This window comes from Mustela putorius, unplaced genomic scaffold (assembly GCF_011764305.1).
Source record: "Mustela putorius furo isolate JIRA1106 unplaced genomic scaffold, ASM1176430v1.1 tig00003853_pilon_pilon_pilon, whole genome shotgun sequence".
NCBI classification, from domain to species: Eukaryota; Metazoa; Chordata; class Mammalia; order Carnivora; family Mustelidae; genus Mustela; species Mustela putorius.
The window spans coordinates 74990146-75048194 of record NW_025422005.1 but is presented as its reverse complement, the minus strand read 5'-3'; the positions used below and the strand labels follow the sequence as shown (position 1 = coordinate 75048194).

At 39.1% G+C, this 58049-nt stretch overlaps 1 protein-coding gene across 1 annotated transcript; it reads left to right on the top strand.

The window, feature by feature from the left end:
* The first annotated feature begins 10513 nt into the window (after positions 1 to 10513).
* On the top strand, positions 10514 to 30987 carry LOC101671726 (guanylate-binding protein 6). Its single transcript, XM_004752638.3, has 12 exons — positions 10514 to 10528; positions 10650 to 10741; positions 17489 to 17705; positions 18896 to 19023; positions 23398 to 23507; positions 23705 to 23901; positions 25257 to 25502; positions 26267 to 26547; positions 27223 to 27435; positions 28914 to 29016; positions 29318 to 29511; positions 30703 to 30987. Exons 3-12 carry the CDS (start codon positions 17516 to 17518, stop codon positions 30937 to 30939), a joined length of 1899 nt encoding a protein of 632 aa, XP_004752695.2. The 5' UTR covers positions 10514 to 10528; positions 10650 to 10741; positions 17489 to 17515; the 3' UTR covers positions 30940 to 30987.
* Positions 30988 to 58049: the final 27062 nt, after the last annotated feature.

The following is a 58049-nucleotide window of genomic DNA, read 5'->3' as shown; positions in this document are numbered from 1 at the left end:
AAAGCAATGCCCATACTCCTACCTGATAACCATGCACCTAGATCTCCACCCCTCTGCCCACTGCCCCGAATTTGGGTGAATCTGCTCCTTCCAGAGATAGCTCTACCTCAGTCTCAGTGCTGCAGGTACTCTCCCCATAATACTGGTGCAAATCTTGACAACACTGCATCTACCCACCCAAATCTTGTTAAAACTGCATGCCCTATCCCTGAGTGCTTTGTGGATCTACCTCCTCTAACATGCCCTTGGCCAAAGCGCATCCAAACCAGGGCCATAAACCTCTCACTGTGCAAGATGCCCCACCAGGGGCCACCACCACTCCGAAGTGACTCCTGCCCTGGGGAGAGGGAAAGATAACCCCACATACCAGTCCTACTGAGGCCCTGACAGTGGGCTGCCGGGAGAGAGCTGGTAGATTGAAGGAACAGCTCACCAGTGAAAATTTCTCAGGGTATAACCTATGAAAAGTGCCTTGCATTTTGGTGCGATTACATTTATGGCAAATGCCTGGTCTGACTTGCCTCAAACCTCTGGCATCCTTAGACTGTCCTACTAACACCACAGGGACCAAACACTGCCCATTACAGGCAAAGAGACATAATGAAGATGACTCAGCCACAATGGCAGAATGAGACACTCATGATGTGTCAAGTTCTGATAATAGGGAACATTGCACTGCAGGGCACTATAGGAAGTTTTTTCATAAGTTCACTACTTTTCAGAATAGGGAGATGTAGCTGAATTTCCTAACACAAGGAAACAGACACAGAGAGTTACACAAAATGAGGAGACAGAGGAATACATCCCAAATGAAAGAACAGGATAGAATGACAGCAAAAGACCTAAGCAAAACAGAGATAAGCAATATTCATGATAGAGAATTTAAAGTAATGATCATAAAAATACTCACTAGACTTGATAAAAGAACAGAGGACATCAGGGAGACCATCAACAAATAGATTAAAAGGAACAAATCAGGGATGAAGAAGATGATAAATGAAATTAAAATACACTAGATGGAATAAATAGTAGACTAGAGAAAGCAGAAGAACGAATCAATGACCGGGAAGACAGAGTAATGGAAAGTAATCAAGCTGGGTAGGTAGGAGAAAAAAATTATGCAAAATAAGAATAGACTTAGGAAACTCAGTGACTCCATCAAATGTAGTAACATTCATATTATAGGGATGCCAGAAGCAGAAGACACAGAAAAAGGGACAGACTCTTTATTAAAGAAAAAATATCTGAAAAATTTCCAAATCTGAGGAAGGAAACAGAAAACAGATCCAAGAGGCATATAGATACCCCAAACAAAATCAGCCCAACGAAGTCCACACCAAGATGCATAGTAATTAAAATGGCACAAGTAATGATAAAGAAAGAATTTTGAAAGTGGCAAGAGAAAAGGAAACTGTTACATAAAGGGATCCCATAAGACTATCAGCAGATTTTTCAATAGAAACTGTGATGTCAGAAGTGGGTGGCATGATACATTCAAAGTTCTGAAAGGACAAGAATACTCTACCTAGCAGGGTATCATTCAAAATAGAAGAAGAAATAGTTTCCCAGACAAAGGTTAAAGGAATTCATGACCACAAATCAGCCCTACAAGATATTAATGGGGACTCTTTGAGGAAGGAAAGATCATAAATAAGAGTTAGAAAAGTAGGAAGTAGGAAGCACAAAAGCAATAAAAAAAATAAGCAATAAAAATAAGTATATCTGAGGGCACCTGGGTGGCTCAGTGGTTTAAAGTCTCTGCCTTTGGCTCAGGTCATGATCCCAGGGTCCTGGGTTCAAGCCCCGCATCAGGATCTCTGTCCAGCAGGGATCCTGCTTCCTCCTCTCTCTCTGCCTGCCTCTCTGCCTACTTGTGATCTCTCTGTCAAATAAATAAATAAAATCTTAAAAAAAATTCACCTGTTCATTTAAAAAAAATAAGTGTATCTATAAAAATCAGTCAAAGGATTATAAAATAAAAGAATATAAATTATGACACCATAAACCTAAAACATAAGTGGGGAGGGGTGAGGAGCAATGAATCAGTTCAAATTCAGGCAACCATCAAATTAACATAGATTTCTATATGCAGAAGATGTTATAAATAAACCTAATAATAACCAAAATGAAAAACCTGATTAAAAAAGATATGCAAAAAATAAAGAGAAAGGAATCCAAGTATCTCATTAAAGAAAGTCACCTTATCATGAAAGAAGAGAGCAAGGGAAAAAAGGAATAAAAAACTATAAAAATAACCATAAAACAAATAACAAAATGGCAATAATTCATACCTATCAAAAATTACTTTGAATCTCCTTGATGGCTAGTGATGATGAACATTTTTTCATGTGTCTGATAGCCATTTGTATGTCTTCATTGGAGAAATGTCTGTTCATGTCTTCTGCCCATTTTTTGACATGATTATCTGTTTTGTGTGTGTTGACTTTGAGGAGTTCTTTATAGATCCTGGATATCAGCCTTTAGTCTGTATTGTCATTTGAGAATATCTTCTCCCATTCTGTGGGTTGCCTCTTTGTTTTGTTGACTATTTCCTTTGCTGTTAAAATGCTTTTGATCTTGATGAAGTCCCCAAAATTCATTTTTGCTTTTCTTTCCTTTGCCTTTGGAGACATATCTTGAATGAAGTTGCTGTGGTCGATGTCAAAGAGGTTACTGTCTATGTTCTCCTCTAGGATTCTGATGGATTCCTGCCTCACATTGAGGCCTTTTATCCATTTCAAGTTTATCTTTGTGTATGGTGTAAGAGAATGGTCAAGTTTCATTCTTCTACACAGAGCTGTCCAATTTTCCCAGAACCACTTATTGAAAAGACTGTCTTTTCTCCACTATATATTTTTTCCTGTTTTGTCAAAGATTATTTGACCATAGAGTTGAGGGTCCATATGTGGGCTCTCTACTCTGTTCCACTGGTCTATGTGTTTGTTTTTATGCCAGTACCATGCTGTCTTGGTGAGCACATCTTTGTAGTAAAGCTTGAAATAAGGCAACGTGATGCCCTCAGTTTTGTTTTTCTTTTTCAACATTTCCTTAGCAATTCAGGGTCTTTTCTGATTCCACACAAGTTTTAGAATTGTTTGCTCCAGCACTTTGAAAAATGCTGGTAGAATTTTGATCAGAATGTCAGTGAAAGTATAGATTGCTCTAGGCAGTATAGACATTTTAACAATATTTATTCTTCTGATCCATGAGCATGGAATGCTCTTCCATCCTTTTGTGCCTTCAATTTCTTTCATGAGTGTTCTGTAGTTCCTTGAGTACAAATCTTTATCTCTTTGTTTAGGTTTATTCCCATGTATCTTATGGTTCTTGGTGCTGTAGTAAATGGAATCAATTCTCTATTTTCCCTTTCTGTATTTTCATTGTTAGTGTATGAGAAAGTAACTGATTTCTGTACATTGATTTTGTATCCTGCCACATCACTGAATTGCTGAATGAGTTCTAGTAGTTTGGGGGTGGAGTCTTTTGGCTTTTCCATACAAAGTATCATGTCAGGGGCACCTGGGTGGCTCAGTGGGTTAAAGCCTCTGCCTTCAGTTCAGGTCATGATCCCAGCATCCTGGGATCGAGCCCCCCATCAGGCTCTCTGCTCAGCAGGGAGCCTGCTTCCTCCTCTCTCTCTGCCTGATTCTCTGCCTACTTGTGATCTTTGTCTGTCAAATAAATAAAATCTTTTTTAAAAAAATTATCATGTCATTTGCAAAGAGAGAGAGAGTTTGACTTCTTCATTGCCAATTTGAATACCTTTTACTTCTCTTTGTTGAGATAACACCTTACACCAGTTAGAATGGCCAAAATTAACAAGACAGTAAACAATGAGTGTTGGAGAAAGGGGAACCATCTTACACTGTTGGTGATAATGCAAGTTGATACAGCCACTTTGGAAAACAGTGCGGAGATTCCTCAAGAAATTAAAAATAGAGCTTCCCTATGACCCTGCAATTGCACTACTGGGTATTTACCGCAAAAATGCAGATGTAGTGAAAAGAAGGGCCATTTGTACCCCCAATGTACATAGCAACAATGGCCACAGTTGCCAAACTGTGGAAAAAACCAAGATGCCCTTCAACAGACAAATGGATAAGGAAGATGTGGTCCATATACACTATGAAGTATTATGCCTACCTCAGAAAAGATCAATACCCAATTTTCATATCAACATGGATGGGACTGGAAGAGATTATGCTGAGTGAAATAAGTCAAGCAGAGAGAGTCAATTATCATATGGTTTCACTTATTTGTGGACCATAAGAAATAACACAGAGGACATGGGGAGATGGAGAGGAGAAGGGGGAGTTGGGGGAAATTGGAGGGGGAGATGAACCATGAGAGACTATGGACTCTGAAAAACAATCTGAGGGTTTTGGAGAGGCAGGGGGAGGAGGTTGGGTGAGTCTGGTGGTAGGTATTATGGAAGGCACATACTGCATGGAGCACTGGGTATGGTACATAAACAATGAATTCTGGAACACTGAAAAGAAATTAAATAAATAAATAAAAAATTTTTTAAAGTTAGTTTGAATGTAGACCAACTAAACTCTCCAGTCAAAAGACATAGGGTGATGGAATGTATATAAAAAACAAAACAAAACAAAACCAAATAAAACCCAAGACCAACCTAAAGCTACCAACAAGAAACTCTTTTCAGACCTAAAGACCTATACAGATCAAAAGTGAGGGGATGGGGAAATGCTTATTACACAAATGGAAATGATATGAAAGCTGAGGTAGCAGTACTTGTATCAGAAAAAAATAGCCTTAATAACAAAGACTATAACAAGAGACCAAGAAGGACACTATACAATCATAAAAAGGACAATCCAACAAGATGATATAACAACTTCCAACTATTTATCCACCCACCATGAGAGCATCTAAATATGCAAAGCAGTTAATAAGAAACAAAGAAATTAATTAATAAGAATATAATATGAGTAGCGGAATTTACCACCACACTTACATCAATGGACAGATCATCCAGACAGAAAATCAACAAGGAAACAGTAAGTTTGAGTGACATTTTTGATCAGATGGATTTAACAGGTATATTTAGAATATTCCATCCTAAAACAGCAGAATACGCATTCTTTTCAAATGCACACAGAACGTTCTCCAAAATAGATCACATAAAATAAATTTCAACAGACTCAAAAAGATCGAAGTCAGACCATGCAACTTTTCTGACACAACACTAAGAAATTAAATTAATTAAGACATTAAAATCACAAGAAAAAATCTGGAGAGAGTACAAATACATAGAGGTTAGATAACATCCTACTAAGCCAAGAAATCAAAGAGGAAATAAAATACAAATGGAGACAAATGAAAATGAAAACATAATGCTTCAAAATCTTTGGGATGCAACAAAAGTGGCTTTAAGGGAGACATAGTAATACAGGCCTTTCTCAAGAAGCAAGAGAAATCTCAAACCACCTAACCTTACACCTAAAGGAGATTAAAAAAAAAAAAAAGCAACAGACAAACCCAAAACAAGCAGAAGGAAACAATAAAGATTAGAGCAAAAATAAACAAAATAGAGACTAAAAACATCAACAGACTAGATCAATGAAACTAGGAGCTGGTTCTTTGAAAAGATCAACAAAATTAATAAACCTTTAGCCAGACTCATTAAACAAAGGACTAAAATAAACAGAATTTGAAATAAGAGGACAAACAACAACTGAAACTACAGAAACACAAACAACTGTGACAGAATATGATGAAAAATTATATGCAAAAAGTTAGACTATAGAATAAATGGATAAATTTATAGAAACATTTAATGTCTTACAACTCTATTAGGAAGAAATAGAAAAATAGAAATAGAAATAGAAAAATATTTTTCCTGTTTTGTCAAAGACAGTCTCTTCAGTAAATAGTGCTGGGAAAACTGGACAGCTATATGCAGAAGAATGAAACTCGACCATTCTCTTACACCGTACACAAAGATAAACTCAGAATGGATAAAAGACCTCAACGTGAGACAGGAATCCATCAGAATCCTAGAGGAGAACATAGGCAGTAATCTTTTTGATATCAGCCACAGCAACTTCATTCAAGATATGTCTCTAAAGGCAAAGGAAACAAAAGCGAAGATGAACTTTTGGGACTTCATCAAGATCAAAAGCTTCTGCACAGCAAAGGAAACAGTCAACAAAACAAAGAGGCAACCCACGGAATGGGAGAAGATATTTGCAAATGACAGTACAGACAAAAGGTTGATATCCAGGATCTATAAAGAACTCCTCAAACTCAACACACACAAAACAGACAATCATATCAAAAAATGGGCAGAAGATATGAACAGACACTTCTCCAATGAAGACATACAAATGGCTATCAGACACATGAAAAAATGTTCATCATCACTAGCCATCAGGGAGATTCAAATTAAAACCACATTGAGATATCACCTTACACCAGTTAGAATGGCCAAAATTAGCAAGACAAGAGACAACATGTGTTGGAGAGGATGTGGAGAAAAGAGAACCCTCTTACACTGTTGGTGGGAAAGCAAGTTGGTGCAGCCACTTTGGAGAACAGTGGCTGGAGATTCCTCAAGAAATTAAAAATAGAGCTTCTCTATGACCCTGCAATTACACTACTGGGTATTTACCCCAAAGATACAGACGTAGTGAAAAGAAGAGCCATCTGTACCCCAATGTTTATAGCAGCAATGGCCTTGGTTGCCAAACTGTGGAAAGAACCAAGATGCCCTTCAACAGACGAATGGATAAGGAAGATGTGGTCCATATACACTATGGAGTATTACACCTCCATCAGAAAGGATGAATGCCCAACTTTTGTATCAACATGGATGAGACTGGAAGAGATTATGCTGAGTGAAATAAGTCAAGCAGAGAGAGTCAATTATCATATGGTTTCACTTATTTGTGGAGCATAACAAATATCATGGAGGACAAGGGGTGTTAGAGAGGAGAAGGGGGTTGGGGTAAATTGGAAGGGGAGGTGCATCACGAGAGACTATGGGCTCTGAAAAACAATCTGAGGGTTTTGAAGGGGCAGGGGGTGGGAGGTTGGGGGAACCAGGTGGTGGGTATTGGAGAGGGCATGGATTGCATGGAGCACCAGTTGTGGTGCAAAAATAATGAATACTGTTACACTGAAAAAAAAAAGAAATAGAAAAATAGAAATAGAAAAATTTAAACAGACCAATTATCAGCAATGAAATTCAGTCAGTAATCAAAGAACTCCCAAAAACATCAAAAAATTTCCAAAAAACAGAAGTACAAGACCAGATGGCTTCGCAGATTAAATTTACCAAACCTTTAAAGAAGAGTCAATACCAGTTCTTCTACAACAATTAAAAAAAAAAAAAAATAGAAGAGGAAGGAATACTTCCAAAACCATTCTGTAAGGCCAGCATTATTACCCTGACACCAAATCCAGATAAAGACACCACAGAAAAAGAGAATTATAGGCCAATATCTGATGAACATAGATGGAAAAATATTACCAAAACAAATCCAACAATACCTTATTAAAAAATCTTTCACCAATATCAAGTGGGATTTATTCCTGGGTTTTAAGGGTACTTTAATATTTACAAATCAATCAGGGTGATACATCACATTAGTAAGAGAAAGGATAAGAACCACAGGATCATTTCAGTAGATGTAGAAAAAGCATTTGACAAAGTACAACATCCATTCATGATAAAAATCATCAACAAAGCAGGCTTAGAGGAAACATACCTCAACATAATGAAGGCTGTGTATGAAAATCCCATAGCTAACATCACCCTCAAGGGTGAAAAACTGAGTTTTTTCCCTAAGGACAGGATGAAGTTAAGGATGTCCACTTTCATTGTTCCTATGTAACATGATACTGGAAGTCCTAGAAGTCCTAGTCACAGCAATCTGACAAAAGAAAGGAATAAAAGGCATCCAAATTGGAAAGGAAGAAGCAAAACTTTCACTTTTTGACATGATATTATACATAGAAAACTCAAAAGACTCCACCAAAATACTACTGGAACTAATAAATAAATTCAGTAATATTACAGGATACAAAACCAATCTCCAAAAATATGTTGCATTTCTTTTTTTTTTTAAGATTTTATTTATTTATTTGACAGAGAGATCACCAGTAGGTAGAGAGGCAAGCAGAGAGAGAGAGAGAGAGAGAGGGAGAGGGAAGGAGGCTCCCTGCTGATCAGAGAGCCCAATGCAGGGCTCCATCCCAGGACCCTGAGATCATGACTTGAGCTGAAGGCAGAGTCTTAGCCCACTGAGCCACCCAGGTGGCCCAATATGTTGCATTTCTATACACCAATGATGAAGCAGCAAAAAGAGAAATTAAGAAATAATCACATTTACAATTGCGCCAAAAAGAAAAAACACTGAGGGACAAACTTAGCCGAGGAGGTAAAAGATCTGTACTCTGAAAACTACAAGACATCAATGAAAGAAACTGAAGACAGCACGAATAAATGGGAAGACATTAAATGTCCATGTATTGAAAAATCAAATATTATTAAAATGTCAATACCACTTAACGCAATCTACACATTTAATGTTATTCCTATCAAAATAACAACAGTATTTTTCACAGAACTAAAATAATCCTAAAATTTGTATGGAACTACAAAAGACCATGGCAATCTTGAAAAAGAAAAACGAAGCTGGACTTCACAATTCTGGACTATCAAAATTCTGGACTTGAAATTATATTACAAAGCTGTAGTAATCAAAACAGTATGGTACTGGTACAAAAATTGATAATCAACAGAACAGAATAGGGAGTCCAGAAATAAACTCATTATTATATACTCAGTTATCTTCAAAAAAGGAGGCAAGAATGTAGAATAGGAAAAAGTCTCTTCAACAAACAGTGCTGGGAAAACTGGAGAGCAACATGCCAAAGAAAGAAACTGGGCCACTTTCTTATACCCTACACAAAAATAAACTCAGAATGGATTAAGGACCTAAATGTGAGACCTGAAACTATAAAAATCAAAGAAGAGAGCACAAGCAGTAATTTCTCTGACACTGGCTGTAGCAACCTCTTTCTAGATGTCTCTCTTAATGCAAGGGAAACAAAAGCAAAAAGACACTATTGGGACTACATCAAAATAAAAATCTTCTGCACAGTAAAAGAAATAACCAAGAAAACTAAAAGACAACCTACTGAATGGAAGAGAATATTTGCTAATGATATGTCGAATAAAGGTTAGCATCCAAAACACATGAAGAATTTATACAACAGCAAAAAAAAAAAAAAGTTCAATTAAAAAATGGGCGGAAGACGCAAATATACATTTCCCCAAAGACCACACACAGATGGCCAATAGACACATGAAAAGAGGTTCAACATCACTCATCATCAGGGAAATGCGAATCAAAACCACAATGAGATATCACCTCACATCTGTCAGAATGGCTAAAATAAAAGACACAAGAAAGAAATGTTGGTGAGGATATGGAGAAAAAGGAAAGCTTGTGTGTGTTGATAGAAATGCAAACTGGTGCAGCCACTGTGTAAGAAAGTATGGATATACCCTGAAAAGTTAAAATATATTCCAAATGATCCAGTAATTGCGCTACTGGGTATTACCCAAAGAACACAAGAACAATGACTCAAAAGGATACATGCACCACTATGTTTGTTGCAGTATTATTTACATAGCTAAATTATGGAAGCAGACCAAATGTCCAAAAATAGATGAATGGGTTAAGAAGAGTCGGTATATTTATAATGGAATATTATTCAGCCATAAAAAGAATGAAATATTGCCATTGGCAACAATACGTATGCATCTTGAGAGTATAATGCTAAGTAAAATAAGCCAGAGAATGAGAAATACGTCAGTATTTAATTTAATGCTAAGTAAAATAAGCCAGAGAACATATGTGGAAATAAAACAAATAAAGGGAAAAAAAAGATACAACCCCAAAACAGACTCTTAACTATAGAGGAAAAACTAATGGTTAGCAGAGGGGAGGTGGATGGGGATTGGGTGAAATAGGTGAAGGGGATTAAGAGTACCCTTATCTTGATGAGCACTAAGTAATATATGGAATTGCTGAATCACTATATTGTACACCTGACACTAATATAACACTGTATGTTTACTACATTGGAATTAAAATTTTAAAAATTAAGTAAAAATAAACATACATTAGTCCAGAAAAAAAATTCTAAAGAGCTCATTCAATTTTCCTTGGCACTATATAATAGGGACCATATTTAAAATCTTAAAGCTCTCCACTGACAAATGAACTCAGGAATTCCCACTAGAAGAAAAATAGTTGAAATAAATCTTGCTTTATACAACTTTCCTTATATTTGTGCCAAGAATGTTCTATTTTTCCTGTGTGTTAAGGAAACTTAAGCCCACTGAGAGAGACATATGAACAAGAGAGGCCAGCAAAGTCCTCAAAGGTGGGGAAGACAAAAGAAAGCTGAGGGAGTGTGTTTACTAAGATCTGACTCTTGAGTACTGTGGGCTTGCCCTCATTTCATCTCATCCTGAACTGAACATCCACATGTACGGTCTAGTCTGGTGATTCATGTTGCCTGAATTACTTCTACTTTCAATTTCAATTTTAACACATGATTTAAATGGTAGAAGTTTCTAACTTCCTTAGTTTTTTTTTTTTTTTTTTAAGCTTTTATACGAGGAAGCTAAAAGGTGGAAGGAGCAAGTGAGCAAGCAGTGAGCAGCTAAGACTGTTCTCAAACCTGCTGTGCTACATAGTAGGTAAGTGCATCTTTTATATGCAACATGGTCTTGAACTGGACTTGATCTCTGATTGAAAGTGACAACTGAGGAATGGCAGGAGGGGCAGGTTGCCTTTTGTCTGACCCATCAGGGTCTTGGCTGGCTTTAGTTTTAGGGAAGCTCAGCTCTGCCTCTGAAACGGTATCAGCTGCAAAGGAACAGCCAAGCACACCATGTCTCCCTGGATATGCTGCTTCAGGAACAGTGTCAGCTCAGGAAAGCAGAAACTAGAGTGGAAGGAGTCCCCATGGGAGCCTCCCTAATTTACTCTTACCAGGCTCTGTGGCAGACATTAGAATTCATAGAACAAGACAGTGTCCATCAAGGAGCTTACAGGCAATGATAATCTAAAGAGATAGTTTCTTTCTGATCTTTCTATTAGTCAAACTTAAGAAAGCTTCAGATTGAGAGTTCTGTAAATCTCCATGTAGAAATAAATTTAGTTCCCACATCACTGATCTTTATTAGTTAAAAATAACTATGTTGTCACTCTCTCTGTCTCTGTCTCCTTGCCCCCTCTGGTGTTTGTTGATTTTTTCATAGGAACATCAGAATCACCTGCACCGGTTGTTAAATGTATAGAATCTGGGTTTAACAATTTCTTTGGATGATTCTTGGGCAGTTCAAATGTTGAAAGCCAGTCCTGAACAGGATCAAACAGTTGCGCTTTGCTCATTTGAAGTAAAAAGCTCTGTGGCTCATTCACAGCTAGGAAACCGCAGACCTGTTTTCATAAAGCTGTTCAGTTGTTCCTGTCACATCTCCCTCAGCTTCTTCTAATCTTCTCTGTAAGGAGGGGACCGTTCACCTTCAGGCATTACAACGTAGCTGTTCAAGGCTTCTGTTTTACCTGCACGTTCATTGCTCCCCACACTGAAGAATCAGACAGAAGAGGGTGGGACAGGAGCATGTGTCTTAACTTGCTTACTGTTCTGATCTGACAAAGAATTTATTTGTAGATCTTGTTTCTTAGAAATCTGTAGTTTGTGGAGTGGGTTGAAATGCAGCCCAAAGGACCAAATTGTTCAATGCAATTGTTGGCAGATAAATCTCCATTTATTCAACATACACCGAAATCCTATTTTGTGCTGCATGCTATGCTTAGACAAAAGCTTATGGTATCTAATTTAATTATCAAAATATCCTCCAGGTTGGACCTATAATTTTATCCACATTACCCTTATAATCATCTTTAAAATCTTGGGTTTAGCTAGGTAAGGCTCATTGTTTAAGGGGCCATGAGCAGTAAATAATAGAGCTGGTGTTAGACACTTTTTGAATATGTGACATATAAATATAAAACTGCATATTGGAAACATTTGAATATAATAGCATGTTTACATATTCTGATTATGAAAAATACATATTGTGAACCGAGAAAAGGAGGTAAAATTGAAGATGAGCAAAGGCCTTTATTGGGGTCTCAGAATTGTAATTTGGGGAGCCAGATTCTAAGGTGAACAGAAAAGTGTCCTGTTCATGTGGGGAAAGTATGGGGTTTTTACGAGAAAGAAGGAAGGGTCTTCTAATCTTCTTATTTAGATAAAGAGTAGAGAAAAAACACGGATTTAATGCTGACTGGTGGAGCTCTTCTGATTACCATCTTGTTGATGATGTTACTGGTGCTATCAAATGAAGCTGTCCCTCGTATGCATTAACTTTACTGTCCTCATATGATCTACATGTCAGTTGCTCTGCTGATATTTTATGAGCAATTGCTTGAAACTGTTACCACTCTGGTCCAGTTAAAGAGCTCATTCTTTGGAAAAGAAAATGGAGCTTCAAAATGGAGTCTCTTATGTCAAAAATGTTATGTAACTCCACAATATTAGAAAACCATTTTAATATAATGCAATCAAAAATGTGTCAGGAGACCACAATTTTACCTTAAGTACTTAATTTTTTATATTAAAATTTAATTTAAAAAACATTTACAAGAAAATCTCAAATACTATTTATTCACCTAGATTTCTCGACTGGTGACATTTTGCTAGATTTGCTTTATCTCTCTAGATATATGTGTATGTCTCCCTACATAATATAAAATGATATTTGCATACACACACACACTCATATATATATAGCTATATATATAAATATATATATAGTTTCCATTCATAGCAGTAATTTGCAGAAAAATTGACCATCTCAGCTAAGTACTTCAGCATGTAGTATCTCAAGATTCAGGACATTCTCCTGCCGTCCCTGTTTGAAAGGGAGGCTACATTCTTTAGACTGACCTCATTCCACTTACCACTCCCATTCCCAGTACTTGTCAACCTGCAGACAAAGATGAGCACAGGGTTCACATGTTCACAGCTCTCTAATACTAGAGAGCACAATGTGATATGTGATTATGAAGAGAAGCTACATAGGTTAATCTACTGATAAAGGAACTGACAGGATAATCAATGTCTTTAAGGAAGAACATTCTGTCCACTAAGTGGCTGCAGTAGCATATGACAGAGAAATGGATTATCCAGTTGTTGTTGTTTTTTAAAAAAAATGCTTTAAAATTGTAATAAAAAATATGTGTAACATAAAATTTACCATTTTAGCCATTTTAAGAGTATAGTTCAGTGACACTAAATACATTCTCACTGTTGCACAACTGTTACCACTATCTGTCCCCAGAGATTTTTTTCATCTCAAATGGAAACTCAGTACCCTTTGAACAGTAACTCCCTATTCCCCTGCCTTTTTCCCATGGTAAACACTATTCTACTTTCTGTCTCTATGCCTTTGACTATTTTAGGTACTTCTTGTAAGTGAAATCATGAAATATTTGTCCTCTGTGTCTGGCTTATTTCACTTTAGAATAATGTCTTCAATGTTCATCAATGCTGTAACATGTATCAGAATTTCATTCTTTTTTACAGCTGAAAAATATTCCATTGTATGATTATGACACATTTGGTTGATCCATTCATCCCTTCATGGACATTTTCACTTCTTGGCTACTATGAATACTGTTGCTATGAATACTGGTGTACAAAATCTGTTGGAGTCCCTCCTTTTATTTTTAATTTTTTTAAATTTAGTTTTATTTTTTCAGTGTTCCAAGATTCATTGTTTATGTACCACACCCAGGGCTCCATGCAAAACGTGCCCTCCTTAATATTCACCACCAGGCCGACCCATTCCCCCATCATCTCCCCTCTAAAACCCTCTGTTCCTCAGAATCCATATTCTCTCATGATTCACCTCCCCCTCCCAAACCCTCCCTTCACTTTTCCTTTCCTTCTCCTAATGTCCTTATGTTATTCCTTATGTTCCATAAGTAAAACCATGTGATAATTGACTTTCTCTGCTTGATTTATTTCACTCAGCATAATCTCCTCCAGTCTCATCCATGTTGATATAAAAGTTGAGTATTCATCCTTCCTGATGGCTGAGTAATAATCCTAATAATCCATTATATATATGGACCACATCTTTATCCATTTGCCTGTTCAAGGGCATCTTGGCTCTTTCCACAGTTTGGCAATTGTGGACACTGCTGCATGAATATTAGGGTACATATGGATCTTCTTTTCACTACAACTGTATCTTTGGGGCAAGTACCCAGTTGTGCAATTGCAGGGTCAAAGTGTAGCTCTATTTTTAATTTTTTGAGGAATCTCCACACTGTTTTCCAAAGTGGCTGCACCAACTTGCATTCCCACCAACAATGTTAGAGGGTTCCCCTTTCTCCACATCCTCTCCAACATTTGTTGTTTCCTGTCTTGTTAATCTTTGCCATTCTAACTGGTATAGGGTGGTATCTCAATGTGGTTTTTATTTGAATCTCCCTGGTGGCTAATGATGATGAACATTTTTTCGTGTGTCTGCTAGCCATTTGTGTGTCTTCTTTGGAGAAGTATCTGTGCATGTCATCTGCCTCTTTTTTGACATGATTTTCTGTTTTTTGGGTGTTGAGTTTGGAGTCAAACTTTTGATATTTTTCTACATATGCCCTGATACAGAATTGCTGGATCAAATGGTAGACTCTGAGGGGAACCAGCATAGTGTTTCCACAGTGGTTGTAACATTTTCCATGCCTACCAGCAATGCACAAGGGTTCCAATTTTTCCTACATCTTGGTCAGTGCTAGTTGTTCAGTTTGTTTTTGTTTTCATTTTTTTTGATAATGGCTATGCTAATGGGTGTGAAGTTGTACCTCACTGTGGTTTTGATTTGCATTCTCATAATGATTAGTGATATTGAACATCTTTTCACGAATCTATTGCATAAAGGTATCTTCTTGGGAGAAATGTCTGAGTCCTTTGCCCATTTTTGAATTGCATTGTTTTTGTTGTTATTACTGAGTTGGAAGAGTTCTTAAAGATTCTGGATATTAATCCGTTAACAGATATGTGATAAATCAGTTATCTTCTCTTATTCTATGAGTTTCCTTGTTACTCTGTTGAAGGTGCTCTTTGATATACAAAAATTATTAACTTTGATGAAGTCCTATTTAACATTTTTTCATATTTTGATCACGCCTTTGGTGTGCTATCCAAAAATATCATTGTCAAATCTAGTACCACGAAGGTTTTCTCCTGTGTTTGCTTCTATGAATTTTTGTAGTTTCATCTCTTCTGTTTAAATCTTTGATATGTTTTGAGATAAATTTTATAAATGGTGTTAAAATAATGGCCCAACTTCATCCTGTTGCATGTGAATATCACATTTCCCCAGCACCGCTTCTTGAAAACACTGTGCTTTCCCCATTGGGAAAATCTCAGCAGGCTTGTCAAAAATCATTTGGCCATATATGGGAGGGTTTATTTCTGGTCTCTCTGTTCTATTCCATTGGTCAATATGCCTATCTTTACACCAGTACACACTGCAACTGGACTGATTTTATTTATATATCATTTTCCTGATTTACTTTGTTGTGTTTCCCTTTAGCTTTTTGAGCATAGTTAAGAAAATTACTTTAGTCTTTGCCTAGAACACGCAATGGTTGTGTTTCTTCAGGGATGTTTCCTGCCACATTTGTTTACTTCCTTTGAATGGGCTGCATTTTCTTATTTCTCTGCATGCCTTGTGATTTTTGCTGTTTCAGTTGAAAACTGCTCATTTATAGAAACAGCCACCTTTTCCATTCTTTGTATACAGCTTTTGTACTAAGGAAGTCTTTGCTCATTAGCTGGGTCTTGGTCTTGAGCCTTAGGCTTAACCTAGGGAGAAACCTTAAAAGTCTTTTTAGGGCTTTTCTGAGCAGCATCCTACCTGAGCTTATGTGTGGCTTTTTCAATTTCCCCCTATACGTGCTGCTTTTAAATGTCTTAATTACCCTCTGAAAATCTCCTTGGGGCCTTTGATGGTCTATTGTTTGTCTCTACCCTGAAAAGGGAAAAAAATTCTTTCTCGCAACACTGTTCTCAATACCTCACTTCTGGTCACCACATATATGGGCAATCTTCCGCAGTAAGTAATTCTGACACAAACAGTCTGAAGTTAGTGCCTGCCCTACAAAGTAAGGACACAGCCCCACAGGACTAGCCCCACTTCAGGTGCCAATCTCAATTCCAGCTTGTCACCTGTGCTTCTGAGTGGCTATGTTCTCCATCTGTACTCCACATTCAGTACTTTGCTAGAACAGCTTCCAGAACTCATGAAAAACAGTTTACTCACTAGACTATTGGTTTATAAGAGAGAAAGAAAGAAAGAAAGAAAGAAAGAAAGAAAGAAAGAGAATATAACCCCAAAACAGCAAGATAATAGATGTGTAGGCAAGGTATCAAAAAAAGGGTGTGGAGCTTCCATCCTCTCATCCTCTCTCTGTGCACACCACCCTCTGAGTACATGCACATGTTCACCAACCCAGAAGCTCTTTAAACTCCTTCAGTTAAGGTTTCTAATGTAGTCCTCATTAAATAGGCATGACTGAGTAAATCATTAGCCTTTGGTTACCTACTCAGCCTGCAGCTTTTCTCTCTGCCCCAGGGCTGGGATTGAGGCTGAACCCTCTAATCACATGGTTGGTTCCCTTGGCAACCAGTCTTCCCTTGTGGTCATCCAGGGTAGGTTCCAAAATCACCTCATTAACATAAACTCCAGTGTGTTTGAAAGGTGTTATGTTTCACAGAAGACACTTCTTTCACCTTCTTTATTCTTTTTGCAGAAATACCACAGAATTTCCTACCATTTTTAATATGGCTTTTTCTTCACTGGATGTTTGCTTGGTGGCTTTAGATATTTGACTCTTTTTGCAGAACTACTGTAAGATTATTCTAGCCAATATTTTGGTTATTTTTTATATGTCCTCAGGGAAATAAGAGCTTAGAACTTCTTAGCTTGCCAGTTTGCTCAGTTGTCTAGGCTTAACCCTGGCTTTATGTCTTACTCAGCTTTTGTTAGACTCATTTATTGTTTTTGTAAAGCGGGTACAAGGGGTACAATAATTTCTAACTTGTAGGGTCTTATAAGTATCAATGAGGCTGAGTATGTAAGGTATGTTTCACAGGGCCTGGTATATTGTAGGCTCTCAGTGACAGTAACAATTGCTTGAATTTTATTATTACTATTGAAGCAAAACTTTGAAGAATAATATTCTATGTTTCATCACTAATATCATCACAAATTTGGGGGAGTAATAGAGGAAGCCCTCTGCGGTCTTGTAACTCTAGATTACATTTTGTCTCATAGAAAGTGCAGAAGTTTCACCTAGTCCTAAACTGATGGGTGCTTTGGATAACTCCAAGTCAGAGAATTACTTTGTAATCTTATTTCTACTAGGAGGCTTTTTTAGGTTGGCAGGTTGCCATGGCATCTGGACCCCATATGACAGCCCCCATTTGTCTGGTGGAAAACAACAATATGCAGCTGTCAGTGAACCAGACAGCTATACAGATTCTTGAAAGGATTTCTCAACCAGTAGTGGTGGTGGCCATTGTAGGACTGTATCGTACCGGCAAATCCTACTTGATGAACCGTCTTGCAGGACAGAACCGAGGTGAGTGTTGTACTCAGCCTGGGGCCAACTGGTTACCTCTAGCCATATCTCTCATGCCTTTAGTTTTTTTTCCCTGGTCACAAGAAAGGAGAACCAGACTCCTCACAATCAACCAACCTTCTGATTCTAATTCTCACCACTAAATTACTCTTAATGTAATCTGTTACCATGCTGTTTTACTGCTGCTAAGGAAAATCTTCCTTGCTAATGCTCAGGATCCTACCTTCTTTAACCTGATCGAGTACTGGGCTCTTATAATTGCATCTCTTCTCCCTTAGAACACATTTACTTTTTTATGGGATATCAACATATAAAGATGTCTGAATACACATTGAGGGATAGAAATAGAAAAATGTTCACCTTAAGCCCAGAAGGCTGACCTATAGCCTGCATAATTCTGATAAGGATCAAATATGTGCTGGCTGCTACATTCTTGAAGAGTCTCAGGACTGCCTGTATACCTCACCAATAGCTGCTATTGAACTGAATAAGAAGCACCAGAGAAATCTTGCAAAAGTAGTTTATGAATAGAAATTCGAAGATACATTTATGATCTAATACCTCTACACATCCCCTTCCTCTTGAGTTGTAAGCATATAACCACCAGCTTCATACAGAAAAAGTGTAGCTCTTTTGCCAATGGGTCTTATCCCCATGCTACTTGAATAAACTTACTAAGTTGCACTATGAAATATCTCAAGAATTCTTTTTTGACTGTTGTGCTCAAGGACCCTAGGACATCTATCATCTTAAAATTCCTTCCTGGGTTTCACATCCTATTGTAGTTGACAACCTTCCTCCCCCCTTTTTTAATCACTTTGGAAAAAAATGTGATCTCAGTTTCCTTTGTCTACTTTTTCTTTTCCCATGTTTCTCTTTATTCACTGTTCTCTGACTTTGTGCCTCAACATTCTCTCAAAATTCTCATTGATGGTTATCAGTGATTTCCATTTTTCAAATTTATTTTTCCTTCAATAATGGCTCTTTGCCTCCATCTTGACCACTTGCCTGGCATCACTGCCCTCCTTGAATCAGAAGACACAAAATGGGACATCCTTAAGGAATTTGAGAAAGAGCCATCTTGTATGCTAGGGTACTTATTTACATTCCAAAAAGTCTGACTTTGTACCCTCTGGCTGCTTAGATGAATCTCCTGTCACTGTATGTTGCCTTCTCCCCTCCCCTTGCAGGTTTCCCTCTGGGCTCTACAGTGCAGTCTAAAACCAAGGGCATCTGGATATGGTGTGTGCCTCACCCCTGCAAGCCAAACCACACCCTGGTCCTTCTGGATACCGAGGGCCTGGGTGATGTGGAAAAGGTAAGAAGACAGTCACAGGTAAACCCCTTTTATTCTGTATTTGCTCCTTACTTCTTCATGATATTTTTGTAATTTAACTGTTGTGATCTATTTGCAAAATCTAGAAATCCAATAATAATAAATAAGGCATTCTGTTTTCTTTAAAGTTCACTTCTAGGTAAGATATGGTATATTAGATAAAATCTTTTATTTCTTGATACTGGTTGAATCATTTGAATTATTTTATAAATATTTTTTAAAACACTTATTTATTTATTTGAGAGATAGTGAGATATATTAAGACTGTGAGTCATTGGAGGGGCTGAGTGAGAGAGAGAGAATCTCAAGTAGACTCCCTGCTGAGCACAGACCCTGATTTAGAGCTTGATCACATGACCTGCAGATCATGAGTTGAGCTGAAACCAAGAGTCAGATGCTCAGCTGACTGAACCACCAAGGGGCTCTGAAGTATTTGATTAAATTTAAGAAATAATTATTGAATAGCTAAGTTGAAGTCCCCTGGCTTACTACTTTAGATGACAGTCACTACAATAAATGTCCTACCCTCAATGCATCTTCAGTCCAGTTGAGAAGACCACACAAATGCAGTCAGATTTAATAAAATTTGACTGGGAAAGAAGCAAGTTGGAGAGAGGAAAAAGTTGTATCACAATGCAGTTGTTGACTTCTGTCACTTCCATGGGAGTTCTCTTGCTGGGATGATTTTTATCCTGAGTTGGGACAAGGGTGCGGATAAATCATGGAAAGCCTACTCTGGAAGCCTTTCTAATTAACAGAATAACTTTTCTTCCATCAGCACTCCCACTAGCTGGGGGAATCAGTCCTTCAATTTTACAAAGTGATATGGGCAGCACACATAGTCTGTACCACTTATGTTAAACATAAGGGTGCCTTGATGGGAAAGAGGAGAAACATCAACTCCATCCTAGGAGAAGAAATATTTCTGATTTATCTTCCAGATGAAGTGTGTATTAGAGGTGTGGAGTTAAGAGATTATGTTTACATTTCTTATGGTGAAATTCATCATCTACCCAAAGAGCATTACAGAAGACTTTGAGATACCTCTGAATGTGCTGGTTCTATAAAAGCAAGTGTTTGGGGGCACCAGATCTGGCACAGCTGGTACACTGACTCTCAGTTTTGGCTTAGGTGTGACCTTGGGGTGGTGAGATTCAGCCCCACCCAGCTCCACACTCATGGCAGAGTCTATTCTACTTCAAGACTCTCTCCTTCTCCTCCCCACCCTGGCTCTCTTTCTCCCAAATAGGTAAATAAGTCTTTGAACAGCAACAACAGCATGTGTTTGTCCTATAACAAACATTTTCGGATGAATTTTTTTTTTTTTTTAACTTGCTACTAATGGGTGAAATGAATGATTACTCCTTATGTGCCTTACATTGAGACTTACTTGGAAATGGTATTTAAATTTCTGTAGCTCTCCATTTATTCCAAAAGAGGAGTTAGAAATTATCTATTTCTTTTTCTATTAATTTTTAATTTGTGGAAATCAGTATGGAGGTTTCTCAAGAAGTTAAAAGTAGAAATACCATACGTTTCAATAATTCCATTACTATTTACCAAAAGAAGAGGAAAACACTAATCCAAAGAGGTATATGCACCCCTCTGTTTACTGCAGCATTATTTACAATAGCCAAGATATGGAAACAACCTAAGAGTCCATTAGTAGACAAAAGGATAAGGAAGATGTGGTATAAATACACAATGGAATATTACAAAGACATAAAAAAGGATGAGATTGTGCCATTTCCAACAGCATGGAGAGACCTAGAGAGTATTATCCTAAGTGAAATAAGTCATACTGAGAAAGACAAATACCTCATAATTTCACTCATATGTGGAATCAAAGACCCACAAACACACACATATATTAATACACATGTATTAAGAAACAACATGCACATGAGACATGCTGAGAATGAAGTCTGTGTTTCTTCATGTCTGTATTTGACGAGTTCTTGAAATTCAGCTCAAGACTTCCAGTAAGCCTTCATAACATATACTCTTTCTCCAAGTTCCACAGTTCTGGCCTTCCTTGATAAAATTCTAAATCTTCATTTCTCTTTATTTTTTTAAATTTATTTTTTATTTTCAGCATAACAGTATTCATTATTTTTGCACCACACCCAGTGCTCCATGCAATCTGTGCCCTCTATAATACCCACCACCTGGTACCCCGACCTCCTACCCCTTCCCCCTTCAAAACCCTCAGATTGTTTTTCAGAGCCCATAGTCTGTCATGGTACACCTCCCCTTCTAATTTCCCCCAACTCCCTTCTCCTCTCCATCTCCGCTTGTCCTCCATGATATTTGTTATGCTCCACAAATAAGTGAAACCATATGATAATCGACTCTCTCTTCTTGACTTATTTCACTCAACATAAACTCTTCCAGTCCTGTCCATGTTGCTACAAAAGTTGTGTATTCATCCTTTCTGATGGAGGTATAATACTCCATAGTGTATATGGACCACATCTTCCTTATCCATTCGTCTGTTGAAGGGCATCTTGGTTCTTTCCACAGTTTGGCGACCGTGGCCATTGCTGCTATAAACATTGGGGTACAGATGGCCCTTCTTTTCACTCCATCTGTATCTTTGGGGTAAATACCCAGGAGTGCAATTGCCGGGTCATAGGGAAGTTCGATTTTTAATTTCTTGAGGAATCTCCACACTGTTCTCCAAAGTGGCTGCACCAACTTGCATTCCCACCAACAGTGTAAGAGGGTTCCCCTTTCTCCACATCCTCTCCAACACATGTTGTCTCCTGTCTTGCTAATTTTGGCCATTCTAACTGGTGTAAGGTGATATCTCAATGTGGTTCTAATTTGAATCTCCCTGATGGCTAGTGATGATGAACATTTTTTCATGTGTCTGATAGCCATTTGTATGTCTTCATTGGAGAAGTGTCTGTTCATATCTTCTGCCCATTTTTTGATATGTTTGCCTGTTTCATGTGTGTTGAGTTGAGGAGTTCATTATAGATACTGGATATCAACCTTTTGTCTGTACTGTCATTTGCAATTATCTTCTCCCATTCCGTGGGTTGTCTCTTTGTTTTTTTGACTGTTTCCTTTGCTGTGCAGAAGCTTTTGATTTTGATGAAGTCCCAAAAGTTTATTTTCACTTTTGTTTCCTTTACCTTTGGAGACATATCTTGAAAGAAGTTGCTGTGGCTGATATCGAAGAGGTTACTGCCTATGTTCTCCTCTAGGATTCTGATGGATTCCTGTCTCACGTTGAGGTCTTTTATCCATTTTAAGTTTATCTTTGTGTACGGTGTAAGAGAATGGTCGAGTTTCATTCTTCTACATATAGCTGTCCAGTTTTCCCAGAACCATTTATTGAAGAGACTGTCTTTTTTTCCACTGTGTATTTTTTCCTGTTTTGTCGAAGATTAATTGACCATAGAGTTGAGGGTCCATATCTGGGCTCTCTACTCTGTTCCACTGGTCTATGTGTCTGTTTTTATGCCAGTACCATGCTGTCTTGGTGATCACAGCTTTGTAATAAAGCTTGAAATCAGGTAACGTAATGCCCCCAGCTTTATTTTTGTTTTTCAACATTTCCTTAGTGATTCTGGGTCTCTTCTGATTCCATACAAATTTTAGGATTCTTTGCTCCAGCTCCTTGAAGAATACTAGTGGAATTTTGATCGGAATAGCATTAAAAGTATAGATTGCTCTAGGCAGTACAGACATTTTAACAATGTTTATTCTTCTGATCCAAGAGCATGGAATGGTCTTCCATCATTTCTATTACAGCTATAGGTTCCACTGCTTATGGACATTACTAAAATATAAGATTACTAATATCTTTATAGGTATTGTCATCTTTATTACATTCATTGTTATGGATGCTTGTCACCACTTTAAAACAGTCACCCTGAAAGTAACTATTGCTACTTTCAAGTTTGCTTCTTAAATAAAAAAGTGGTGGGATACACTCAGTAGCTTCCTATAAACATTTGTGGAATTTAATTGAATATAATTTGAATTCCCAGTTATAGCAACTTTGGTATATTTTATATAGCTCTACATAGAATGAATAAATGCTATCACTCACCATTGCACACCAGGTACTGTACTAGTTTTTCTATATATGTTACTTTATTTCATCCAATTGAGGAAAAAGAAACCTATGCCATATTGGAATCTCTTTATATATGGAAGACTCACAATCACAAAATATGTCTTTATAATTGTCAAAGTTGATATCTGTATATATGTCTGTCTTCAAACTTATTTCTTTGCATGGCAGGAATGTTAGCTAAAGTAATAGAAGACTGATAGAAGAAGTGTCTGAATGAATTTCTAAAGACTAAACTCCTAAAACTCTTGCTCTAATGTGCTTTCTAGGGTGACCCTAAGAATGACTCATGGATCTTTGCACTGGCTGTGCTTCTGTGCAGCACCTTTGTCTACAACAGCATGGGCACCATCAACCACCAGGCCCTGGAGCAGCTGCAGTATCCTTCCAGGGACCAAACCACTCATCTCAGTATGTTGATGGGAATAGAGCTCTAGTTAGTTTCTCCTTCCCTGTCACTTAGCTGCTTTTGGTGGAGCAGAGGGACCCAGGGCCAAGGAGAGAGTTTATAATTTTTTGTTAGAGGAAAGTGGGAATGATGAGTGGGAACTTCCTTTTCCTTAACTTGAGTCCTAGTTATGTGACAGAGCTCACAGAACTAATCAGGGCAAAGTCCTTCCCAGAAAAGGATGGAATAGAAGATTCTACGGAGTTTGTGAGTTTTTTTCCAGACTTTATCTGGGCTGTACGGGATTTTACCCTGGAGCTGAAGTTAAATGATCATCCTATCACAGAAGATGAGTACCTGGAGAATGCCTTGAAGCTGATACCAGGTATTAGAACATGGCCTGGGCAGTGGGTGGTACAATAGAGGGTGGGAGCTGCTGAACACAGTCTGTTATCTTTGGGATAGCATTTGTATTCAAAACTAGATTAAAGTCTGTTGAAATGGTGACTTGAGCTTAGGTTGAAAAGCAGAGCCTAGGCCAGAATGAAATTATTCAAAACTGATCTGTTCTTTAAACAATGGCTAATGTAGCTACCAGATTTCACTGGGTGCTTTAACTTTCCAAAGACGAGATACATGTTCCTTACTTTGGCTTCTGTGTTGAAGAAAACAACTGACTGTAACACATTAGGCATGAAATTATATGGAAAATCAACATATTACTATATATAGAATATATTTCAATAAAAATGTATTTTACAGTTAGATATTAATCTTCTCAAAGAAGGATATAATTTTCTAATACCTGCATAGATATATCACATAAAAAATGACTATGTGTTCCAAGTAAACCTGAAGAAGTATGCCTTTTCAATCTATACCTTTTCAATATTTCTGATAATTATCAGAACATTCATTTTACTGTATATATCATAGTTTTCTCTTAATTCCCATATATTTGTCCATGTTATAATTTTGAAATAATAAATTATCTTAATGGGTTACATTTATAATGGTATAGATCTCATTAAACCTTGAGGGAAAGATCAATTCTGATTTATTCATTCTTGCTTTCAGTTTTCTACTTAGAGTTTCTGAAAACATTTAATGAGAAACTGGCTAGGCCGAAGAACAATGCTATTAAATCAAATCTAGCCCTTTACCTCAAGGAGTTTGCAGAGTAGTGGTGACATCCTAGAATTACATTTTAGTTACATTTACTCTTCTGAGGTTTTTGTGAAATAAAATAGCTAACATTGTGCAAATTATTTCTAGCATCAAAGAAGTTTTCCTTCAATAACCAGTGTATGAATATGCTTAATACTGTTGTTCCTAAACCTGCTCCATTATCCCTTGATTGTGGCACTTGGTCCCAAGCTCAGTTTCTACCTTAGACCAAGAAGTTACATTTGACTCTTGATTTTTTTTTTCTTTTTTTTTCTTTCTTTTTTTTTTTTTTTGCCATTCGTTCAGTAAACATCTAATGAACAACTCTACCACCATTTTAAAGTCTGGACTTCTAAGCCATAGGCTTTAATTACCTGGACTGATGTCTCCCCTAATTTCTTTCCAAAATGCTACCATTGGTATGAGTTTGCTGTTCAAGAAAGTATTGAATGTCTGTGTTAAAGGTGTTTCAAGCACAGGAGACAGAAAAGAATCAAAATCCCAATCATAAAAACCATTAGCTCCCTTGTCTCAAGACTGTTCCCAAGGTAATCTGTTGTTCCTATCCTTCAGGCAACAACGCTAGAATCCAAGCATCCAATCTACCCAGAGAGTGCATCAGGCATTTCTTTCCAAAACGGAAGTGTTTTGTCTTTGACCGGCCAGTAAATGAAACAAAACTCCTAGCTAATATTGAGAATATACCTGAACATCAACTGGATCCTAAATTCCTGACACAAGCAAACAATTTTTGTTCTTACATCCACACCCAGGCAAGGACCAAGACTCTCAGAGAGGGAGTCACAATCACTGGAAATCGTGAGTCTCCTTTTCCCATTTCTGTGGGGCATAATATCAGCATTTTTGGTTGATTCTATATGGAATTCTAGGTATACACACATTCTCACTCCATGAAGAGATGTGTTTGTTTTATAATTATCTCACTTTTAGGAGTTTACAAATTCCTCTCCAAAACTGCACACTTTGTCACTGATATCTGTGTCATTGACTTATCTGAAAAAAAAAAAACTTCCACTGATCAGAAAAAAATCACTAACAGTATAAAAAAAGAATATATTTCCTTTTTTTCCCAAAAGAAGTCCCATCTGATAAGCTTTATTTGTAATAATAAATAAATAAATAAATAAATAAACAAACAAACATTTTGGGTGTGTAGAGCAGTACAAAAATAAATAGTATCCAATAAATTGGTGAAAATCCACTGGAAGCTTCAGAATTTGGAACAAATATAATCTGATTTACCCTTCCCCATCTGTATACATATATAATTTAATTTGCTTTTAATTTTTTAATCAGAAATTATGTTTTCCAGATACCTTTTAGTATGTTGGATAAAGGTAAATTTTTAATTTTTTTAACCATGTGACCTGCAGACCATAACAATTTAAAGTCAATAGGAAAACAAAGATGAAGATAGGAGGAGGCAGGGCTGTGTGGCAGAGGGTGGGGTGAAGAGGGTGTTAGGTACGAGTACACGTGACTTCAGAAATGTAGTCTCAGAATCTGGAATCCTATGGGATAATAATTTGATCTTTATCCTTTCAATATCCTGGTTCATTCAGGGCTGAAGACTCTGGTGGTGACCTATGTGGATACCATCAATACTGGAGCAGTGCCTTGTGTGGAGAATGCAGTGACAACTCTAGCCCAGCTTGAGAACTCTGAGGCCGTGCAGAAGGCAGCCAACCACTACAGTGAGCAGATGTCCCAGCGACTGACACTCCCCACAGACACGCTCCAGGAGCTGCTGGATGTGCATGCAGACTGTGAGAAGGAAGCCATTGAAGTGTTCATGAAGCATTCCTTCAAGGATGACAAGCAGGAGTTCCAGAAGTCTCTTGTGGTAATGTGTCTTAGTAATTATTCTTCAGGACTCTTCCTTTTGAAGAATGAAGCCTAGAAGTGCTTTTATTGACCCATGGCTCATATCTTACTCAAGGATAAAGAAATCTGGATTCTTATGTGAAAGATAGTTTCAAAGGACTACATTTCTTTGTTTTTTTACTCCCTATACTAAAGCACGTTATCTAGTAATCTCTCTGATCTCTGAAGTATAGATATCTTCCCGATCTTTAAATACATCAATGAATTCCAAGCCTGCCCACAACACCCAAAAGTCATTCCTAAGCATGGTTGCTTTCTGGAACATACTCCCATTGTCACAAAGCAAATTTTCTCTTATCAGATGCTCATTCCAGGTCATTTTCAACTTATATTGCTCCTTGTTGTATCACTGTATCATTGACAATGAAATTACTGAATGCTCCAATGGAAAGGAGCCCCAGAGATTAGGCAATACAACTCCAACATTTCAGAAGAACCAGGAAGTTTAAGAAACTTGCCCAGAGTCTTGCAAAGAGCATTCAAGGTTGTGAGTAAGTCAAGTCTTGGGATTCCTGTTTTATTCCATGTCCTCCCTCTCATGAGGACCACAGACCAATCCTTCTACCAGATTCTTTGGAATGGTATTGTTTCTGTTCCTTTATTCAGGTGACATCTCTCTACTTTCCCCTTGTAGGAACTCATAAAGGATAAGAAAGAGCATTTCTTGCAGCAGAATGAAGAGGCATCCCTTAAATACTGCCAGTCCATCCTTGATGAAATGTCACAGGTCCTAAGGGAAAGTATTTCAGCAGGAACTTTCTCTGTTCCTGGGGGATACAAGCTCTACAGGGAAGCAAAAGAAAGTATTGAATGGAAATATTCACAAGTGCCCAGGAAAGGAGTGAAGGTGAGGAATAGGGGAGCATGGGGAGCCTACATAATGGAGTCTAAGGGGTCTTCAAATAATCTGAGAGCACAGCCCCTGTTGTGGGTGACAACAGCATGGGGATATCATGACAGTTTTAGCTTCTGAGGTCCACTATTTACTATTTACTCCTGCGAAGAGTGGAAATGCTTATTCCCCCCCAAAAGAGTATGGATTTCTGAAACCCACAAGAGATGGAATAGAAATTACTCATTTCTTCATCCAACAACACAGCATTGACTATTCCAAGTGCTGACAATTTACAAGTTAGAGTCATTGTACTTAAGTATATGATCAAATGTAAGAGAGGAAGTAAATACATGGACAATTGCATACAAAGTTATAACACATATCAACCTGTGACGATGGTCTCCATATGGTGCACTTTTATGCAGCCATAGAAAGAATGTGATCGTGCCATCTGAGACAACAAAGATGGACCTAAAGGATATTATGCTAAGTGAAATAAGTCAGACTGAGAAAGAGAAATACCATATGATTTCACTCATAAGTGGAAAAATAAAACACACACACACACAAATGAATAAGCAAACAAAAAGAATCAGACCAATAAACACAGAGAACAAACAGGTGGTTGCCAAGGGGAGTGGGTTGGTAGAAAGGACAAAATGGGTAAAGGGTGGTGAGAGATACAGGTTTCCAGTTATGGAATGAATTAGTCATGAGAATGAAACGCACAGCACAAGGAATACAATCAACATATTGTGATAGTGATATAGTGAGCTGGATGGTGGCTACACCTGTGGTGAACATAGCATAATGTGAGAACCTTAGAACCACAATGTTGTACACCCCAACCTAGCATAACATTGTGCGTCAACTACACTCAAATTAAAAATAGTATAATAATAAAGAATAAATAAGAAAAACTGGGCTACATAGGTTGAGGTACAAACATAAAAATAATTAAATAATAATGCAACTAATATATATTGGACTCTTATTTCTTACAGGCATAATGTAAAGCTGTTTCCCTAGACTCTTAAGTTTAATCCTTCAAACAACATTAGAAATGTCTATATTTATTGTCAACATTTTATAGATCTGAAATGAGAGTCACAAGCAGGTTAAAATAACTTGCCTAAAGTAAGCCAGCAAATGACAGAGGAGAGCAAGAGCACAAATTAGAGGCAGCATTTCCCAGTGAGAAGCCAAATATATCAAAGAATCAGAGTCTGTGGATTTATAGAACTGAACATATTTCTGACTGGCTGGAACCTAGAGTACGTAGAAGGAAGTAGCACGAGGGGAGAGCCTGAAGGGAGACAGGAAGCAGGAGCTATGGAGAGTCTCTGGTCACACTAAGGAGCTTGGACACCTTATAGGGAGCCACTGTAGAATTTTAAGCATGAAGCAAAAATCATATGGACATACTTGTTTTTGCAGCACTAATCTCCATAGTGGAACTCTAAGTTCTTTGCTTCTTCTTGGTTCCTCAGGCGAATGAAGTCCTCCAGAGCTTTCTGCAGTCACAGGCTTCAATAGAGAAATCCATCTGGCAGGCAGATAAAGCCCTCACTGATGGGGAGAAGACCATAGCAGGTATGGGGCAGGGCTTGGCTCACAATGGGTTGGGTATAGCCCTCAGGCAGGTGTGAGGGCAAAACAAGGAGCTTTCTCTTCTTGGAACAACTCTGCTAAGTCTAAAAACAAGGAACGTTATGATTGTTTGGCAGCCAGACAGGGACTTTCCCAAAATATTCTGAAATGTGGTTCCAATAGTGAGGACATGAATGATTCAGAGATTTTCCACTTTCCCTTCCAATTTGGTTTTGTCTCTGAGCTTAGATAGATATAAATCCTTGCTTAATTATCTTCCCTCTCTAAACTTTCCTTGGGGCAGAGGAGCGGCTCAGCAAGGAGGCCGCTGAGAGAGAACAGGAGATGCTAAAACAGAAACTACTGGAGCAGCAACAGCAGATGGAGGCGCAACAGAGGAGTCTCCAGGAAAACATAGTCCAACTGGAAAAGAAGATGAAGAAGGAGAGAGAAAACCTAATTAAAGAACAGAATATGATTTTGGAGCATAAGCTGAAGGTAGGTCTGCCCATGGCCTTGGTAATGCTTGGCGGTCCTTCTTCTGGTACCTCAGGAAAGGATGGGTGAAGGTTACAGGTATGGAGCTCATAGAAGGAAGCACTCTTGCCATTAACTGCTTGTGACTTATTAAAACCTTGAGTTCTTTGAATTCTTCTCCCTCTCCCTTTCCTTCTGCCTCTCCTTCCTCTCCTCTTCCTCCTCCTCGTCCTCTTCCTGCCCTTTCCCCTCCTCCTCCTCCTTCTTTTCTAAAAAAGCCTTTGAATTCCACTCTAAATATGTAGACTCTAGAGAGTTGAGGATGCGTAGGGCACCTCCAAGCTCTTGGAGAATATAGATAGCATTTGAATTGCTATTTGGGGGATTTTAAAATGGTTTCATGAGGCTTGAGTAAATAGATATTCCAACCATATGTATTTTTTTTTAATTAACAAATTTTTTCCCAAGTTTAAGAGTCTCTTATGGTTTGTCTCCCTCTCTGGTTTCATAGTTTTATTTTTTCCTCTCTTCCCCTATGGTCCTCTGACTTGTTTCTTAAATTCTGAAGATCCATATGTATTTAATACAAGCAGCAATGGTATGCTTTATCAAGATCACTGACAATTATAAGAAACACTATGACTGCCCAAAGACTGTAAGATAGATCTATGCTGACATTTAACTATCAGAAATGTACAGACTTAAAAACACAGGGAATTGACAGCTTCTAAATTTGCTATATTGTGTCCAGGTGTGGGTGGTTTACTCAAGTTATCAGATGGCATAGGGAGGAATTCTCTCATTATCTTTCAAGACATGTTTATGATAGATTTCTATAAGAGCTTATAAGTTCCCATCATTTCTACTATTTGGGTGACCATATCAAACCAAGGCTACCTTCCAACTGTTTTGTTGTTGTTGTTGTTGTTGTTGTTTTTTACGGAAACATGTTACCTTTGTCCTCATATCGGCTTAGCATCCTGGAAAACCTTAATGGTGTGTGAACTTCAGTAAGTTTTTAAATTATGTTTCTTCTCAATGTTTAGGTCCAAGTCAGGAAATATTCCTCAATACAAAATTCTCCTTTCTAGATTCAGCAGAAACAATTTTAGGACTAAAACAAAGATAGTTTAACCACATTTTTATATATGAAGTACAATTCTTGAAAAAAATATGGTAATTTTAAATTTTTACTTCTCACTTTCTGTTTAGGTCCAACGTGATCTGCTCAATGAAGGATTTAGAAAGAAATCTGAAGAGATGAATGAAGAGATAAAGCAGTTGAAATCTAGGGTTGAAGCTACTAAAAATAATGATACTCCCTGGTTTTCACAAGTCTTGGAGAAAGTTGGCAATGAGATTGTTTCAATATTTATTTCTCCTGTTAGAATGTTACATAATATTGATAACATTGTGCGCGGTGTGACCTCACTACTTAAAAAGAATTAGCTCTCCTTTTAAAGAAATTAAAGAATGTGGCTATATATGGTGACCTAATCTTGATGCACATGTTTTTCACTTCTATTCATCAAAGTTTTAAATATAAAAATTGCTTGGGGGGCTGCCTGGGTGGCCCAGTGGGTTAAGCCTCTGCCTTCAGCTCAGGTCATGATCTCAAGGTCCTGAGATCAAGCCCCACAACAGGCTCTCTGCTCAGCAGGGAGCATGCCCCCCCCCCTTTGCTGGCCTACTTGTGATCTCTTGTGATCTCTCTCTCTCTCTCTGTCAAATAAATAAATAAAAATCTTTAAAAAAATATATTAAAAGTGCATACAAGAGGATATTAATGCCTGGTCCACATTAGATAGAATAAACTCATGTACAGTTGATATAACATGTTAACTTTTAGGAAATTTAGGGCACCTGGGTGGCTCAGTGGGTTAAAACCTCTCTGCCTTTGGGTCCTGGGATTGAGCCCCGCATTGGGCTCTCTGCTTGGCAGGGAGCGTCCTTCCTCCTCCCTCTTTCTCTGCCTGCCTCTCTGCCTACTTGTGATCTCTGTCAAATAAATAAAACAAAATCTTTAAAAAAAAACTTTCTGTAAATTTATATGTGCAAAATTGTAAATATTTATAAAATCCACTGAGGCATCACTTTAAATAATGAAAGATTGCTTAATTTGATTGTTTAAGTAACTATGTATATAAATTGGTAATATAAATTGAACATGGGCTAGTATGAACACTGGAATACTATGAGCCAATAAATAAATAGAGCAGAGCTCTATTTGTACAAATATAGGAAATCTTGAAGCTATATTACAAAGCAAAGAGATAAGGAATAAAACAGTGTGTATAATGTGTTCACTGTAAAAAAATATTATATGCAATCATACCTATCTATGTACACATAAAATATCTCTGGAATATTTGTTGAAACTGGTATCATTGGTTCCTTCTGAGAACAACAGAATGGCATCAGGGGTAGGAGGGACACAGCCTTTTCATTATATAATCTTACCTTTTGATTTTTGTAAAGAAATCTTGAATTACCATTTTATAATAACAGAAAATATGGAGTAGAATGCCAATAATGATAATCATAAAAAGAATATAAAATTGGCTATGAGATAATGAAATTGTTCACTATTTCTAGAAAGGACATTAGCCTACTCAATAATGAGGGGGTTTAAGACTAAGATCAAAGTACCACGACACATAAAATTCACATCTTAATCTTATATTCATTTTGGTATTGGTTTTAAATCCCTTGTATTTACTTCAAAACTAAGGTATAAACTTTCATGTTGCCCTCTGAAGTCTCAGCTAAACTAGCCTCTGCTTCCTTTATTTGAGTTACACATTTTAAGATGTTAGAAGTAAATATAACTTATAATATTTATAATATATAAATGTGTATGAATAAATCACATAATAACATTGGCATCAAAAACAGAATCAATATAATCATGATATTATAATATTGTTATATTAATTATTATAACCATATTAATATTTTATATACTATATTTTATAAAATGAAATATTATTCAGCCATAAACAAGAATGAAATCTTGCAATTTGCAATGACATGGATGGAACTAGAAAGTATAATGTTAAGTTAAATAAGTCAGTCAGAGTAACACAAATACCATCTGATTTCACTCATACGTGGAATTCAAGAAGCAAAACATGAGCAAAGGGAAAAAGACAGAGAGAGAGACAAACCAAGAAACAGACTCTTAACTCTAGAGAACACCATTGATGGTTACCAGAGAGGAGGTTTGTGGCGGGTTAGGTGAACCAGGCTATGGGGATTAAGGAGTACACTTGTGGTGATGAGCACCAGGTTATTAAAATACAAATTTTAGGGATGCCTGGGTGGGTCAGTCAGTTAAGCATCTGCCTTCAGCTCAGGTCATGATTTCAGGGTCCTGGGCTTGAGCTCCCCATCGGGCTCCTTGCTCAGTGGGGAGCCTGCTTCTCTCTCTGCCTGCCGCTTCCCCTGCCTGTGATTTCCCCCTCTCTCTCTGACAAATAAATAAATAAAATATTAATCTCAGGAAACAAACTGAGGGTTGCTGGGTGGTGGGGCGGGTGTAGGGATAGGGTGGCCAGGTTATGGACATGGGGAGGTTATGTGCTGTACCCCTGGGGCAAATAATACTTTATATTTTAATAAAAAAATAAACAAATAAAATAGCATAGAGTAAAATAAAAACTTAAAAAGTGAAAATAAAGATACAACTTATCAAAATTTGTGAAATGCAATGCAAGTTGAAGGAGACTTGTAATATTTTCCTTCCTATGTAATCTGATAGTGTGTGAACTAAATTTTGGGAGAGGAACCAAGGAGACACTAAGTATCTGGATGTTTTTAAAATATATCTAATTGTGTAAAATATCCACTGTTCACAATTAGTCTTCTCAGCCTCAGATAGTTGCTTCTGGGGTCCCTCAAGAGCCCCCAATGGAGGGAAGGTACCTTAAGGTTGAGTGACTATCAAGAGTGGAGGAGCCAGTGTGGGAAGGGAAAAGTCTAACATGAGTGGATTGAAGGCTGGAGTATGTAGGAGTTTTGAAGGGTGACATATTAATAGATTTCAGGTCTTTTAACAGCCAAAATGAAAGTATTGAATGGTCAATAAGTAGGAAACAGAAGTCCCTTATTTAGTAATTCCTGAATTACTGGCCAGGGCTCTAAAGCCCCTGTTATAAATTATATTGTGGAATCCTGGGGAGTGACATGAATGGATCTATCTCTACCTATTATGGTGTTCTATCATGGGTTTCCACATCCCATGAATGCCTGATATCAGAATTCCTTGCCCACAAAAAGGAGAAATCCTGTCCACTGGTTGGTTTCAATTTTCAGTAAGATGAGTACTAATACTAAGGGGGTCAGACAAAGACATTAAGGGACACAGGTGTGAGGGAGATGAATATGGGGACTTGTGAAGGGAGTCCTTCAAGGTCACAATGAATTCAGTATCCCATCTTATGAAACTATTGGGATAGTTAGGCTAAGAAGGAAATTGTGTTGATCCTTAAGAGATCCTATAAAGATATGGAGAGACTGGGAGGAAAATTATGAGGAAAAAAATTTTTTAATTTAAACTGTACTTACTTAAAAACAGTGCAATATTTGTTTCTGGAGAATTCAGTGAGTCATCACTTACAAACAAGACCCAGTGTTTGTTCCCAAAAGTGCCCTGCTTAATACCCTTCACCTATCTATCCGATCTTTCTTCCTCCATCAACCTTCATTTTGTTCTCTATCATTAAGAGAAGTGTGGTAGGTGCCCTTTGACTCATGAGGATAATAAAACCTTGTGAATTTAGAGACAATTAAGGGCATGGAAGGTCTACTTCCTCAGAGCTGAGTTAGTATTCCTCCTGTGAAGAAGGAATGTGGGTCTTCTCCCTCCTTTTGAGGGCTGGCCATCTCCAAACACAATGGCCTTTTTCTTTACAATATCAGCAAACATCCTGGTCAATGGAAGCCTATATTTTGGGGGCCTAGGTTTTTCTAATTGTTTTAACTGTAAATCCATGAGCTTGGGTTGTGTATTTTCTACTTTTGAAAAATACTATTCTTAGGCGCCCAGCTAGCTTAGTTGGTCGAGCATGAGACTCAAAAAAATACTATTCTCACCGTGCTAAGCTAATGTCTAAAATTCAAATATCTCAGCATTCTATCAGGAGAATTTCTTTCCTTCTTTCCTTCCTTCCTTCCTCCCTCCCTTCCTTCCTTCCTTCCTTTCTTTTATAGTGTTATGAAGCACAAGTCAGTTCATTCCAAAAGCCTGTGGTAGAGCAAAGGTTGTTTGCTAATGAAGTTCAAGCCCTGAGTGCTTTTTCAAAGTAGTTTCTAATTGGTGATGATAATTTGTCACAATTTCATCCTTCAGTTATTTACAATTTCGAATACATGACCAATTAATAGGATAAAACTCAGAATGGCTTCAAGTAGTTTTTCCTTAGTTTTTTCATTATCTGACTAGCTCATCAGTAGCTTGAGATACCTTAAAATCTTCCAAGATCTTTCATTTAGCTTTCCTAAACCAAAGAAGGGCATCTCTGGGTCCCACAAATAAATGGATAGGTTTATATAGGTTGGGGAGTCTCAGAGAGTAAGCACCCAAGACCTAAACTGTTCAGTAGATTTCCCTTTCTTTTTTTAATTTTTAAAGATTTTATTTATTTATTTGAGAGACAGACAGAGAGAGTGAAAAAGAGAGAACAGTAGTAGAGTAAGGGACAGAGGAAGGAGCAGTCTTCCCATTGAGTAGGTAGCCCCAGCAGGGGCTCTAGGATCAGGACTTGTGCCAAAGGTAGACACTTAACTGGCTGAGCCACCTAGGCACTCCTGGATTTCCCTTACTTTGGTGGGAACTTGGAGGATCTTTAACCAAAACCAAGGTTTATATGTTACTTCCTTAGTTTGGTCTTTGTTAGGATTAGGTTGTGCGAGTGGCTTGAACATCATGTACAGAAGACAGAGATCCAACAAATTAAGTAGTCAAGGGAAACTGAAGACCAGGAGAGCATTTTAAGAGGGGAAGGAAAAGGCGAAGTGAGAATATGGAGGCACCAAAGGATGGGATCTAAGGGACTGTGTTTGGAGAGGATGAAGAAGGGTCTTAAGGTCTGAATCAGTGGGCTTGAAACTTTTTGCTCTAGGGCTCCTCTATGGTGTAAGTAGTTAGCAGGGATTCAAGGAGGGGGGGTCTTCAGTCTACTGCAAAGCTACCATGTTCTAAATCAGTGGTAAAAAAGAATTCTGAGGTTCTAACCCAGTTTCAAGAGTACACTCAGACCCTTAAGAATCAAAATTAATCCTAACCATACTTTAATGGACTATCATCTGGAGCACTGGATCACAAGTCAGACTCACCAATGGATCCCTGGTCAGTCAGTCAGGAGTGGGGGAAAAGGTCTAACAGATGTGTTTTTGGAGTCTCAGTTGAACGTGCTGGAGGGACAATGATGAAGTTGATTTTATCTGAGTTGCAGCACCAGAATATAAAAGAAACATTACTCTGACACTTATTAAAATGGTAAGGAGGGCTTTACTAAAGACTATTGCAATAGGTGTCCAGGCTGTTGCAACAGAAGAGAAATACTGAGCTCAATTCCAAATATAGCAAAGCCAGCTAGGAATATATAGCTGACAAATAGAGGGACAGGTTCTACAAATGGAAAGGGACTAAGTAATGAGGGCTGGGAGAGTCTTGCCAAACTGGCTTAACAGGATCCTTGTTAAAGACAGAAAGGACTTAGATATTAAGAGTCTTAGCCACTTTGAGCTGGTATAACATAAATACCATAGACAATGCATAAACAACAGAAATTTATTTCTCATAGCTGTGAAGCCTGGTAAGTCCAAGACCAAGGTGTCAGCAGCTCCCGTGTCTGGTAAGAGCTTGATTCCTAGTTTACAGATAGTTGTTTTTTTATTGTATCATCACATGGCAGAGAGAAGAGAGAGATTCTGTTTCATCTAATGTTTATAAAGGGCATTAATTCCATTCATTAAGGTCCCACTCTCATGACCTAATTATCTCCCAAAATCCCCACCCCCAAATGCTACACATTGGAGATTTAGACTTCAACATATGAATTTTGGGAAGACACACTCAGTCCATCACATTCTACCCCTGGCTCCCCCAAAGTCATGTCCTTCTCATGTGCAAAATACATTCACTCCATTCCAATAGTCTCAAAGGTCTTAATGCATTCTAGCATAAATTCTGAAGTCCAAAGTTTTGCCTAAATATCATCTAAATCAGATATGAGGGAAATTTGAGGTTAAGATCCACCCTGAGGCAAAATCCCTCACTACCTGTGAACCTATGGAACCAAACAAGTTATATGCTTCCAAAATATAATGGTGGGAGAGGGTAAAGATAGACATTCTGTTTCAAAAGGGAAAAACAGGAAAAAAAAAAAAAAAAAAAGGTATGAATCTAAAACCTAGCAAGGGAAACTCTATGGCATCGTAAGTCTCCAGAACAATCCTCTTCTTATTAATGCTCTGCCTTCTGGATCCCCTGGGGCAGTGGCCTTGCCTCTACAACTCCGCAAGGGTTGTAGGGAGTGTGTGGCTGTGGTTCAACAGAGTGAGGTCATGTCTCTGCAGACCCTTCACGGAGTATTGCTCCTACCCTTTGAAATCAAGGTAGAGGCAAATGTGTTCCCTGCTGCCCCCAGGCCCATGCAGTCTGGGCCTGGAATGGGAGTGTCAACCCTGATAGTCTCTGAATCAAATTCAGGGTCCTACTCCTTTTGTCTGGAAAAATAGCACCCATTAGCAGGAGAAGAGTGCTATGGTCATCTGTTGGGTATAAGAAGTCTGAGAGTCTGTCTTCATTTCATCCTGTTAAATTTGGTTCCAGTTAACAGGGTTTCTGCTGGTATAATCCCATCTCTGATCTTACCTTTTATTGAGATGGCTGGTTACATTTGTGGTTCATACCCACACTGACTTCCTTATCAAATGGCCCATCTGCCACCACACCTTTTCTGTTCTCTTCTGAGAACATTTTCTTATGTTTTTGTAGTGTGAAAACTCTGAGAATTTTCCAGATCTTTAAGTTCTGGTTCCTTTCTGCTTAACAAATAGTGTTCAACTTCTTTACCCTTCTCACATTTTACTATAAGCAGTCAAAAGGAACCAAGCTGATCCTTTAATACTTTTCTTAGAATCTCTTCAGTTAGATATCCAATATGATCCACATTCTACAAAGTTCTAGAATGTGAACAGGATTCAGTAAGATTGTCACTTTATGAAAAAGATCATCCTTCCTCCGGTTCCCAATAGCATGTTCCCCATCTCTGTCTGAGTTCTCACTAGAATCACCTTTCCAATTCTCTTCACAACAATCCTGGCATTTTCTTCAAAACATACTTCAAAACTCTTCCAGCCTCTATCCATTACCCAATTCCAAAGCTGCTACCATGTTTTTAGGTATTTTTTAAAGTAGTACCTCCTTTCTTGATAAGCAATTCTTTCTTGGGAGGATGTAAGCATTTAATCCATGCTATTAAAAGCTGATGATGAGGAATCTTAAGATAGCAAGCATGGTAAAATCTCAATAAACTAACTTGGTAAGATTACTACTGAGGTTGGGCTAGCGGTACCTGGGTGACTCAGTCAATTGAGCATCCAACTCCTGATCTCAGTTCAGGTCCTGATCTCAGGGTCATGAATTCATGCCCCACATGGAGCGTACTTTAAAAAAAAGAAAACGAAAAAGTTGGGATGGGCAAGCCAAGGACAGGGACCAAGGTCAAGGCCTGGTTGAGAAGATAAGAGAGCTAAAGAGACCCCTGTTAGAGTCCATGATCAAAGGAATGAGACTGATACAAAGCAAAAATCAAACAAAGATTTATTTCACTCCAAGCATCAAAAATCAAACCAACGGGTCGGGGCCATCTCTTACAAAGAGGCGATGACAAAGAGGACGCCACTCCCGATGACGAAGAGGCAATGATGACCAGGACGATAATGCCGCTCCAACGAAGCAGATCCCCAGAAGGATGAGGCCGCTCCCCGGACGAGGCCGCTCCTGACAATGACGAGGTGACAATGACAGTGAGGACAATGACCCCGAAGACAGAGACTCTGCTCCCCAGGATGCCACTCTGACAAGGCTGCTCCCTGGACGCTGCTGCTCCGGATGAGGCCGCTCACTGACAAGGCCACTCCCAAGATGAGGCGAGTCCAGCATGGCTGCTTGCAGTGCGACTGGGCTCGGGGCAGCGAGGCCACTCGCGGTGGGGCTGCTCCTGGCAGTGCTGCTCCCGACAACTATTACCTGTCAACTACGGTAATGGCTCCCAAAGACTATCACTCCGAAGACTACCCTACCAGCTATCCCAATGGCTACTCTAATGGCTATCCCAACAGCTATTCTAACAGCTATCCCAATGGCTATTCTAACTCCTCCTACTACTTCCCCCACCCCAGCCTCACAGACTAATCTTTATAGAGATGGTTGAGCTCGGCCCACACACAGGTGGCCAATGAGATTTCAACTCACCACAGTAAATATATGTGCATCCCACTGATTGAATGTCTCCATCCAGCCTGGCCTGCCCCTATATCCGGGGTTTGCAAGTAAGTTCCTCTGGGAGGGACAGGGTCAATCTATGTTTACAACCAAACAGCTCCCTCTGGCTAACCAGGCCCCTACATTCCCCCCTTTTCTTTGGAATTTAGTCAAATCCTTGACTTTTCAGCCAGTTCTATGTTTTCCTATTGTAAGGGGTTATATTGAGCATGTAAGACTAACATTTTTATGCTCCAATTTTCTTTTGTACAAATGATATTAGGGCGCTTATAATGCAGGGGCCAAAAAGTAACAGTAGTGCACAGTCGGCTGATGAGTTAGCCATTCAATGCTTTGTATAATCTTTTCCATTTTTCCTAATTCCTTTCATCTAATTTCCCACCTATACTTTACATGAACAGGTAACAATAGGAGCAACAAAAAACTCACAGTTTTTTAGTCTTAGCTTTAGTCCATGGTCAGCAGGGTCTGTGGGCTGCAGCTTCCATCTCTGGGGGGCGTCTTCATCCTTGGCTCATTTGATGTGACCCATGTAAATCCAGGTCCAAATGCCTTCTACTTTAACTTCCATGGGGGTGGTCAGGATAACAGTAAACTGCCCCTTCCAGCGAGGCTCCAAGTTTCCTACTTGATAGAGATGTATCCAAACCAAGTCCCCGGGTTGGTAAGGACTTATGATTCCACAAGTCCTGTGGTTCCACCTCCATCTCCTTCCCAGTGTGGGCAATCCAGATCCCTGCATGGGCTTTTTTTAAGACAGACTGTAATGTCTGCAGTGACTGGAGTACAGACTGATCAGTCATTTCGGCTAGGATAACCTCTTGTAGCCGAAAACAGAGTGGGGGTGGTCTACCAAACATTATTTCAAATGGGGCCACCTTGTTTAAATAAAGTGTACATCATGCCCTGAGGAGGGCAAAAGGAAGGAGATCCACCCATCCACCGCCAGTCTCCAGAATTAACATTGTCAAGGTCTCTTTAAGAGTCCAGTTCATTCTCTCTACTTGCCCAGAACTCTGGGGCCGGTAGACACAATGTAGTTTACAATTAGTGCCCACGGCCTTGGCCAATGCCTGTGAGACTGAACTCACAAATGCAGGGCCATTGTCTGACCTGATCATGAGAGGCAGCCCAAACCTGGATTATTTCTTCTAGTGGCTTTTTGGCTACCACTCCTGCTGTCTTGTGTTTGGTGAAAAAGCCTCTACCCAGCCTGAAAAGGTATCTAAAAAACTAACATATACTTGTGCCCATATTTTCTGGGTTTCATCTCTGTAAAATCTATTTCCCAATAAATTCCTGGTTCCTTACCTCTTTCTCTTTTCCTTCTTCCCTTTCTAATTCTTCCCACATTAACTGCCTGGCATTGAACACATCTATCAACTACATCCTGAACCATATGCCCTAATTTAGAAACCTGGAACTGCTTGCCTGTAAGCTCCTTGAGTTTGTGTGTCCCCAAATGAGTACCCTGATGTATCTGGTCTACCAACTTTTTATCTAGTCTTCAAGGAAGAATTATTTTTCCTGTTTCAGTCTTAGCCCAGTCCCCTTCATAGTCCAATTTAACCCATTTTGTAAATACTTTAAATCTTCTTCTGAATAGTTCAGTTTTTCTGGTAGGGCTGGAGCCAGGAGTGTAACCAGTTCTTGCACTGTTTCTCGGGCTGCTTGCTTTGAGGCTTGATCTGCTAAGTAGTTTCCTTTTGAAATCAGATCAGTCCCCTTTTGGTGTCCTGGGCAATGAATAACTGCCACCTCTTTTGATTCCCAAATAGCCTGGAGGAGAGCCAATATTTCTCCTGTGCTTTTAATTCCTTTTCCTTCTGCTGTTAATAGACCACTTTCTTTATAAATAGCCCCATCTATATGGAGAGTAGCAAAGGCATCATACCTGCTATCCTTATAGATGTTGACGGTTTTACCTTTGGCCATATGTTGTGCCTTAGTGAGTGCAATCAGTCCCTCTTTTTGTACCGAGGTTCCATGTGGCAAGGCTGCTGTCCAGAGTTCCTGCTCAAGGGAAACTACCACAGCCCCCACATACCTATTTCCATTGACCATGTAGCTCCTCCCATCTGTGAACAGAGTCATCTCGGCATCTGGGAGGGGAATGTCTCTGAGATCTGGCCTTATTCCTGCAACTTGGGTTAGGACCTTCCTGCAGTTGTGTGGATGGTCAGCCAGTTCCTCCGGCAGCAGCGTGGGTAGATTTAGCACTACCGGGTCTAGAAGGTCACTCTTGGTTCATTGAGGAGGAGGGCCTGATACTCCGTCACTCAGGTGTTTCTCATCCATTGGTCTGGTGGAGTCTGGAGAAGGCCCTTGATAACAAGGGTGGTGGTCAAGATGAGATTTTTGACCCAAAGTCAATTTATTTGCATTCTTGACCAAGAGGGCCATAGCAGCAATTATGCAGAGGCAAGAGGCAAACCCAGCCGCTACTGGATCTAGTTTCTTGCTAAGATAGGCTACTGGCCTTTGTGAAGGCCCCAGAGTCTGAGTCAAAACTCCTTTGGCAACCCCTGCTTTTCATCTACATACAAGTGGAAGGGCTTGGTAACATTTGGGATGGCCAATGCTGGGGCACTTAGTAAGGCTGTTTGTAATTCCTGAAATTATTCTTCTGCCTCAGCTGTCTACTCTACCATAGTGAGCCCCCCTTTTGCCAGTTCTTAGAGAGGTCAGGCAATCTCTGCAAACCATGGTATCCAGAGCCTCCAGTAACCCACTGTCCAAGAAGCTCCCTCATTTGTCAGGACGTGGTGGGGCGCGGATATCAGGTGATCACCTGTTTCCTGGACTCAGACAGTGAACACACTACCTCATGGAGATCAAAGCCTAGATAAGTGATGTGGCTCTGACAAAGCTGTGCTTTCTTTGCTGACACCCAATACCCCTTTTCCTGCAGAGTCTGTAAGAGAGCTCTTGTCCCCCGCAAACATGACTCATAGTCCTCAGCGGCTACAGAGTGGGGGGTCATCAACATACTGTAGCAAGTCATCAACATACTGTAACAGAGTGACTCCTCGGTTGGAGGTTCTGTACTCATGCAAATCCTTGTGTAGGGCCTCATCAATAAATGGTGGGTGAATTCTTGAAATCTTGGGAAAATCTTGTCCAGGTGAGCTGGCCTTGGAACCCTTCCTTTGGGTTGGACCACTCAAATGCAAAAAGGGGCTGAGACTCCCTTGCTAAAGATATGCAGAAAAATACATCCTTGAGATCTAAGATGGTATACACAGTTCTTTTGGGGCCCAGGAGGGACAGTAGGGTATAGGGGTTAGGCATCATCGGGTGGATATCTTCAACCCATTTATTAACTTCCCACAAGTCCTGAACGGGTCAGTAATCCCTATCTCAGCCTTTTTCATGGGCAGCAAAGGTGTGTTCCATGGAGATTTGCAAGGAACTAGGATCCCGTCTACTCAGAGGTGGTTAATGTGTTTTCTGATCCCTTCCTTTGCTTCCCAGGGAAGGGGGTACTGCCAGACGCGAACAGCCGTAGCTATTGCCTTTAATTGTACCACCACTGGAGGTTGTCCTCTGGCCAAGCCAGGGGGCTTCCCTTCTGCCCAGACCCCAAGAAAGAAACTGTAAAAGTGAGCCTTTGGAGAAGGCTACCTCACTTTGTCTCCTCTGGTTTTGAGACTGGCATGTAAAGGAGGTATTCATCTACTGCTGCCATAAGCACCTGTACAGTGGGTTGTCTCAAAGTTACAGTTATGTCTCCTTCTAAGAACTGAATGCCATCTCTTAACTTGTGGAGGAGATCACTTCTCATCAAGTTATGTGGGGCATTAGGGAGAATCAAAAATTGATGTTTAACTACTCCCAAGGCCAAATTTAAAGTCCTTTCTGTTGTCCACTTATGTCTCTCTGTGCCATTTGCTCCTTGTACCCAGACTTCCTCTCCAAGTGGTTTTCTCATAGGTTTAAGTAATGACGAAAATTGGGCTCCCGTGTCCACCAAAAAATCAACTGATTCCCCCTCAACTTTAATTTTTACTCCAGTGGCCAGCATTGCCGTCTTCTTTTGGGGGCACTCCCTGGCCCAAGGTCCTTTTTCCTTACAGTAAGCACACTGATCTGATCTAAGTCTTACCCCCTGCCCTCTCTGTGCTTAGACTTTTCCTTCCACTTACTATCCCCTACCTGTCTCCTCCCGCCTCATGTAATGCCAAAACCTTAACCAGTTTTTTGTCTGTTTTGTGCATCCCTGTTGTTAAACACCTTTTCTGCTATTTCCACTAACTCAGTCAGATTCTTCCCTTCAAATCCATCAATTTTCTGAAGTTTTCTCCTTATATCTGGGGCTGACTGACTGACAAACGCAAGATTCATTGTCCTCTGATTTTCGGGTGCCTCAGGGTCGATCAGGCTATACATTTTATAGGCTTCAATTAGCCTTTCTAGGAAAGCTCTTGGGGACTCACTTTTACCTTGAGTCACCATACTAATTCTGGTTTAGTCCAAGTGCAACTTTTACTTCTGGAAATTCAGTTCCAGAATTTCAACATATCAAAGACCTGTATTTGTTCTAAAAGTCTCCCACATGAATTTCCTTTAAGGCAGAATTCATCTTACAAGAGAATTAAAACAATTACAAATGACAAAAAACTCAGAATAGATATAGTTAAATATCAAATGATGACCCTTATCAAAATATTAAAACTTTAGGAAATGTATCGAACCTCTGGAGTAGTTACAGCATTTACCCAAATGTAACCCAAGGTTTATCATTGATTTAGCAGTATTTCCTGAGTAACTTTGCATATCAGGGAAAAGCCTTATGAGTCAAAGAGATCTCATTTACAATTCTGGGTGGACAAAGAAAACCATTTACATTTTCTTAGAAACATCTCAATCTCTAGTGAAGACTAAATATTAACCAATTGTGAACTGTTACAATATCAGTTAAGCACAAAACATGTTTACCAACAGATTTCAAAAGCACAAACCTAGTTCCAACAACCAGCGCCCTAGCACTTCATCCCATTTGTCATCCAAGCAAAACTTCAAAGCTTCAGGTTAGCAAAGACTCAGAAAGCTACTTTAACAATTACCCATTAAAAACCCGAGACAGACAATTAACCATCAGTTCAGTCATCTCTTTGCTAACAGACCTCATGTTCCACCTGGGCCTATTCCACTTCAGACGCCATGCTTTCCCACCAGCAGGGGGGAGGGGCTAGGCAGTCCATGTTGGGCCAGAGAAGGCAAGGAATTCCCTGAAACAAAGGGAGTTTCAGCAGCTGATTGGGAATATTCCTTAAAGTCTCTGTCCTGAGTGACTAACCCCAGTTGGCTCCAGTTATAGCCCTTAACATATGAAATGAGTGAGGGAGAAGCCCCACATCTATTATGAGGAATGGAGAGATGAAAGTCAGATTCCCATTACTCTCTGCTTGCCCCATTCCTTCAAGCACAACAAGCAACACAACAGACAACACAGACCCAGTGGTCCTTACCCAGAACCTGTTGCTGGTGGAGATTTTCTCGGTCCCTGGTGACCACATAGGTGGACTCAAACCCCCGGAGACCACTCAGGGGGACTCGAACTCCCCGGCAGGCCCCTGACTGCCCAGGGGGACCCAAACCCCCTGACCATCTAGGGGGACTTGAACTCCCCCCCCCCCGACCACCCAGGGGGACTCAAAACCCTCATCAGTCTACCAGCAGAGGGATGGGGCATCCCCACATCCACACCCAGCCCTGGGGAGCATGGCTGCAACCAGCTTCTCCCCAGTGGGCCATACCCTGGAGCTCCAGCCAGACAGACAAGATCCCAACACCTCTGGAGGCTTTTCCCATAAATTCCAATGCTGGCTCAGCGCTCTTCATTTGATCCCGAACGAGCCCCCAATGTTAGGGTCCATGATCAAAGGAACGAGACTGACACAAAGCAAAAATCAAACAAAGCTTTATTTCACTCCAAGCATCGAAAATCAAACCGACCAGTCAGGGCCATCTCTTACAAAGAGGCGATGATGACAAGGACGCCACTCCTGACGACGAAGAGGTGATGATGACGAGGATGATAACACAGCTCCAAAGAGGCCACTCCCCTGCAAGGCCGCTCCCCAGACAACGCTACTCCTGACAACAAAGAGGCGACGATGATGGGGAGGACAACAACCTTGACCACACAGACTCTGTTCCCCATGATGCCACTCTGACAAGGCCACTCCCCGGACAACACCACTCCGGACAAGGCTGCTCTGGACGAGGCTGCTCACTGATGAGGCCACTCCCCAGACCAGGCCACTCCCCTGCAAGTCCGCTCCCCAGACGAGGCCACTCTGGTGAGGCCGCTCACGGCAGGGCCGCGGCTCGGGGTGGCGAGGCCACTCATGGTGGGCCACTCCCAGAGACGCTGCTCCCAACAACTATTACCCCATGACTACCCTAATGGCTTCCAATGACTATCACTCCAAAGACTACCCTAACAGCTATCCCAATGGCTACTCTAATGGCTATCCCAACAGATAGTCTAAGGACTATCCCAATGGCTATTCTAACTTCTACTACTCCTCCTACCCCAGTCTCACAGACTAACCTTTATAGAGGTGGTTGAGCCTGGCCCCCACACACAGGTGGCCAATGAGATTTCAACTCACCACAGTAAATATATGTGCGCCCCACTGATTGGATGTCACCATCCTGCCTGGCCCGCCTATATCCGGGGTTTGCAAGTAAGTTCCTCTGGGAGGAGCAAGTTTACAACCAAATGGCTCCCTCTGGCTAACCAGGCCCCTACAGCGCTCACTAAAGATTAGAGAAGAAAGAAATCTTTGTCTTTGGGTACAAACTACATGTGTTTTCCACTCAACATTGCTATGAACCTAAAATTGCTCTAAAAAATACAAAGCTCATGGGCAATTAAATTAATTTTTTTAATTAAAAAACATGGGCAAAATTCTTGAACAGATGCTCCACAAAAGAAGATATACAAATGACCAATAAAAACATGAAAAAATATTCACATATTTATGTAAGTTAAACTACCATAAGCTAAGAATATATACCCATCAGAAGGGCTAAAATTGAAAAGACTACCAAACGTTGGTGAGGTTGTGGAATAAGTGGCACTGTTATATATTGTTGGTGGGAACATAACATACTACCTCTCCTTGGAAAAAATTACAACAGTTTCTTTTAAACTAAACATACAATTACTCTATCACCCAACAATTCAATTCAAGTTACTTACCCAAGAGAAATAAAAACATGCATCCAAAGAAAAAAATGATAAGGAAATAAAGTGGGACTGGACAAGAGAACCAATATGTTCCTGGAAGAACCTGGCAAAATCCTCACTGAGACTCAAAGAATCCCATAAAATATTGATACAGAAAAAATAAAAGCAGCTCACCCTTAACTAAGTTCACAGTATAAGGATGCACTATGAATAGGAAGTAGCAAAAACAAAGTAAAGCAAGTAGAGACCTTCAAACTCTTTAGACATAGAATTATACAAAGCATATTAGGAGCACCTGAGTGGCACAGTCATTTAAGTGGCTGCCTTTGGTTCAGATCATGGTCCTGAGATTCTGGTATAGGGCCTCAAGTGGGCTCCCTGCTCAGTGGAGAGCCTACTTCTCCCTCTCCCCCTCCCCCACTTGTGCTCACATATTCTCTCTCTCTCTCTTCAATAAAATGAGTAAAATCTTAAAAAAAAAAAAAGCACATTAAAAAAGCTTAAATTCTCTATGCTTAAAGAAATAAAAGACAGGGGTGCCTAGGTGGCTCAGTCAGTTAAGCATCTGACTCGATTTCAGCTCAGTTCATGATCAGTAACCTGATTTAAAAAAAAAAAAAATCTTAAAGAAAAATAAATAAAGAAAAGAAAAACTTCAAAATATTTGCAGGAAATGGTGAACTACAAGATTACATAATGTACTTGAAAATGAGCTTATAGAAATTCCAAAGTGAAAATTGAGTAATTTTTCTGAAAAACTCAAAAGATGGCTTTAGAAGCAGATTAGACCCTCTCTGTAGAGAAAATAAAAGTAACATGATCCAACCCACTGATTCTTCCTGTACTTCTTTGGGTCTTTGTTGTTGCTTTACCAGTGGGTGAGGAAGTATGCCCTAGTTCATTAAATGTTTTCAGTATTTTGTCCTGTTATTTTTTATTCAGAATAATGTTACATAAATAACTGAAATAAAAATAAAAATCCCAAACTCTCAGTAATAACACAAAAGAAATCTAAGCGAAATCCCTCAACTGCCTGGGTTTTGTATGATATATTGCCTCTTGGACAGAGTGGTTTTTTTCTGAGTCCCAGACCAATCAAAGCAAGCCTAATGTAGGTGACAGTGATCATGATGATGACAGCAACGAATACAGTGCTGACAAGAGCTCAGCCTCCTCAGTTCATGTACTGTGGACTGACCCTGGATTTTTCATATATTTTTTTGCAGAGAGCAAAAGGCACTGTGTAATCCTGACTGACAGCAAGGTGGGCACTTTTAAAAAGGACTGCATTTAGTCCCTCAGTAACGATGTACTGAGCACTGACTACGTGCTGGGCACTGTGGAAGGCACTGGGAAGGCATTCTGTGGGTTGGCATAATAGCCATGGTCCCTGTGCTCATGCATTTTTTAGTTTAGAAATCAGACATTAAAACAAGTGACACCCACAAATGTAATTCTTGAATGTCTGAGAAGCACTGTAAAGGAATAATCCTGGGTGCCTTGAGTAAATATAGAAGGGAGACGCGATTTAGATTAGTCAGACAGCCGTCTTACCCTGACAAAATGAGGGAAGATTCATTTTTTCATTAAAAGCGGCATTAGGGAAGAAATGAGGGGAGGGAGTTCCAGGCAGATGGAGGGTTTGTGTGCAAAATTCCTGATTCCACAAGAGTCAGGTGTGTTCGGTATGTAAATAAAAGTCCTTGCCCTAAAGTGGAGAGAATTGTGATGGGAAGAGGAGCCAGCAGCATGCAGATTGGAGGACATTGTGGTCCCAGAATGACAACCACAAGGTTATATGAAGAGTGACATGACTTACTTCTTTTACAAAACTCACTGTGATGACTGGGTGAAAATGAACTGAACTGAAACTGAAAATGATCCCTGGTCATGCTATCAGTCCTAAAAATAGGTTTTTTAAAATTACTAGCTCTCTATAAAAGATTTAAAATCCTAAGTGCAGGAGAGGTGCAGGAACTCTTAGCCATAACGTTTTCCCCCTTGCTCCCTCCAAACTGCACACACTTCCAGCCACTACTTTTTTTCCCCAGCTTTAGCAAAATGCAATTGACACAGAACATCTTGTAAGTTTAAGGCGAATACCATTAGGTTTTAAAAGGTTCTAATATTCAGGGGTTTTTTTACCCAGAAAAATAATCTCTGAGATCTGTTAAGGCCCTTCAAAATGGCATTTGCTGTGAATATAATTCAGATTGCAACTGAAAGTAACGAAGAGATACTTTCATAACAGACTTCTTTCCAGGAAACCAAGTATCTTTCTGTATGTGCAAAACAAGAAGCTATTTATTTTGATCATCTACATCTCTAGCAAAATGTGTTAGAAGTGTTCTGTTAGACCACTGTCCCAAATGTGCTTTTGCGGGCTCTCTTTAGACACCATCGTCTTCCTCTAAGGCTACCTGCATTTCACTGGCCAGAAGGAATTCATGAACTAAAGGACTGCTGCTTGGCTGGGAACTTCACCAAAACCCCAGAGTGGTGTCATCCAAAACGTGTATTCAATTTAAACTGCAGGGCTCTCTTCTTCTGTGATACATTTTGCTACCGAGTTTCCAAAACAAAGGTATCTGGGTGCTATCTGAAAGCAGAGCCTTCCTCACATCGCCCTCCTTTCTTGTAACAGAACAGATACAGGATAATATAAAAAGATAAGGATTTATTAAACATCCGATCCTCTTGATAGAGAGACAGACGTGCATTGTAAAAACTCACTGACATGCCATTGGAGCAGAGGGGGTGAATGCAAGGATGTGAAAACAACGCAATAAAAAATGGTGCTAGATTGCTTTGTTAGGTAAGTTTTAATTGTTCCTAAAAGCAAGGTAGAGAGCAAACAGAAGAATAGAAGAGGCAGAAGAAGGCAAAGCCAGCAAGGTAGAAAGGGGCTGGGCTTCAGTGAAGTGAAATGTTTACGGCTCCCTTCAAGCTGTGAGAAGCAAAGAAATCTTAGGGAAGAAAAACGTCTTTCCTGATCTTTAATAAAATCTATTACAACTCACATGAGCTTTATGGATAGTCTTGCATTTGGCAGTGGGGCTCGCTTTCTGATTGAATTACTATCTAAAAGGAAAGATGTCAGCTTCCCCAAGATGGCAAAAATTATGCTGCCAAGAATCAGACAATGACCCAGTGTGGTCTCTGATGGCCCTTGAAACTACCCAAACCTTACAGCAAAATAAAGGGAATCACTCCTTAATATGCTTTCCCCTTTGGGAGTTTGTATAATTTGAGCCAGTAGTTTTGAATTACATAAATGGGTTTTTATTCCAATAAATGACCTTAGCAGAGAGAAGAAGTTTAACAAGAACTAGCAAACAAAAAGAGTTCTGAAAGTGAATTCCTTGGGAAGGGAATGGAAGTCCATGCCACGTATTCTTGGACAGCTCTAAGTTCTTCACTATGTCTAAAACATCAAGACACAATGACCTGGAGACTGGCTTACATGCATGAGATTGGCCCTTGGCACTAGAAGATAAGCTACAGATTTTGTGCTGCCCAAAACTAGGAGTAGTCTTTGAAAGGGTTGAAAAATTAAAGCAACTAAATGTCTTTCAAGTGGATTTCAATCAAATCCAAAAGTTATATACAAATCTATTTAAGAATCTACTCAAGGAAAAAAAAAAAAGAATCTACTCAAGGATACATTTACTAACACACAAGATCTCAAAAAAATTGTGTGAAAAAAAAATATTAAAAACAGGTGTATACTAAATGACTTCATTTTTGTAACAAAATCACTAAAGGATATCAGACATTCAATAGACATATGAAAAGATACTCAATTGTATGAGGCATCAAAATCACAATGTGTTAACAATGCACATCTGCCAAATGAACGATAAGCCCACAATACCAAGGATGATGAGGATGTAGAGAACATGGAATGAGCTGTGTTGCTAGTGCGAAGAGAAATCAGTATGACTATGAAAATATTTAGTAGTATCTTCTAATTTTGAATGTCTTTACAGCCATCTTTTTCTATGTATAGACACAAGAAGAATGTGCACATAAATGAAAAGATATATTAAATAAAAATCCTTAATAGTCAAAAAACTAGACAATGCTCAAACGTCTATCAATACTTGTGTCAATAAATGGACAATTCATAGAATGGAATACTAAATGGCAATGAGAATAAATGATCAACAGCTACACACAAAAATATAGACTAATCTCAACAAGTGTAATATTGAAAAAATATACTACTAAAAATTACACAGTTTATGATTCAACTTGAATATAGTACTACAGCAGGATAGTTGTTATTCTTGGCTGGGAGAGATGGGAGGTGACACAGCAGACTGGCAGGGTGTTTTTGGGAGTCCTGTCATGATGCGATTATTTGTATTTGGGGGCTGGTGATGTGGATGTGCTTAGTTTGAAAAATTCATACGTGTACAAATGTTTACAAGGTATGCACTTTTCCATATATATATTTATGCCTAAGAAGATTATTTAAAACATATCTGGGGATCAAACTAACAAACATATTTAAGAACTATACATAGACCCTCAACTCTATGGTCAACTAATCTTCGACAAAGCAGGAAAGAATGTCCAATGGAAAAAAGATAGCCTCTTCAATAAATGGTGTTGGGAAAATTGGACAGCCACATGCAGAAAAATGAAATTGGACCATTTCCTTACACCACACATGAAAATAGACTCAAAATGGATGAAGGACCTCAATGTGATAAAGGACTCCATCAAAATCCTTGAGGAGAACACAGGCAGCAACCTCTTCAATCTCAACCGCAGCAACATCTTCCTAGGAACATTGCCAAAGGCAAGGGAAGCAAGGGCAAAAATGAACTATTGGGATTTCATCAAGATCAAAAGCTTTTGCACAGCAAAGGAAACAGTTAACAAAACCAAAAGACAACTGACAGAATGGGAGAAGATATTTGCAAATGACATATCAGATAAAGGACTAGTGTCCAGAATCTATAAAGAACTTAGCAAACTCAACACCCAAAGAACAAATAATCCAATCAAGAAATGGGCACAAGACATGAACAGACATTTCTGCAAAGAAGACATCCAGATGGTCAACAGACACATGAAAAAGTGCTCCATATCACTCGGCATCAGGGAAATACAAATCAAAACCACAATGAGATATCACCTCACACCAGTCAGAATGACTAAAATCAACAAGTCAGGAAATGACAGATGCTGGCGAGGATGCAGAGAAAGGGGAACCCTCCTACACTGTTGGTGGGAATGCAAGCTGGTGCAACCTCTCTGGAAAACAACTTGGAGGTTCCTCAAAATGTTGAAAATAGAACTACCCTATGACCCAGCAATAGCACTACTGGGTATTTACCCTAAAGATACAAACGTAGTGATCCAAAGGGGCACGTGCACCCGAATGTTTATAGCAGCAATGTCCACAATAGCCAAACTATGGAAAGAACCTAGATGTCCATCAACAGATGAATGGATCAAGAAGAAGTGGTATATATACACAACGGAATACTATGCAGCCATCAAAAGAAATGAAATCTTGCCATTTGTGACAACGTGGATGGAACTAGAGCATACCATGCTTAGTGAAATAAGTCAAGCAGAGAAAGACAACTATCATATGATCTCCCTGATATGAGGAAGTGGTGATGCAACATGGGGGCTTAAGGGGGTAGGAGAAGAATAAATGAAACAAGATGGGATTGGGAGGGAGACAAACCATAAGTGACTCTTAATCTCACAAAACAAACTGAGGGTTGTTGGGGGGAGGGGGGTTGGGAGAAGGACAGTGGGGTTATGGACATTGGGGAGGGTATGTGCTTTGGTGAGTGCTGTGAAGTGTGTAAACCGGGTGATTCACAGACCTATACCCCTGGGGATAAAAATATATTATATGATTATAAAAAATAAAAAAAATTAAAAATTTTAAAAAAAGAACTATACATTGAAGAGTAGAATATTACTGAGAGATTTTACTTTTTTATTTTTTTAAAAGGTTTTAAAGAGCACAGGCAGGGAGAGAAAGAGGGAGGGTGAAGCAGACTGCCCGCTGAGTAGGGAGACAGATCCCAGAGTCCTGTGACTATGACTTGAGCCAAAGGCAGACACTCAAGTGACTGAGCCACCCAGGCACCCCTACTGAGAGATTTTAAAAGGCCTAATCAATGGCGGAACATAGAAAGAGCATGGAAGACTCATTATTTCTTGATCCCCAAATTTATCTAGAGAATCAATGTAACTCCAAATTCCCAAAGATCTATTTGTAAAAAAAGGCAAGCTTATTCTAACTTCTATATGGAAATGCAAAAAAAGCCAAATACAGGCAAGGCCATTTTGAAGAACAAAATGAAAGAAGTTTCTCTATCTATATAGAAACTTATAAAGTTACAATACGTAAGGTAGGCATGGGACACAAAGGAATAATTACACAGGAATATGCAGGAATAATATGCAGCATAAAGGAACGGATAGAAGCAACAAGCTAGAGAGCTCAGAGACATACTGACATGGGGACAGAGAGGTGCTTCATGTCAACTACTAGGAATACTATAGTCTTTCCAGCAGATGGTGTTAGGCCAATGTTATATCCATTAAAAAATGTTAAATTTGATTCCTATATCCCACTATTCACAAAAGTCATTTTTACATGGTTTGTAGATCTAAATGTGAATGACAATACAATAAAGTTTAGAAAATATTACAGAGATAATTCTGTAATAATAATCTTTATTACAGTCCTCCTGGTTTGGAAATAGGACACAAAAGCACTACCTATAAATTAAAAATTCAGGGGTACCTGGTGGCTCAGTCAGTTGCCCATGGACTCTTGGTTTCAGCTCAGGTCATGATTTCAGGGTCTTGACATCAAGCCCCATATTGGGCTCCCCATTCAGCGGGGAATCTGCTTCCATTCTCCCTCTCTCTCTGCCCCTCCTCCCACTTGTATACTCTTGCTTTCTCTAAAATAAATAAAATTTTAAAAAATAAATAATTGAAATGAAATAATTAAAAATTTTAACTACTTAAAATTAAGATCTCCTGTTCATCCAAAGACACCGTGAAAGAAAGAAAAGGCCAACCAAAGACTTCTAGTATATACATGTATGGATATGTACACATCTGTGTGTGTATATATATTCATTATTATATATGTATATATGTACACAAATACAAACACACACAAACTCAACCTCAGAATATACAAAGCTGTCACAGGCACCCCTGGGTGGCTCAGTAGGTTAAGCATCTGAAAATTTTTGGCTCAGGTCATGATCTCAGGGTCATGAGATCAAGCCCAGCTTGGAGTCAGCTTGAGATTCTCTTTCTCCCTCCCACTGCCCCTCCCCCAGCTCTCACTCTCTTGCTCTCTCACTCTCTCTCTAAAATAAATAAAATCTTTAAGAAAATAAAGCAGTCATCACATCAAAGGAAAAAAAAAAAAGACACACAAACCATTAGAAAAATATGCAAGGCAAAGGCTATCCCAATAAATAACAGATATGAATCAACCTCCTACTTATCACTATTAAAGAAAAGTAAATTAAACCTGATTTAAAACTACAAACTCACCAAAATGACTAAAATTTTAAAGTCTGGCATTTCTACACAATGGCGAGGCTATGGAGCACTGGAAATTTATACAATGCTGGTGAGAGTATAAATTGGGACATTTATATTAAAAATTGTTGGATATTATCTATCATAAAATGAACAAATGAACACTACAGGATCAACTAATTTCAGTCTTAGATAAATGTCCAACTGAGATGCTTATATATGTACTGAGTGCCATAAATGACACCCCAAGTTCTCATCAGCAGTAGAATGAGAACATAATTGCAGTACTTTCATCAAATGAAATACTAAACTGCAAAACATATGAATAAATTATTACTGAAACCAACAACTTGAACAAATTATAAATCATAATGTTGAAGAAGCCAACATAAAACAAATCATCCTGTATAATTCAATTTATGTGAAGATACAAACAGGCAATAGTAACATATGGTGCTATAAGTCAGATTAAAGTTTGTGTATTAGTTATCTATTACTACACACAAACTTCCCCAAGCAAATCTTACCACTTCAGAGTTTCTAGAAACCAGGAATCTAGGCATGGTTTAGACTGGTTCTCTGCTTCAAGATCTCTCACAAATTACAATCAGGGTGCTTCCTGGGAGCCTCGTCATCTCAAGGCTCAAAGAAGAAGGATCACCTTTCCAAGCTCAATCATGTGGTTTTTGGTAAAATTCATTTCATCATGGGCTGTTGGACTGAAGGCCGAAGTTCCACACTGGCTGCTGCCTGAAGACTAATCTCAACACTTACCATTTGGGCCTGTCCACTGTAGCAACTTGCTTCATCAAAGTGAGCAAGAAAAGAAAACAAAAGAGAGAGAGAGTGCTAGAGAAATGGAAATCAGTCCTTTGTAATCATGAAGGGACACTCCATCACTTTTGCCATCTTCTGTTTGTTAGGATAGAGTTAAAGATAACTAATTTAAGCCCACACTCAGGAGAGACTTACATAAATGTTTAAATACTGGAAAGCATAGATCATTGTCAAAAGCTGCCTATAGTTTCTTGTGGGAGAACAGAAGGAGTTGAAATTTGGGAGTTGCTAGACAAGGCTATTTGGGAGTTTTGGTAATAATCTATTGCTTGACTTTGGTTATGGTAGAAGAACATAGCTACTTTTTGAAAATTATCTATAGTAAGAATATAATTCAGTTACTTTTCTTTATATACATATGATTTATAAATTAATTCTTTTAAAAAAGAAAATCATTAGGCCTAGAATAGAATTTAGGAAGACAAGAATGAATATACTTGGCAAGTTTAAAGTCCAGTATCAAAACATGAAAACAATACTTTTGAAAATATGAGATGAACTGGGGCTCCTGATGAGGGACTAGCCATGCAAGGAGCTGCTGAATTTGTGGGATGAGAGACTCTGTAAAAATAAATGGAGCCCTTATGGTCACATTATTGATTAGAGAGCACGCTGTTGGTATACGAGTATCAAAAGAAAGTCCCTGTAGTTTATTGATCAAGGAGTACATGGGATAATCAATGTTTTAAAGGGTTATTCTGCCAGTGAAGCAGCAGCAAAGCAAGGCACAGTGAAACAAATCATCCAGTTTTCAAATTCTGGGTCTACCACTTACTAACTATAATTCTGGGGATGGCACTCAGCCCTTCTGAACTTCAATCACCAATTCGCAAAGTGGGTATAATATGCCCTAACTTGCAAAGTTCTTGTAAATACCAGTGAGGTCAGGTATGGAAGGAACACACTATAGAACTTAGCATACAGTAGACACTCAATACATAATAAGCATTATTTCAATTTTATTTTTATGATGGGAGATAATCAATGGAGATTGATAATACCCTGCATTTCATCACTGACATCATCAGAGAATTGGAGAAAGATGGAGGAAGTCCTCTGCTGTTTACCAACTAGCCTACAATTTTGTGCCACAGAAAAATACAGAAGGCCCACCAGACCTCAACTGGTGTACCTGTGCTTTGGATAACCCTGAGGCATAACATGGACTGGTGATTTTATTTTTCCTGGGAAGTTGTTCTGGTTGCGCATGCTACCATGATATCTAAATCCATGATTAGGACCCTCCTATGTCTGGTGTAAAAGAAGACTGAGCATCTGTTGTGAACCAGAAAGCCTAAAAGATTCTCTACAAGATTTTCCAGGTGGGGCACCTGGGTTGCTCAGTGGGTTAAAGCCTCTGCCTTCAGCTCAGGTCATGATCCCAGGGTCCTGGGATCGAGCCCCGCATCAGGCACTCTACTCAGCGGGGAGCCTGCTTCCCTCTCTCTCTCTGCCTGCCTCTCTGCCTACTTGTGATCTTTGTCAGATACATAAATAAAATCTTTTTAAAATTTTTTAAAAAGAGAAGATTTTCTAGGCTGTGGTGGTTGTGGTTAGGGCAGAAGTGTGTCATACTAGATAATCCTGTTTGATGAACTGCTTGGAAAGATCCTTGGTGAGTGACGTCCTGAGGGAAGAGACTCCACATTTCAGATTAGACAAACCTTTTAATTCCAGTTCTCACCAGCAAAATTTCAATCTTGGGGCGCCTGGGTGGCTCAGTGGATTAAGCCGCTGCCTTCGGCTCAGGTCATGATCTCAGTGTCCTGGGATCGAGCCCCGCATCGGGCTCTCTGCTCAGCGGGGAGCCTGCTTCCTCCTCTCTCTATGCCTGCGTCTCTGCCTACTTGTGATCTCTCTCTTCAAATAAATAAATAAAATCTTAAAAAAAAAATTTTCAATCTTAATTTCTTTTGTCCCTATACACACCTCCTTTCTTTTCTTTTTACTCCTCTTCAAGGCAAAAGTATATTGTTTCTATTTCCTCTTTTCACTTCTTTTCTTCCCACCTCTTATTTTAGTTGACGGCTTTCTGGCTTTCAACCCTGATACTCCACTAAACTGCTCTTGTTATAGCTGCCAATGACTTCCATTTTGTCTGAATAAATGGATGTCTCTTACTATTCATCTTGGTCCCCTGCCTGGAATCATATCTCATAGATGACTTACCCCTGCTCCTCACCTCTGCTTTTTTCCTTACTTGGCCTCTGTGGCATCATATTCTTCAGGGTTTCTTCCCATCATCTCTTCAGTCACTTTATGAGGTTCCAACTTTTCTTCCAGGCATCTGAATTGTGAGCCCTTCTGGGACCTGGTTCTGGGATCTTTATTCTCTTCTATTTATATCCTCTTTTGACGTGATCTCATATAATCCACAGATTTATGCTACCTTTATTCTGATCCCACATTGATATTTCCTGCCTTAATACTCTTCTGAAAGTCAAACTTATAAATCAAATAACACCTGAGTTTTTCTTTTGAAAGTCATCATGTTCACAATAAAAGAAATGATCAACCCCAGTCTTACACCTGCAATGCCTCCTGCTTCTTTACCCACCTGCTCCTTCTCTTCAAGCCTCTGTACAAATGTAGTTCTCAAACAGGTCTTCCCTCACCATCTTGTCTCATCCTGCCCCTCCTCTTTTTATCTCATCTTTTTTGTTTGTTTCATTCCTAAACACAGTATTAAATTCTGTTCAACTATATCTTTACTTATTTACTGTCTTCTCATAGTAAGACATAAATATTTATGGTAAGAATGTTTATCTGGCTTTTCATCTGCTCGATTTCCAGCAGTAAGAACAAATATGAAACATAGTAGGCATTCAACAAAGACTTCTACAACTGTAATACTTGTATCTTGGCCCACTGTTATCAGAATGTTTGTGGCTTTACCTAACTATGAAAAATCTGATTAGGGCACTGTGTCTTGGTGCTGCTGACTGACTGCAGTGGTTGGCATATCTAAATATCACTGCAGGTTGGCATATCTAAATATCACCAAGTCCATGAGTAAGATTCTGGATAAAGAGCAGGTGCCGCCAGGCCTACTAAAATATTAAGGAAAAACAGAAGCAGCTTACTGGGTCTCATGGGCAAAAACTGTGAACACAGAAGCAGCAGTAGCACCACCTACCAATGCTCTTCCTCTGCTCTGATCCTAAGGCAGTGTTCTCAGACTGGGTTACTTCAATATGGGTGAGACTGACAAAAAATGTAAAGTTGATGTTCCTCTTGGAACAGTTCCTATTAGACTTGCTGCTGAGATCACTTGAATTCGTTGAGATTCAAGCATCTTCAGAAGAAAGAAGAAGTTAGATGCAAGAGCCACAGCCTTTTTCTGAGATTCAAAAAACTGGAATTTAAAAAGATCTCTTCACTTCTCCCCATATTCCCATCCAGCAAGAGTCCAGGCTAGAATAAGCATCCTGGAGGAAAAGACATCTAAACTATTGCCTCAGA

Excerpts from the sequence above, each read along its gene's own strand:
- LOC101671726 (XM_004752638.3), top strand. The coding sequence starts at position 17,516 with ATGGCATCTGGACCCCATATGACAGCCCCCATTTGTCTGGTGGAAAAC. Across the intron at positions 19,024-23,397 it reads GCCTGGGTGATGTGGAAAAG|GGTGACCCTAAGAATGACTC; the intron begins GTAAGAAGACAG and ends TGTGCTTTCTAG. Across the intron at positions 29,017-29,317 it reads TGGGGAGAAGACCATAGCAG|AGGAGCGGCTCAGCAAGGAG; the intron begins GTATGGGGCAGG and ends TCCTTGGGGCAG.